At 43.5% G+C, this 72,089-nt stretch overlaps 2 protein-coding genes across 2 annotated transcripts in view; one reads left to right on the top strand and one right to left on the bottom strand.

Moving 5' to 3' along the window:
- Positions 1-24,633, top strand: part of CACNA2D4 (calcium voltage-gated channel auxiliary subunit alpha2delta 4) — a 269,022-nt gene extending 244,389 nt beyond the window's left edge. Inside the window, exons 31-37 of the mRNA XM_060245776.1 lie at positions 2,128-2,203; positions 5,020-5,072; positions 8,406-8,461; positions 16,442-16,559; positions 20,178-20,293; positions 22,680-22,762; positions 24,116-24,633. Coding sequence (XP_060101759.1) covers positions 2,128-2,203; positions 5,020-5,072; positions 8,406-8,461; positions 16,442-16,559; positions 20,178-20,293; positions 22,680-22,762; positions 24,116-24,211 — 598 coding nt within the window. The 3' untranslated portion in view covers positions 24,212-24,633. The remainder of the gene's footprint in view (positions 1-2,127; positions 2,204-5,019; positions 5,073-8,405; positions 8,462-16,441; positions 16,560-20,177; positions 20,294-22,679; positions 22,763-24,115) is intronic.
- Positions 24,634-30,004: 5,371 nt separating this feature from the next.
- ADIPOR2 (adiponectin receptor 2) lies at positions 30,005-71,125 on the bottom strand. Its single transcript, XM_060245777.1, has 8 exons — positions 70,992-71,125; positions 50,677-50,906; positions 40,222-40,338; positions 38,343-38,514; positions 36,453-36,639; positions 35,594-35,781; positions 33,226-33,419; positions 30,005-32,649 (listed from the first exon to the last, which is right to left on the bottom strand). Exons 2-8 carry the CDS (start codon positions 50,842-50,844, stop codon positions 32,521-32,523), a joined length of 1,155 nt encoding a protein of 384 aa, XP_060101760.1. The 5' UTR covers positions 50,845-50,906; positions 70,992-71,125; the 3' UTR covers positions 30,005-32,520.
- Positions 71,126-72,089: the final 964 nt, after the last annotated feature.

The following is a 72,089-nucleotide window of genomic DNA, read 5'->3' as shown; positions in this document are numbered from 1 at the left end:
ACATTTTCCTCAAATGCAACACAGCCAGTCAAACACTGTGGGGGATTAGGTCTTACTGTGAAACATCCAACCACAAACTGGATTAAATTATTAGAACAAGGATGTATAACAGTTGTGTATGAGGACAGGTCTGGGCCAGAATCCTTGAGGGACAATGGAGGTGACTGCTCACGCGTTGAGAAACAAATCGTAGCTCAAGTCCATAACACATGAACTGGTTATGGCAGTGGGAAATCTGTCATAGGATCTAGTGGGAATCCAGTGGCGCCTTTAAGACCAACCAAGTTTTATTCAAAGTGTTTGCTTTTCTGCGCATGCACACTTCCTCAGTCAAAGTGAAATGAAACTTACCAGGCTATACGTATAAGGCAGAGGTTGAACAGCAAGTTAGCATGCAAGCATACAACATAATGAAATGTTTTAACAGCTGCAAACAGGAATAACCAGCTAAGTTTATAAGGTCACCGTTGTTTAGATTCAATTCCAGGAGAAAACAGTGAGTCAAATAAATATGTCAGAATTGGCCGATAGATGTGTAAATATATGCTTCTTAATTACGGAGTGTTAAGAGCAACCATCTGACCCTGCTGTTACACTCCATCCGTCTTCTCTCAAGTGTGGAGGTAACTGATGGTTTATTTTTCTTTGAGGTGGGTGATTTGCAGTGCCACGTTGTCTCCAGACCAGAGGAACGCATTCCACTATACCATTCTAATTCATTGCCTTACATTACAGTCACTATTCTGCGTTGCTATTCCGAACAGGAAATACACTAAAATAAATAGGATGTATAGCGCTTCTTGGTGAGATGCAGATGTAAGGATTGTATGAATTTAGCATGTGTAATGTGCGTGTACACAAAAGCTCACACTATGAAGAAAACTTCGTCGGTCTCAAAGGTGCCGCTGGACTCCCATTTTGTTCGATCATTTCAGACCAACATGGCTGCTCACCTGGATCTGTCATAAGAACTGTCATAGGATCTTCTCAACATTGGGTGATGTGCAGGGCACCAGTTAAGATCAGGGCTGCAGCTAGAGGGAAAAAAGAGTTTAGCCCTTCCACACACATAAGCTTGGTGCAGTTATTAGCTGAAAAGGAAAAGGGAGAGGCCAAGAGACTGGGCCAGTTCTACTTTTCCTCTCCAATGTTAACAACAGTATCCCTTGGGTCCAGCCAAGCTCAGTCTCATCAGATCTCAGAAGCTAAGCGGGGTCAGCCCTGGCTCATATTTGGATAGGAAACCTCTAAAGAATACCAGGTAATGACCAGGGCCGGCGCCAGAGTTCCAGGTGCCCTAGGCCCTGCCCCCACCCCTGCCCCAGGCAGACCTGGGAAGCTGAAAATGGGGGGGGCATGCTCTGAACCCACCTTCCCTTGCAAGGGAAGGTAGGCTTGGAGCAGAGCACACACTGATACACTGCCCTGCCCTGCCCTGCTGTTCTCGTCAGGGTGGGGCATGGGCTGTGGTCTCCCCCTCAGAGGACATACCGATGTGTTGCCCCGCTGTTCTTGGCTTCCTTTGCAAGGGAAAGCAGGCTTGGAGGAGAGCACATGCTGACTTGCTGTCCCGCTGCTCTTGGCTTACTGGGGAGGAGGGAAGGAACACCTACCTGGCCTCCTCTCACACACCAGTCCTTGTCATGACACAGAGGCAGGCAACGAAAAGACCTCTGAACATCCTTTCCCTTCAAGCCCCACTAGGGGTTGCCAGAAATCAGCCTGACTTTATGGCAACCTCCCCCCCGCCAAAAAAACCCCAGCCTACCAGGAGAGGAGGGCATTAGCAAAACTGTGAAAGGGTTAACATTTTTCTTCCCCTACACTAAAACCCGTATATCTGAATCAAGCCCCCATGTGGAAGGTCCAATTTCAGATCTCCCATGGCCATTTCTGTTTTGACCCTCTGTTGTAGAGCACATGCTTTGTTATGCAGAAGGCCCAGATTCAATCCCCAGCAACTTTAATTAGAAGATCTCTGGTAGCAGGGCTGGCAAAGACCCCTGAGAGCCACTGCCAGACAGTTAACAAGGTTGTTGGATGGACCAGTAATCTCTTCCTATAAAGTTATTTCGCATAGTAAACATGTAGTCCCACTTTCCATGCTTTTCTGTTTTGTTTTTGTAGGGTGAAAATGTACGATTACCAAGCCATGTGTAAAACACACCATCACCACCATAGCGGTGCTCGTCCTCTTCTCAGTGTAAGTACCTTCATCTGTACATTATACTCTAAGGGACACGGAGCAGCTCAGAACAGGAGTCTCTTGCTTCAACCACACACACTTTCAATCCACTTTCAATGCACTTTCTAACTGGATTTTGCTGGTTCACACAATAAAATACAGTTGGAAAGTGTATCGAAAGTGGATTAAAGGTGCATTATTTAGTGTGTGTGATTGGAGCCATGATCTGCTTCCTAACCCAAGCTGTCAAGGGGCCAGACCATCCACAACAGCATTATCGTCCCCGGGGTCTGGAATACAGGAGAGGACCACAGATAGTGTGAAATCGGAAGGAAGACCCGCTGAGAAGACAAATGTGAGAGCAGCGTAAGGTGAGTGGGAAATCAGTCATAGTGACTTTTGGTCATCATGATTGTGTGATGACAGCATGGACAGCTTCTTTTGATAGACAGAGGCCACAAACAAAAATAACAGGGTGTGTGATGCACAGGGACCACAAGGAAATACTCTAAACATCTTGCTCCCATCACCAGATAAATCAAAGATTTAGATAAGTATGTGGTCTGTGTGTTTTACTGTGTTACATGACTGAATTTATATTCTATTTCTGTCCTGTCTAAATATACTGTTTTATTTTTGTTTGACTATTCATTTTGGTTTTTTGTAAAAAGCTCCTGCCTGCAAGTGATCTTGTACTGCTTGGTACCGTACAAAATACATGTACCAGTTCACACTGTTAAGTGTTAAATTCAAAAGGGGTATAGAAGATCATTTGGCAGTTCTACTCCAGATTCTGCTAGTTGTCATTATTTGTGTGAATAAACATGTGATCAAACTGGTGGGGCAGAACCTAGGTTAAGCACCTATGTGAAACCTCAGAGAGATTTTAACCCAACCATGCGCTGAACCGTGTAATATTTATACAAAGTATTCCAGCTCTGCCACAATGCTCTGGACACAATGCCTCCCTATCTTTTGCACACTTCTACCTAGCAAAGGACACCCCAATGATACCAACCACTAAGTCAAGAGAGTTTCTCCTTTCATGTTGAGGAAGAAACTGAACATCTCTAAACAAATCTCTTTATAATACCACCCCGAACCTTCCTTTCCTTTCCTTATTTGGAAGTTTCCTTACATCAGGGGACCTCTTGTCACATTTTCATTCAATCAGAAGGCTAGCCTGTGATTTCACTGGGATTCCCCTACCCTTCCTCAACTTGGGAAAATCAAATGTTTTACTTCCTGTTATTCCACTTTTGCTCTGCTGTGTAACCTGGCCTTCAGCCCTGCCATGTGGCAAGATATTAAAGAAGAGAAGAATGTTTGCACCAAGGCTTTTATTGTAGCAGGAACTTCTTTGCATATTAGGCTACACCCCCCTGATGTAGCCAATCCTCCTGGAGTTCACAGTAAACCCTGTACTAAGAGCCCTGTAAGCTCTTGGAGGATTGGCTGCATCAGGGGTATGTGGCCTAATATACAAAGGAGTTCCTGCTACAAAAAAGCCCTGGTCTTCACTTTTCAGTTTTGAAGTGCAGGTGTATGTTAATCAGGGGCACAACAGAAAGCAGGTCAGGCAGGTTGGGTGGGCATCAGAGTGTAGTTGATGTAGATCCAACTTCTAGATTTATGCTAATCCAAAAGTGCCCTTAAGAAACCAGAAAGCTTTGGATAAGAGAAAACCAGAGAATTAATACACTGCTTTTACTTAACATAATGTCCCATTTCTCTTCATAGCCTCAGTCCATCTCTCATTTTAAGTCTCCTTTCATGCCCAAGAATATATTTATTTATAAATGTATGAGATATGTGCTCAAAGATGCTTTGATAAGATTTTAAAAGCACCCAATTAAAATAAGTTACTTAAAATCACCAAACCACAAACAAGATGAATAAAAATGATGAATGCTGCTGCTTTACTGATACTCTCCTCTATGACAAAAATACATTAAAAATCTTCAATTGTGTTTGTCTTTATAAAATTTATATCTGTTATGTATTGAACGGGAGCATGTAGTTCCTACCTGGCTCATTGGAGTCAGGAGAGCAGAGCTTGGGGACTGCAGAACAATGGACAGTGGGATCCAAACACCAACCGCCCTAAACCAACCACGGACCCTCTGCCTGTTCGAATGACCCAATGGCACGTTAGTCTCTGTATTCTGCTGTAGGTATTAGGTTCTGTGCTAGTGATGCATCAGAGACTCACAAAGCTTATTTCTGTTGGCCTACTGTTTGAAATGAAAACATATTCTATTTCCATCATTAAAACATAAACTTTTTTAAACCTTCCATTCCATGATTAGCTTCATCTCCTTCCTTCTAGAAACTACTGAGGTTACTGTTGAGAGCCAGTCAAGTAATTAGATCATGGTGGGTACGTTGCTCTGTTAGTCTGTGTGTGGCAGTAGAAAAGAGTAAGAGTCCAGCAGCACCTTAAAGACTAACAGAATTTGTGGTCGGGGATGAGCTTTCATGAGTCACCGCTCACTTCTGAGCAGTGACCACAAATTTCTGAGCAGTGACTCATGAAAGCATATCCCCTGCCACAAATTTTGTGGTTTTTAAGGTGCTACTGGACTCTTACTCTTTTCTACTGAATCAAGTAATTATATCTTCACAGTCTCAGTATAAGCTTACTGACCCTTCCAAAGAGGAAGTTCAGAATTATTATTGATAGTAAGTCTGTCTTCATTATTTGGATGAATTTTTACATAATTCTACTATTCCTTAAATTGTTCTTCCTAATTATGCAATTGGTTTGGGAACAGAGATGGAATTGTGTGCAGGATTTTTCTCTTCTTCTCTAATTTTGCCTTCTTTTTCAACAGCCAGTTTATGCCTTCTTGGCAGTCGTAAAGTGGCTGATAACAGACTTCCTCATGTAAGTACAAAAACTTAGATTTCCCAAAGAAATGACATCAGCAAAACTATAGCCATAAATGTTAGTGAGTGTAATTGGTTTATATTGAAGAGCTAATATGGGCTAATTTCAGTGGGTGGGGCTGCAAGTTAAAGGTGTATATATATATATATATATATATATATATATATATATATATATATATAGGGTGTCTGTGAATATGACTTTTGGTATGTTATGGTAATAAGGAATGAAAAAAAAAGTATTCAAAGATGACCTTTCTCTCAAAAAGCTTGTGTTTATGAAATGTCTACACTTCTTCAGTGTCTCAGAGAAACTTCTAAACTGACACTTTGAAAATATGCAACTACATTTAAATATAATCTGTTAATTGGTTAAAAGATGATTAATCCACTTTTTAAAAATCTAGTTTACAGCTCTAATAGAGACACAAACCTCTGAGGACACCTCCATACATAGAAAAATGTTATTTTGTAAATTATTAGTTTTTTCAAAACCCCAAAATGATGCAGCAAGCACTAAGCAAGCTTATTGGCTTCCATAGAATGTTGAGGGCAGCTGAACATTAGTTGAAGGGGACAGATCTATTTTGGAGGGGATGGGGGGCTTAGCCTTATCAAACATTTAACAATGCCTGTAGAAGGGAATTAGTGCCAAGAGTAAAGCACACCAAGCTGGCATCTCTCAAATTCCAACACGCCCCAGCTCAACATGCCTATGTCCACGCTGCTGTGGCCCCACCACCCTCGGTGACCAGAGGCAGGGAGGGAGCCCTAGAAAGGATGCAGATTGAGCTGGCATCTCCCAACATGGCTCATAACAAGCCCCAACTAAGACTCCCAGCAGCTGGCAACAAGTGCAAGAAAGTGGCGGCTGTAAGTGGTGGGGCCAGCCAATTTCCAATAAAGTAAAGAAGGAGGGGCCCGTACCTATGGGCTCCATTGTAGTTATGGGCCAGCGCAAGCCTCCTGTTTACACTAAGACACTTCTTCTCTCCAAGGAGACTGAGCCTAGATGATGAATTGGAATCTCTTACAGAATGCCCAGGACTCTCACTAGACTCAGACCAAATTCTCACTATCCTTACGTTGCTCTCACACTCCTCTCCTCTGCGGGGCTTCTGTCAGATTTCACAATATCTGCCCTGGGGCTGCAACTAGCTTTGCCTTTTTCACATGGCAAACCAAAACTGTTTTTTAGAGGATCTTGTTTGTTGTGGAAAAAGGCAGAGCGAGTTGCAGCCCCAGGGCAGATAGTGTGAAATCTGACGGAAGCCCCACAGAGAAGAGGAGCGTGCGAGCAGTGTAAGGCTAGTGGGAAATCAGTCTAATTCCCAAAATTCTTTGGGGGAAATCTATATAGGTACACCCAGGGCTTTTTTAGAGCAGGAACGCACAGGAAAGCCGTTCCGGCTGGCTTCGTGTCAGGGGGTGTGGCCTAATATGCACATGAATCCCTGCTGGGCTTTTTCTACAAAAAAAGCCCTGTGTGAAACAATGGTGATGTCAGGGGGTGTGTCCTAATATGAAAATGAGTTCCTGCTGGGATTTCTCTGCATAAAAAGCCCTGGGTTCACCAAAATAAGCTTGTACTGTAGATACGCCTTTCAGACTTAGAGGGGATAGTGCAGTACAAAGGAATGATCAAAGCAGAAAATTTGGGTTCAGAAAATGGCCATTCAGATAGATCATATAAATTTATTTTCTTTATTTGGCACATTTTTAATTTGCCTTTCCTCCCAGGAGCTCTGGGTAGTATATGTGATTCTCCCATGCTGCATTGCACCTAAGATAGGTTGACAGGGAGACTGGCCCAGAGTCATCCATTTAGCTTCATGACTGCTTAAGAATTTAAATCCCGGTCTCCCAAGTTTTCATCTGACACTCTGGCTGCTGCAATCCACGGGCAAGAAGATGAAGTTCTGCAGAGAGGCTGGCTCAATCCAACTTGAGTATGAGAATATTTGCAGCCAAGTCTTCTCTGGGTCAAGTGCCTTAGCACAATACCAAAATTACAGCAAAGTGAGGGAACCAAAGGACTGGATCCTGAACATATATTCCACAGCGTTTTTGAGTGCAGAGGCTGCTGCTGATGCAAGGTATTCTCCTCTAGTAAGATCTGCAGGACCGAATTCGCCATGAACTGACCTGTCCAAAATCATAAAACACACTGTAACAGGCCAAAAATGGATTCAGGGTGCTTCTACTTTAAAGCAGAGTTTCCTTAGGGGATCCTTTCCACATTGTTTTGTTTTAATAATGTGGGCACCCATATTGTAAGATATATATTGTGAAATACACAAGGAAGCAGACACATGCATCTTCACTGGGAAACAGCTGCGTGTTGTACCCTCCTCATATGATGGGGAGGGATAGTAGCTCAGTGGTAGAGCATCTGCTTGGTAAACAGGAGGTCCCAGGTTCAATCCCTGGCATCTCCAACTAAAAAGGGCCCAGGCAAGTAGGCATGAAAAACCTCAGCTTGAGACCCTGGAGAGCCGCTGCCAGTCTGAGTAGCCAATACTGACTTTGATGGACCAAGGGTCTGGTTCAGTATAAGGCAGCTTCATATGTTCATATGTACATACCTCATAAGCACAAGCATGAATACTTATTTTGTGTTGCATTTATGTAAGTACATAAGCAAGTGGCACCCCTGAATCGTCAGAACTGCCTCTACTTCAGTTCAAATGAGTGACTTTATCTGTTGAATGAAAAGGATGGGCTAGAGGAGTGATAAATAGAGAAGAGAAAAGTCCTGTTCTCCCGAGGAAACGCTTCACCTCTGACAAATGCAACTTGGCTTTTCTGGTCAACTGGGAGAAGGAAAATAAAGTCAGAAAGAAATGTATGAGAGCAGAGGTGTCACAGCTGAAACCAATATGTCTGTTGGGCCCAGACTGAAATGCTGGCTCCAGATACTCCTGCACTTGGGACAAGAGCCAGATTCCAAGACTTTTGTGGAGATTAACTTGCCAGGCACACTCTGCAGCTGTTGCTTATGGACCAAATACCAGCAATCCAACCTGGGCTGAGCAGATGGCTTTCAAGGTGACCAAGAACACTTCCCTCACAGCCCCAAAGAGCATTGTTAATTACAGCCTTGCCACAGAGGTTACCAGTAATTTGCTTTAGGTTTGAGACAAAATGAGCCATTCCAGTTAGGGGCGGGGTGTGTGTGTGTGGAATGTAGGATTTTAGGGGAATGGGATTATGGGTAACCTATTGTTGCTTCCAGAGCCAGGTAGTTTGAATATGACAGGTCATATAGGCTGTCTGCCTGTAACATTTCTGAGCTAGCATAAAATACATCTTCTTTTTCCTCTTTTGACAGATTCCTTTTAGAGTTTAACATATCTAGCTTCTGGCACTCAGACAACTTGGCAGATGGTGAGTATGCAGGAATTCAGCCAGCCTCCAGCACATAAATTTTGCAGCCACCAGGCTTGGATGAAGGAGTTACACACAGTAATGCAATTTAGCATAGTGCAAAGGCATCATCACGCTGTTGATATGGAGAATAGAGCCTCCAGGTTCTGTTTCGCCTGTGTTCAAGATCCATGGGAATACGCTGACAACTTCAATATCACCAATTACTAAATCAGCTCCAATGTATATTGTGTGGCATGGTATTACACAAGGTACATGGAAGACCACTGACAAGTACTTGTTGAAGTATTTCATTGTTTCTATTCACCTACTATCTATAGGTGTTTTGATGAACATACAGGAGATACTGTGTGGTAACACCTGAAGCGCGTAGGTGACATACTACCTGTGGTACACATATACTCTGTGAATTCTTAGAATGATGAGAATCCAAGCTTTCATTTCTTTTAAGGACAAGATGCTAGTCCTCATCATTGTGAAGATAATTTTTTTAAAACATACAAGGGTAAACATAGAGACTAACTTTTTCCAATGTCTGAACTGTGATGTCCAAAACATCTTTAATTCATTTAAGTTCATTTCATTTTGCTATTGTTTTCCAGTTCAAGGGCTAGCCATTTCAGAAAAAGAATCTCATATAGTAAATGTAATACACAGTTTCTTTCCCGCTCCCTGTCTTGGCAACCATCAGATTCATAAGAAAATTGTAACTTTCATGAGTTAAAACAATCTGTGTCCCTCTAAGACTGAGTACATTTAATCAGGGGACACTGCCCCTTCTCCGTCTATCTGCAAAGTGGATATCAAAGCTTTTCAGTCTCAAATATTTTAGCCTTCAAGAAGATTAGCCTTTATACCTCATGAAGTCTTACAGAAGTCAGAGCAGATATCCAATTCATTCACCACCAAAGAAAAGACAATAGGCAACCAAAGCTATTTCCTATGAAACAGCAATCTGGTTAATTGTAAGGAAGGTAAAATTTAAGTTGAATGGGTGTGTTGTCTTCCCTCTACAATTTCACCATCATTTCATTTTCTCTCTCTCTTTCTTCGTTTCCCATCCCTCCCTTTCATAAACCATCTGTATGTCTTCTCCATGCCGTGGTAAACCCTGGATCCATCATCCTCCACCTTCTGCCATCTGTCCTGCACAGCCAAGGCTGTTTTCCATCATGGTAAGCATCATTGCCATCATACAGGCAAAAGCCACTGGGTCTCCCGGGAGGAGTAACAGCCATAACAGATTTCTTTGAGAAATCTTGCCATGAACTTTCCCTCATCACACTTGTGTAATCCCTGGTGGTAACTATTCAGATGGGACCATCCAGATGGAAGCAGTGATGTTATTATTTGTTTAATCACCACATCTCCGCTTACTACGAGATTAGTCCATTTCACTTGAAGGTTGCCTGCTTGATCAGCAGTTGGCAGTCCAGCTGTGAAGCTGAACATAAAGATACTGAGAGCTTGGGGGATATACTTGCTTGAATCCTCATGGAAGGATTTCCATCAGCAGAGCATCTGGCTTTTCTTCATCCTGCTGCAGTTCAAATCCTGCCCACCCTGCCCCCCGCTGCTCCCAGGGCATCCCCAGGAACAGCATGAGAGGAAGTAATAGACCTGTAGTAAGGCGTGGGGGGTTGTAGCAAAACAACTTCTTTGGGAAATGCTTCCCCATTCCACCTGCAGAAAAGTTAGCAGGATCCAACCCAGTGATCTTTATGTTGGAGGTCAACAGCAGCAGCAGCATACTATTCAAGTCTCCCCCTCCCTTGGTGTAGTGGTTAGGTGCCAGTTTGGTGTAGTGGTTAAGTGCACAGACTCTTATCTGGGAGAACCAGGTTTGATTCCCCACTCCTCCACGTGCACCTGCTGGAATGGCCTTGGGTCAGCCATAGCTCCCGTAGGAGTTGTCCTTGAAAGGGCAGCTTCTGGGAGAGCTCTCTCAGCCCCCCTAGCTCACAGGGTGTCTGTTGTGGAGGAAGAAGATAAAGGAGATTGTAAGCCTCTCTGATTCAGGGAGAAGGGCAGATATAAATCTGCAATTCTTCTTCTTGGAGTGTTGGTTGGACCCATGGAGAGGGGGCCCATTTCACCTAAGTGCTTCTTCTGAAGTGCTCAGCTTATGCTGGAAAAAAAAATCACCATTAGTTATATAGCAACTGCAGCTGCATGTTTTTTTCCCTTCGACAAACTGGTCCAGGGGAATAATAAGTCAGGCAAAATATACTGTGCTACTGCAGTGCCCAACAAAACTACCACATAAAGGGAGCAACAGCAGACTGGTTATGGAATGAGAAAAGATCACAGAGCTGTCATCTATAGCTGAAGAGGAAAGACAGGGTCATAGTCATGGTAGGCAGGAAAAACAGAGGGGCACCCTAGCTGACCTCCATCCTACATTTCCCATTTAGTGGAGTGTGCTCGGTAAGTGTCCAGAATAAACAGGACATCCAGTCCAAACACAGAAGTTCAGAAAGAATCACAAGAAGAGCCAGCTCGGTGTAGTTAATTGCATGGACTCTTATCTAGAAGAACCAGGTTTGATTCCCCACTCCTTCACTTGCAGCTGCTGGAATGGCCTTGGGTCAGCCATAGCTCTTGTAGAAGTTGTCCTTGAAAGGGCAGCTGCTGCAAGAGCTCTCTCAGCCCCACCCACCTCACAGGGTGTCTGCTGTGGTGGTGGGGTGGAAGGCAAAGGAGATTGTGACCACTCTGAGATTCAGAGTATAGGGCGGGATATAAATCCAATATCATCATCATCATCGTCTCTGCAGGTACAGAAATGGATGCTGCTGACTGCATGATAGTGTCTATGATAGACCATCTTGTGTGCCCTGAGTCCAAGGATATAATAGAAAAGATATGTGATGTAATACCTGCAGCCTGTTTTCAGCTGACACTATGTGGAACTATCCCGTTTTAAATAAATCCTACAAAAAACGTAATATTTGCACAGATATATAGATTTTCTGCACAAAAGTAATTTCAATAGCTTAGATCTTGCATAATTTCTTTATGCTTGAGCCACAGAAATGATTACAGGTTGGCTGATATGCTGCTATGACTCTTTTTAAAAATTGAGACAGATTCTAGCTGAGAAATTCCTTTTCTATATTATTTAAAAAGGGAGTGCTTCTGTTTTGGTTAAGAGGCTATGACTAACAAAGAGAGAAATTATTTTAACTGAAATAACAGAGAAATTTAGCGGAAGAGAAAAATTAATTTTACCACTTACCACTCTAGGCAAGCTTTTGGAGTGGTGGGCTAGAAATAGTTCAAATAAATAATCACCAGTGATACATTTTTATCTCACCTTTCCTCCGAGGAGTTCTGGGTGGCATATGTGATTCTCCTGTGCTGTGTTTTAACATTAGATCTTTAAGGGTACTGCATGGTGCCTTGTTAGTCCTGGCCAACCCCACCCATCAATAGCTATGCTCAGGGCTCTTTTTTGTAGAAAAAGCCCACCAGGAACTCATTTGCATATTAGGCCACACACCCCTAATGCCAATCCAGCCGGAACTGCATTCTTGTGCATTCCTGCTAAAAAAAAAACCCCTAAATACAAAAATACAAAATATTGTGCTTAATACCTAAATGGTATTACCTATCTTAGCCGCAAATTAAGATACCTAAATGGGCGTTTGAGAAAGAACTTGGCTGGAGTTTTCAGTTTGACTTACGAGGAAGCTGCAGGAGCAGCGGAACGCAATCAAATCCGGGGTTTGCGTGAAGGTTAGAATTTGTCCTTCAGAAGTCAACAAACAACGGAGGGACTCCTGCGGAACATTATTTTTGAGTCTTTGTACTCATTTTGGAAAACTCTGTGACTGTGTGGGGTCCTCCTTGGAGTATTGTTTTGAGACTGTTGTTTTCTATTTATACTGTATGAATGTATGCCCACTGTTGTGGGCTGTTCATTTCATTATAATAGAACTTTATATACACCAGTTAAGAGTGTTTGTTTGTGCACAGTATTTTGTATTTTTGTATTTCATATATTGTGCTGCCACTGTTCTTTTGCATTGGAAAAAAAAAAACCCTGGCTATGTTTAGGTGGCAGTATTTTTTAGGGATGCCAACAAGGCAAGATGTAATGAAAGAGGTGGGTACCCCGGATTCCTTATTGTGCTGTAGAGGGCCCAAAACCTCAAATTAGCTTCTGACCATGGGTTTGCACTGCAGAGCTGGATTTGGGGGGGGGGGCGGGGGCAGAGGGGTGGTGCTTGCCCCAGGCGCCAACAGAGGGGGGGGCGCCAAATTGGGTATGGAGTCCATTGTATTCTATGGGACCATAAGGGGGTGCCATTTTTTAATTTTGCCCCCCCCCCTCAAAAAACATGTAGATCTGGCCCTGTTGCACTGAATCACTTGCCACTGAGAATCCAGACCAAAGTTTTATTGATCTGGCCTTTTGGATTTATACATCTCTGGGTTATGGTACTTCTAAAAAAATAGGCTGACATTTTGCCTTTTCACTCTTAATGCCAACATTAAATTCATTGACATCCCTGTACTAAAGCTGAGGGAATGGGGTGGAAAAATACCTTGCTTTAAAAGTGGCAATAACAAGACTTTGTCCTTCCCCAGTGTTAGCAGCTGACTGAATTCTTTCTGTCCTCTGTTGGCAGACTGACAACATCATCTTATTTTGTGCCCTATGCAAGCCCTAACTTTAGCACCTGAGAAGTATTTCCGAGGATATTTCTGTGGCAAGCCATGCATACATTCTATCTCACTGGCTTACCCTTAAGCAGATTCACTTTCAACAAGACCCCCAGGCCAAGTTTCCCACCTTGTTTGCATATGTCGTCAAGTTTCCCTGGAAGAAAAAGTAGGAGACACACACACAAGCAACTCTCATCAGCTTTCTCGGCTGTCATGTTGGTTCATGTTTGCTGAGAGATACTGTAGGGTTACAGCCAAATATGAACTGGGATGTTCTAGGTTCAGATATCACCTAGGATGAACTAGGATGGCCTTAGGAGTAAAGCAAGTTAGAGCAAGGGTGGAGAAGAAAACATCAGGGTGGCATTTGTAGGCCCAGAGGTATCGTTGACATATATTATGGAACACTTGGTGAGATTTAGGGGAGAAAAATAGGTGCTGTTTACAATGCTCATTGCACCATCTGGCAGAAATTTATTTCTGCTTTAATCCCAGACAAGGGAGCTTGTGCTAAAATAGCCTGCTGTTTCCTTCATATTTGAAAGATTAGAACAGGGACTCTGCTGCATGGTTATGTTCTAGGGAAAGTCAGTGAAGAACGTTCTGACAAGTAAGGCACAAAGAAGGAAATTGAAAGTTGCGTCTAGGCAGCATGGTTTTTTTGTGTGATGGTTGCACAAAATCCATCCAGCTGTCCCACACGAACCCCACAAAGGCCTGACCCAGTTGTCCCAAACTTGCCATTTTAAGTTCTGATGTTATTTATTTCCACAATGAGAAGTAACAAGGAAAAGAATGTAATTCCCTGATTGGGGCCAGCCCTAGGCTGTCTGGAACTCTAGGCAAGGCTAACTTCTGGCGCCCCCGCACTGATAATGTCACCAAACCATATGGGGGATGCCCAATTTGGCGCCCCTAAAGGCTGACGACCTAGGTAATTGCCTAGTTTGCCTCGTGGCAGGGCCAGCCCTGTTCCTGATTATTACAACTTGGTGCACATTTTTTCCAGCAGTTTAAAAAACTGAAGCCCAGGATGTGTGCTTTTAAGTCACAAGGTTCACCTCCAGATGGCAGTTTAGCACACAAGACTAGGTTTGTTTTAAAAATACCCAGGCAACCATTTCGTACGTTTCCTTCCTCCTAGCGCCACTGTCTCTGGTTCTAATGCATGCAGCATGGCAAGTCTTTTCTGCTCTGCATTATCATGGCATAAGAGAGAACACCAGCCAGCGCTGCCCTTCTTCCAGCTGGCCAAACAGGCAGGAAATGTTGCCCAACAGATCAGCAGGGCATTCCTCTGGATGTAGAGGATATTTGTGAATCGGGAAAGAGGTGTCCAACACCATTATTATTCTCAAATGCAGACTCTAGAGATGATTGATGACTGACCAACCCACCAACTCCCTGCCTGTCTGGCAGGTGATCCACCCCCCGCCCCCCCAGCAAACAAATCAACGTGTTATCTGGGCCACCATCAAGTCTGGATGCCTTACCTTGTCCTTCAAAATGTTGCAGTGTCACCTGCTTGTTTACAGAGAGCAAATTAAAAAGCAGGATTATTTTTTTATTATCATTTTACTGTCAGGACACAGTTTACATTTGTTTTATTCAAAAGTTTAAGTTATGCTTTTCCTAGAATAGAATTTGCCACTCTCTTTTGTCCAAGTATAAAACAGAGGGAGGGTTTCCTCTCTGCCCCATTCCATTTTGGTAGTTTTCAGGTGCCCTCTCACACAAACGCCCCCCTCCCATTTGTAAAATAATTTTCAAAAACATAATTATTTTCTTAATTGGACAAATGCACTTATTGTTGCATTGCTAATTTTTCAAAATAGTAAAATTACTTTAATTAGAATGGGGTCGCCTGCCTAGCATATTTTAAATGAGACCTTTTTCATTGTCCGCTTAGGAATACAGAATTTGAGGCACATGCATGAGGAACACAAACCACCAGGAACTTTCTCTGTCCTCTCTCTATTGTCCTTATCCCATCTATTTCAGTGGAGCCAGTCTGGTGGAGTAGTTAAGTGTGCGGACTCTTATCTGGGAGAACCGGGTTTGATTCCCCCCTCCTCCACTTGCAGCTGCTGGAATGGCCTTGGGTCAGCCATAGCTCTTACAGGAGTTGTCCTTGAAAGAGCAGCTGCTGTGAGAGTCCTGTTAGCCCCACCCACCTCACAGGGTGTCTGTTGAGGGGGGGAAGATAAAGGAAATTGTCAGCCACTCTGGGACTCTAAGATTCAGAGTGGAAGGCAGGATATAAATCCAATATTTTCTTCTTCTTTGGGGTATGAAGATTTTGATGGATGCGGCTCTATATTGTTTATGAAACGAATTCTGTCTGGCTTTATTTGCTGGGTGACTGCGCCCTCCAAAGCTGTCCCAAGAGTTGTACTGTCAGGCTAACATCTAACACAGCTGAGCAGGAAATAATGCCCCTTGGGCTTGGAGACCTAACTTCCAGACAGGGCATTTAAGGTCAAGCAGCATGTCCTGTTCTTTTTACAAGTACCAGTTGTGCTCCTGAGCTGGGCAGTTACATAGAATCATAGAGTTGGAAGGGGCCTCCAGGGTCATCTAGTCCAATCCCCTGCACAATGCAGGAAACATATCTGGCCAATGATACTAGATATTGGTGCTGCAGTAACTGCTACCCCAGCCTGTAGCCATTTATCCTGTCTAGCCAAAGAGCCCCTCCCTGAAGGCAAGGGCAGTTTCCCTACTGAGAGCCAGTTTGGTGTAGTGGTTAAGTGTGCAGACTCTTAGCTGGGAGAACTGGGTTTGATTCCCCACTCCTCCACTTGCACCTGCTGGAATGGCCTTGGGTTAGCCATAGCTCTCATAGGAGTTGTTCTTGAAAGGGCAGCTGTTGTGAGAGCCCTCTGAGCCCCACCCACCTCAGAGGGTGTCTGTTGTGGGGGGAGGAAGATAAAGGAGATATTGAGCAACTCTGAGTCTCTTGATTCAGAGAGAAGGGCGGGGTATGAATCTGTAGTCGTCTTCTACTTGAAACTCACAGCAGTACCTTCGTCAGATTGTTTTTCTTAAACCACAGAACTGAAACTGGTTTCCCCCTTCTTTATAGCAGCCGCATTTCTAGTGACTATGAACAAACAGCATCTTATGGACAGCTCTCATTCTGCTTCATGGAGAACAGGATGCTTCACAGGACAGCATCATGCACTGGTTCTCCTGCTCCACCTACTGATTGCCAGAATTATTGCATGGGGGGGGTCAATGCTTCTCCCCCTCCCTCTTCTTTCTCTTTGCCCAATTAGCCTCATGTTACCTCTCTTTCTGCCATTCCAGCGCACAGACATAAGAAGCACGAGGCACTACAGCCATGTGACACAGAATACCCGGTGTTTGTATATGAACCTACCATCAAAGAGACAAATGGAATCATTGAATGTGGAGACTGTCCGAAGTAAGAAATGCGCTTTCTTTTTTCAGGCTGTATTTTTCAGCAGTCTTGCTGAGCTGACAATGAACTTAAGTGAACCCTGGAAAGCTAGTTTGGTGTAGTGATTAAGAGCACAGACTCTAATTCCCCACCCCTCCAGATGTAGCCACTGGTATGACTTTGGGTCAGTCACAAGTTCTCTCAGAGTTGTCCTCTCAAGAGCAGTTCCCTGAGAGCTCTCTCAGCCCCACTTACCTCACAAAGTGTCTGTTGTGGGGAGAAGGGAAAGGAGATTGTAAGCCACTCTGAGTGAAGGGCGGGGTATAAATCCATTCTCCTCCTGTTCTTCTTCTTCATGTTATCCAAACAGTATTTCTGACTGTAATCTTTTCTGCTGGATCTACCTGTACATTAATAATTCCAAGCATAACCCTGACTCTGGCACACCGACGCTTGGGTTCACTAGGAGTGCTGTCAATGGGCGAGCAGAGGCTGCATGCCTTTGGAGAACACACTTGTGCTAAGTTCAGATGCAAAATAAACCACTCTAATTACGGTTGGTTTGTGAAAGCAATAGTCAGCTTGCAACCCTGGTTTGCCACAACAGATGCTAGTTTCAGGGGCTTCACTCTGACCAGGTTTCTCTGAGGCTTGGGAGCATGCAAGGGAAGTGGTGAGGATGAAGTTGGGATAGCCATATTCTTATACCGTATGAAAACATAGTTCAGAATAATAATAATGACTAAACTAACTTCATACCACTGTTGCAGATCCTTGTCTGACATAGCTTGATTCACTGTAGCTGCTGGGCTGGCCTGGGTCATTGTTAGGTTAGCAAACCATGGTTTGGTGTTTTGTGTGAATGGAGCCTTCGCATCATTTTAAAGCATCAAAATAGATTCTGGTGTGGTTCCCTTGACTGCATACATCAGGAACCGGGATAACATAGCAGTTACAAACACCAGCTATGGGACAGAGTCTCAACTCAGCCCTAAATTCACTGAAGAGCCATGAGCAAATCACCCCCCCGCATTTGTCTTCCTTGCAAAGTTATTGCCAGAATACTAAGGAACAATTTAACTATTACAGTCCCTATGACAGAAGCACCAGTGTCGAGAAGTGTCTTAGGGCATGCCAGGGGTGGCCAACGGTAGCTCTCCAGATGTTTTTTGCCTACAGCTCCCATCAGCCCCAGCCATTGGCCATGCTGGCTGGGGTTGATGGGAGCTGTAGGCAAAAAACATCTGAAGATCTACTGTTGGCCACCCCTGGGGCATGCTGCTGTATACATGCATTTAACACCACAGCTGGGGCAGCTAACTGTGAAGGTCTGATGCTGCATGCATCTGGATTTAGGATGCAAGTAGTGAGATTCTTTTAGAAACGGTCACATGTATGTGGGGTATACACACACACACACACACACACACACACACACACACACACTGGCTAATAGCCACTGATGGACCTCTGCTCCATATTTTTATCTAACCCCCTCTTGAAGGTGGCTATGCTTGTGGCCGCCACCACCTCCTGTGGCAGTGAATTCCACATGTTAATCACCCTTTGGGTGAAGAAGTACTTCCTTTTATCCGTTTTAACCTGTCTGCTCAGCAATTTCATCGAATGCCCATGAGTTCTTGTATTGTGAGAAAGGGAGAAAAGTACTTCTTTCTCTACTTTCTCCATCCCATGCATTATCATGTCACCCCGCAGTCGACGTTTCTCCAAGCTAAAGAGCCCTAAGCGTTTCAACCTTTCTTCATAGGGAAAGTGTTCCAGCCCTTTAATCATTCTAGTTGCCCTTTTCTGGACTTTCTCCAATGCTATAATATCCTTTTTGAGGTGCGGCGACCAGAACTGCACACAGTACTCCGAATGAGACCGCACCATCGATTTATACAGGGGCATTATGATACTGGCTGATTTGTTTTCAATTCCCTTCCTAATAATTCCCAGCATGGCGTTGGCCTTTTTTATTGCAAACGCACACTGTCTTGACATTTTCAGTGAATTATCTACCACGACCCCAAGATCTCTCTCATGGTCAGTCTCTGCCAGTTCACACCCCATCAACTTGTATTTGTAGTTGGGATTCTTGGCCCCAATGTGCATTACTTTGCACTTGGCCACCAAGAATCCCAACGGTAACACTTGACCTGTCCCGAAAAGTATATGTGAAGCACTTCGAGTATTAACCACTTACAAGCCTTTTTCCCCCATCTATCTTGGAGAACCAGGTTTAATTCCCCACTCCTCCTCTTTCAGCTGCTGGAATGGCCTTGGGTCAGCCATAGCTCTCATAGGAGTTGTCCTTGAAAGGGCAGCTGCTGTTAGGGCTCTCTCAGCCTCACCCACCTCACAGGGTGTCTGTTGTGGGGGAGGGGAAAGGTAAAGGAGATTGTGACTGCTCTAAGACTGAGATTCAGAGTATAGGGCGGGATATAAATCCAATATCTTCTAAATCCAATATCTATGCAAATTGCTTTCAGACCATCTGGTTAATTCAGGCCAGATTTCCTTTTAGGTACATTTGGCAGGATGGTCTTCAAATAAGTTGTACAGGCAGCCATTTGGCTGAAACTTCCATAACCCCGCAGGCTCCAAGCCACGGTGCTAAATAGTACTCAGTTGGTCCCTTAGGTTTCCTAGACCTACAGCGCTCGACTTGCAAGCGCTCAGCAGAGGGCAGCAAAGCTCCGTTTCCAGGCACTAATCCCCATTTATTTTTGTTCCTCTTTGGTTTTTTAGAATGTCCCTTTGACACATCCTCCAGCTTTGTGAACAAGAACATGTCACTTTCAGCAGCTGAGCAAGGAACTCAGCACAGTAACCATGAAGCATTAACAGGGCATTTAGATTATAGTTGTGTCTAGGAGAACTGTGTCGAGCCAGGTCCCAAACACTGCATTTATGACCAAAGCAGGAAGCACACAAGCTCTAGTTGATTGCAGAGTTCTCTGACACAGCGCTACCTTACATCATTCTTTGCTCACTCACTCACACATATGACCAAATGCACCTTTTATCCTGAACATACTCATAGGTCTACAAATCTAATCACACACTTAGATCCCAATGCAGTTTGGTATACATATACGGTACATGTGCAATTCATTTGCACATGCAAGCGTGTTTACTTGTTAGTCTAAGTTTCCATGTACATACTCCTTGGGGATACTCTAAAATGCACACACTGAACATAATTCTACATGCATGCACACATATCATTCTCAGAGTCCATGGGGCAAAAATCCCTCTGAAGATACACCAGAGCTGTGCAGCAGTATTACCGTTGCTACTGGACTCCTACTTTGTTCTATTGCTTCAGATCAATATGGCTGCTCACCTGGATCTATCGTCGCACCAAGAGTTCTACATATACCCTATTTACTAATAAAGTTCACAGTATACTGCCTTCTACAGAATGACAGTTGTCTGTCTGAAAGTTGTGGTCAAGCCAGTTCCACTTATTCAAAAACGCATCCAGTTCTTGTTACCCTAAATAGTATTGCTTGCTGTTTCCTTCCCTGTTTGCTTCCTCTCCTGCCCGGTCCCCAGCCCCAGGGTTAAAGATCCATGTCCTGCTACTTTGATGAACCATGTCTAATTGGGGTGGGGTTTACCTTCTTATCCTTGCAGGATGTTTGTGGTACAGCAAGTTTCCAACAGCAACCTCCTGCTCCTGGTTACGGATGCTACCTGTGACTGCAATGCCTTCTTCCCACCTGTCCTGCTGCAACCTAAAGAAGTCAAATATATCTTTTTCCTGTTGTCAAGCTATGCTGGGCTCTACTGTTAGGCTGATCACCTGGTCCAACAATTAATTACTAAGGATACAAACAGTATAGAAGTGGAACTCTCTGTCTGGGGCAGTGATCCTCTGTATTCTTGGTGCTTGTGGGGGAACAGTGGGAAACGAGGCATCCAGGAACTTTTTCATGGATTCCCATCCCCACTGTGTTCATAGGGAAGGGAGAGAAACTGGTTTGCCGACTGCATCAAAAGAGAGAGAGTTGTTTCAAAACATCTCCTATTTATTTAACTTCAAACCCAAATGTAAAACCCTTTAAAACGTATAAGAAGCTGGTATGCAGTATACAAAATAAATCATATTAATCAAATACCTAACTGGAGTGCGCTGTAATTTTATAAAGGATGTGTCCTGGTTTCCTGCCAAGACCCATAACACAGGGTGGTTGGTGGCATACAACCCCGAACAAGACTAAATTCAGCCATTAAGTACTTTTTTCCATCCATAGCAGCTAATGTAACTGTCAGTCAAATCTGTTGCTAAGCATCTGACGTATACTTAATGTATCCAACAAAACTCAGCTGTTTCTGCCTCCTGTCAGGAAGGTCAAGGAAAGTCAGGGAAAGTTAGGGTAGTCAAGGAAGCTAGTTTCAGAAACCCTCTCTATTTAGAATTTGGTGGTGTGTAAACATTTTAAAAGACAAAAGTCATGTACAGTGTTATTGGTACCAGCGGGCCATGGCACCAGGAGAGTTCTGCTGCCTCCTGGGAGGCAGAACCAAAGATTCAACTCTAGAAGCTAATTCACTGTAGAAATTAAATTAACGGGTTCAGGAAGGGACTGAGGCCCAATCCAGCCCTAATTCCGCAACAAGAAGAGAGCAAGACTGCCACACCACCAATTTAAAAGCATAGCAGAAACAATCGCCGGCTGAATTTTTGTTTGTTTGCTTTTACATTCTGTTACACTGAGCGGTCAAACTGTGTGAGTGGCTTCTCTTCCCTGATCGATGGAAAGAAGAAGCACACAGGCTATATGGTGTAAGGCGGAGAGAGAAGAATCTTGTTATTTAGCTATTTTCTTGGTTCTCTCTCTGCAAACCATCATCACAGAGGGCAAAGCATGGGCCTTCTGGGTAAAGTAACACTGTATCAAGCAAACAGGTGAAGGGCGACTCCTGTCTAACATTGGGGTGGTAGAGAGTGCCATCAAGTACATCTGATTTATGGCAGCCCTATAGGATTTTCAAGACCAGAGCCTTCAGAAGTGGTTTTCCCAGTGCCTGCCTCTGCATAGCAATCCTGAACTTCCTTGGTGGTCTCCTATCCAAGTACTAAGCAGAGCTGGCCCTTTTTAGCTACTGTGGCCTGAACAGATGGGGCTAGCCTGGGCCATTAAGGTCAGGAGAGTCTAACATTGGTTGTAACTAAACCTCATTGCAAACAATCATAGAATCACAGAGTTGGAAGGGACCTCTAGGGTCATCTAGTCCAACCCCCTGCACAATGCAGGAAACTCACAAACGACTCCCCCTAAATTCACAGGATCAGCATTGCTGTCGGATGGCCATCTAGCCTCTGTGTAAAAACCTCCAAGGAAGGAGAGCCCACCACTACCTGAGGAAGCCTGTTCCACTGAGGAACCGCTCTAACAGGAAGTTCTTCCTAATGTTGAGCTGGAAACTCTTTTGATTTAATTTCAATGATTAATTTAAATTGGAATATGGCCTGTCAGCTGGTGGAAGCCACCCAAACAGTTTGACCACTCACTGTAACAGAATGTAAAAGTCAACAGAATTTTTTTTTCAGCCGACGATTGTTTCTGTTATGCTTTTAAATTGGTGGTGTGGCAGTCTTGTTCTCTTCTTGTTGCGGAATTAGGGCTGGATTGAGCCTCAGTCCCCTCCTGAACCTGTTAATTTAATTTCTACAGTAAATTAGCTTCTATAGTTGAATCTTTGGTTCTGCCTCCCAGGAGGCAGCAGAACTCTCCTGGTGCCATGGCCTGCTGGTACCGATAACACTGTACATGACTTTGGCTTTTGAAATGTTTACACACTACCAAATTCTAAACCGATACGGTATCTGAAACTCCAATCCAATAAAAGCTACATTGAACTCAATGCACAGTCTGTTCTGCAGAGTTTTCCCTAAATGGGAAGCTAATGAGACTGACTGTTAGGTAAAACACGTGGACCTTAGCAGTCTGTAGGAGGTCAGGGCACTTCTATACCCCTTTCAGAAATCTGAATTTTTAAGCAACATAGCTCCAGTGTGCACTCAAAGCCAGGTTAATTTTGATTAAGGCTGTCTACAAGACTACCGGGATGAACTGGTCATAGTATTGCTGCCAGTTCCAAACACTGCTATTAACCTTAACAGCAATGCACATAATGCTTCAGTGAAATGTGACAGAATGCGCTCCCAGAAGCTGAGGCGACGGCCAGACACCTGCCATGCATTCCACCCTGAGGTAAGAAGAAAATTGGTTGCATCTGATAAAATGGGCATCAGACTGCAACAGACTGGGCCATTTTCTTAATGTGGAAAAGCTGGAAAGGCCATTGATCTACTCCCATTCACCATTTCAAAGTCCAGATAACGGCTACATTGGGTGTATGCACATCATGCATATGCCCAACAGATAGACAATATGTAGTAACTAACCCCCAGGCTTTCTGCACTGGCAAACTGGTTCACTGATGCCAGCAGAGGAGACTTAAGAGACCAACATTTTCCAGGGTATACGCTTTCATGAGTCAAAGGTCACTACATGAGATCTGGCTTATACTTTGGAAAATGCTGGTTTCTGTGGTACTGTTGAACTCAAATTTTGTTTTGCTACTACACAGCAACACAGCTACCTACCTAAAATCACTGATGTTTTAGCCTGGAGATAAAAACTAGTTCCAGGATTATTATTTATCACTTCACACTGGAGAGTCAATGCAGCACAGTTGCATTTAGCATACTGGCCTCAGACTAGCACATGAGTTACAACCTCCATTCTGTTGGCCACTCTCAGCTTAATGCACGCTTTAAGATTGGCTGTGAAATTACAAACAGCAGAGGGGGAACTATCTGTGCTGGCCTGAGATAAAAAGTGAATGTTAGATGCTACGCTCATCCAAAGAACAAGAAACCACATATCATACGTTTTTGAGGTTATACTGTAGATTTTAAGTTTCCTTTTCATGAATTCTGGCTTTAGAGTTCCCAGCCAGAGTGGAGGTTCCCCCAGTTTTGGGGCACCAACCTGCCGGTACGGAACTGGCTGGCTGGGGGATCCCTGCCCCAAAGAGCTCTATCAGCGCCCAATGCGATAGCATCACCTGGAAGTGATATCACACAGGGGACGCTCTAGCATTTGGGTAAAAACTCTGTGGCACCATAAAGATTTTACCCAAATCCGAGAGAGTGCCCTGTACAATGTATCCAGTGCAATGATGTCACTTCCGAGTGATGTCATTGTGCTGTGCACATTTCACACATGTGGGATCTATGCCCTGCTGACAGCCAGGTAGGACCTGACAACCCTATCTGGCCTTGATATCCTCAGAGATGACCTTTAGCAATAGTGCTCCCACTTATCTGAATTAACTCCAGTCCTCATAACCATTGTCAGCCACTGCAGCAGTTCAGATGTTGCAAAACACATCTTGTTTGGTGCTAGCCTCCATTCCCTTCCTTAGGCGACTTGATTAAAGAAACAACTCCCCGCCAGCTCATCAGTCTCCACTTCTCTTGCTAGCCATTCCCTGCCCTCCGACTCTTGCTCTATGCACTAACATGTGCTTTGCTAATCACATTCTGGATCTGTTTCTAGGAAAACGCCCAGGACTGCGGAGGAGCTGCAGAAATTTCAGCCTCGCTGCCCCTGTTGCTCTATTCCCTGGGAACTACAGCTCTTCTTCTTCACTGACAGCATTCAGACTCCTTACTTTAATCTGCAATGGTGTACAACGTGGAATTTTAAGGATGCGAGGTGGACACAACTTGACGAACCCCTCCTCGCACGCTGACAGGGCAGCAGAGACCCAGCCACTACTTGGCCTACATCTCTGTCAGAGCTTTGGACCTTCTGTATTGTTCACAGAGTGTGATTTATTTTCCTGAAGGGGCTTGCAACTCAGACACTGCAGCTATAGCCCAAATGGGATATCCATCTATGCAATCAGCGTCCAGGCTGACCCTTCCCTGCCTTAGCAGCACTGAGTTTACACAAGAGGAGGTCCCAGATAGGGCAGATGGCATGTGCCGGAATGAAGGGATTTGACCCTACTGTATACTCCATCAAGACTTAGCGAGCGCCCCAACATCAGAAGGCGCTCTGAAGATTTCATTGGTTCTGTAGCCTTCTCAGCAGCATTAAATGACTAAGCGGTGCTGCTCTTGGCCACCAAGAGATAACAAGTGAAGTTCTTCCTCTGTCACAGAACTTTCTGCTTAGTTTGGTCTGCTCTCTGTTGACGTTAAGGAGCTAGAGAACCATGTTGCCAAGCCAGATTCCTTTAACTAGAAGTGGAGGGGGGTGGTTTCCTCCAATCACTGCAGCATTGTCCTAGGGTGAAACACCTATCAAATGGTTCCTTGCATGCAAACAACCTGTGGGAGACCTGAGCCTTGGTGCAAAAAGGTCCACTACAGAAAACTTGGGACTAAGAGGTAATAGAAGAGTTAGTGCAAAAAATATCCATTTTCAAGGGGCATGCCCTAGGTTGTTGGTGGTTTTTCCCCTGAACAGCCATAATCTTTCTATGCCCTTTGTATTTCTTCAGAGTCATAGCTGAGAACAGCATTCAGAAGAAAAAAGGGACAGGAGATCATAGCACTCCCATGTGGACTACATATATATACATACGCACACACTCACACACACACCTACACTCCCAAAACAATCAGAATGTGATCAGGTTCTATTAAGATAATGTAGTAGGTCATCTAATAACAGTATTCAAACAATGTGTTTTGGCACACAGGCCTCATGAGAGATAATGTAAGTTTTGAGTAGGTGGCAACTTGGGCATTAGTTGCAGAGATATATCCCCTTCAGTGTTCCCTCTAAGCTCACACTTTTTTAGCCTCTAGCTCACACATTTTTGTCTTAGCTCAGGAAGGATGGCTTCAGAGCAAACTCATTTATGCAGTAGCCACATTGTTCACTCACAATTTTCATGAGAGTAGCTCACGAAGTAGAATTTTTGCTCACAAGACTCCACAGCTTCGAGGGAGCATTGATCCCCTTACATTGCAAAATCTTTCAGCTTCCAAAAACCATTTTGCCACCCCTTGCTTAAGGCTTGATAAGAGCACTGGGGACTAGATAGAGGAGGCTGGCCAACCTACCTAACTGTAGAGACCCTTTCTATAGGGTCCACAAAATGGAATCATAATGGATCACTCAACAGCAAGAACACCATATATAGTACAGCCCCAGCCTAGCAGAGCTACCTGTTTCTGGTGTTTTAAGGATCCCAGAGATTTGCGACAAAACTTATGGGGAGGTGGTTGTAATGGGAGGATGTTAACATTGGGCCTTCTTTTTTTAAAAGGCATTTTCACAAGCCATGTAAGTTGTTTTGCGTTCTTCAACCCATCACTCCTGTTCTTTTGCGCCATCACTGGAGCAGCTGTATTGGTCTTGCTCTCTGTTGCTGCCACAAAATGGCTGCCACTGCTCAAATGAGCTTTGCTGCTCTCCCAGAGGTCAGAGGGGAGAAGAGGTTTGAATTAGAGAATGATTTAGAGGGAGACAGGATAGAATAGAGAAGAGCTTTAGAGGAGGAATGAAGAGGAAGCACTGGGGACTGGATAGAAGAGAGCTTTAGAGGAGAATTGAAAAGAAAGGTAAAAGAGATTTTTAGCTTAGAAGGCAAAGCCTATTTGTCAGCAGCTTTCCCTATTGAGGCAGGAAAGAAACTGAAGCTCCCAGAGGCTACAGACAGAAAGTTGAACAATCGTTCCTGCATCCCTGATAGGACTGTAGGAACCACCCCTCAAGAGGTTCACTGCTTCAGAGGGAGAATTTATCTTATATGCCCTAAAAGCTAGTGGATTACCTTTGTTTGCCATTAACTACTTTTTAAAAACCATCTTACTGTCAACTACCAGAGGTGAATTTGATGTTAATATTCAGAATCCAAATGTAAACACTGGGAACTAGAAAGTTTGTTCCATGCCAACAGTCACCAGAACAGTTTTCCACACAGCCTCAGTAAGTAGGCTGAATTTAAACTGTGCCATTCATATTCCTCAGATCACCTCTTGCACATCAGAAAACTGCCAAAAAGCAGATTAATGCCTTTGAGAAAAAACAGCCAGATGACTTTGAAATGGCTGGCTGCAGTTCCTGTGCAACTGATGAAGACGGGTTTTGAATGGAAGTTCTATTTTAGCACTAGGATCATCTCATTCAAGTGAGCGAATTGTCATTTTATCGTCATCTTCCTGGTTTTGCATAGGTCTGATATGCTGTTCAGCGACCCATTCTGCCAATACTGACAGCCTTCTGTGTCCTTTGATTTATTTGCACTTTTAATAGGATCCCAGCCCTTTACATTAGGCAGCAACAACCCTTCATATATTCAGTACAAAAACTAGAGCTGACTAAAGTGTTTTGCCCAGGCCCCCTTGGATGAGAGACAAGGTAACCTTTCAAGCTTCATTTGTGTACAGTGACCCAGAAGAATAAAGCCTAGCAGAGTCAGGTGCTTTTCCTATAGGGTCTGCAAAAACAGTCCTATTGAAACACCTTTCAGATGCTAAGCATTTCCTGCTTTGCAGTATCTGGGAGAGTTGTGTGACACAGGAGAGAGGAGGGGGTTATAACTGGGGATGGGTAAAGCTTGAGATTGGGCCTTTTAAAAAACATTTATCAAGGTATTTTAGCTGTTTTATGCCTTTCTTTATGCTAAAGGGTAATGGTGAGCTCAGTTATAAAAACATATGAAGTAGCACAAAAGCAAATTACCTTTCAGTAAGCAGGGCCCAAGCTGCAATCCAGACCACCATTATCATATTTCTATCCCACTGTTCCTTTTTCATCTTGACAATAGATACGTTGCCGAAGAGCTATCATATGTAGAGTTTGTCCCTTTTAGATCGATGGTCCCCTTTTGAGACCTTTCTCTGGGTGTGAGGATGCACACTAACTTGTGTCCCGCGTTCTTCTATGCAAGTAGTTTTTAGACCAGTGTAGTTTGGCAGCATTTCTTTCTCTGATCATGCCACACTACAGGCAGATCTTCATGTGTACAATTAACATCAAGATGTTGCCAAAACTTCATTCCTGTCATTACAGTAAAGACCTAACAATCCTGTCAAGCCACAGCCTATTAAGCTGTGAAGTCACTACACTGTGAATCTAATTACGCTATCACTCAAAAAAGCTGCTTGACCATGATTAATATTTTGTCAATTGCGTGGCCCTCTGAGTTAGTATGAATGAAGCAGGGACCTATGAGAAACTCATGGGGAGAAAAGGAGGAGATTGGATTGAAGCCCCGCCCTTCAGTCCCCAAAGGAGTCTCAGAATGTTTTACAATCTCCTTTCCCTTCCCCTCCCCACAACAGACGCCTTGTAAGGTAGGTGCGGCTGGGAGAGCTCTGAGAACTGCTCTTGAGCAGAACAGCCCTGAGAGAACTTGTGACTGACTCAAGGTCACATCAGCAGGTGCATGTGGTGAAGTGGGGAATCAAACCTGGTTCTTCTAAATAAAAGTCCATGCACTTAACCACTACACCAAACTGTAGTGGGGAACTCCCCCCCCCCCAATATTCCAGGCTGCCATTGGTGCAGACTGACCACTTTCCTGCCTTCTCTCATGGGTGGGCAGGTAAGAAGTGAAGGAGAAAGCAGTAACAGGATGCAGTACCACTACTGGCACTGCGGCCTTCTTGTGCCTCCACCACTCATCCACCTTCTCTCCCTCTCAGAGGCAGAGCAGAGCAACAATGGCTGAGGAAGGGAGGAGGTAGTGCTGGTGCTGCTCCCACCTTGTTATCCACTTGGCTTCCCTTCTGTGGCTAGCAGCAAGTTCTGCCCATGTCCTCCCCAACACTTAAACTCTTCCTGCCTCTTTTCTCACCCTCCTGCCACAACCTTCACCTTCCCCACTGCCTCCCCCATTGCTGCAGCACCACCAATACCTCCCATCCAGCAGCTGTGCGTCTGCCACCAGCCCCACCTCCTCTTCTCTGTAAATCCACAGCTTCTCTTGCCAGCAGAGGCCACAGTAGTTTCTCCTCCTGGCTTCGCCAAGACTGGTGTCTCCCTGAATGGAAGCTGACGACAGAGCAGCACAAAAATTAAGCTCTCTCCCTTTGTAAGGTAAAGGTTTCTTATATTCTCTAAAATATCCCACTTGTCCCAAGTTTGCAGAAACATCTCCCCTATATGAACATGCCTTTATTTTGCAGGGGGGTTTTTTTGAATTGGTTCTAGAGCCGTTGCTCAAAACTAGGTGTTTTATAGCAAACAAGCACGCTGGACTGGAAGCAAGGAGACAAAATGCTTGTTCATTGCAGGTAATCTGCTTTAGGCTACTGATGAGAAAAAGAATGTGGGGAATAGGCCTCTACTTGCCACCCTCGCAACTGGAGGAAGAACAGGATTAAAAACATAAGCTACAGTAGAAGGCTCGCATGGGACTTGTCATGACCTTTGGTCCAGGCCTGTATCTACTTCAGCAGTCTTCTGGACAACTGAGTGGAATCTCAGGGAAGGGATTTTAGGCAGGGTGGGCCTATAGAATGCAGCTTAGTTTGGAAATTCTCTCAATAGCTGCAGAGTCATCGTGATGGGGAAAAAATAAGGTAATATAGATTCTGCACTGGAGAGTTAGGTCCCAAATACTGAACATCTGTAGACTTAATTTATTCAGTATGCTATTTGTTGAACTACTGTGATAACATGAAAGCTAAAGCATTCTAGCAGCTCAGGGTGACTGTGTCAACAACAGCATCTGGTTGAATAGCAGAGCTTCAGCAGGGAAAGTGAACGTTCCATTTCACCAAGACTGAAGAGGAGCGATCAAGAAGGGAATAGATGTCACAAACAAGTGTTTTGTGCAGGCAAGATTAAGACTGGGACTGTCTCCAAGAGACAGGCAAAACCAAGAGCAGGGAAATCAAGGAAGGAGATGTATCAGTACATTTACACAAAATCCAGAGAGCAAAAGTTAGGAAAACCTGGCACCAAAAGGAAAGGAGGCTAGGAAAACTGGGGGCAGGGCTGCTGCTGCTGTGATGTTGGCATGGGGGGAGGGGTGGCTAACAATTAGGAAACAAGGCCAAAAAAAGGAAGACTGCCTCAGACAGGCTTGACTGGAAAGGCAGCAAAATTTTCAATATAAATGAATAAAAACAGAACTAAGGAAAGCTGGAAGCTAAGCAGGCAGTAGAACTGGAGGAAGGAGACTGGAAGCAAACTGGGCAAGCTGGAATCTAATGGAAGGGTGGGTGGCATAGGGAATGGGGTAGTTAAGGAAAATGCAGAGCATAGGAAACCTCACACAAGACCTAAGGATAGAGGGGCAGTATTTTAGGGACAGGCAGGAGAACCGGGAAGTCATAAGTGTGAATGAGAAAGCAGTGACACAAGCAACCACATCTCAGGCTGCACTGTGTCTCCTAGTGGCTGCATGCATTTTTAACAGAAAAACTGATTTTAGAAAATCGTGTAGTGCAGGACACAAGACTCAAACTCTCTGTATGCATGGTATTTTGTTTTTATTAGAAGTTTGGAATACAACAAGTAATGAGATCCCATTGATCAGAGACCCCATCTTCAAAGTCCAAGATGTGCTTTGTTGCCTCCAACAGTAAGCATTTTTTAAAAAAAAAAACCGAACAAGGCCACTAGTTAATGGGGGAAGAAAGAAGCCGCAGAATCTAACTATACTATGCTGAAAACCTGCACACACAGAAAGAGAGAAAGAGGAAGCAAGCAAACCTCCAATTGCTGAGAGTAAGGCATCAGGTGCCAACCTGGGAAGAAGTCTCAGCAAGCGCCCCAGAAAAAGTGCACAGCTAAGCAGTATCTTATTGGGACACAAGATATCCTTAAACAGGGACCAAGAGGGGGTTAAGAACAGCAAATGGAGTATTGTGTTTCTGTACAGGTTTTATGCCGTGTCAGACCAGGTTGCAAAAGCCCCTTTTCTGGGAAGCAAGCACACTGATGATCCAGAATGGGGAGATGCAGCTTCTGCTGGTACAGATACAAAAAGTACCCCAAAAAGTGCTTTTCACACAGGTAGGTCTGGGTCTGATATGCATGGCAACTTGCCTTCATGAGGAAAAGCCACTGTTCTGCCAGGTGGCTACACACACCAGCGAGGTTTTAAAAAACAGCATCGGACTTCCCAATGCATTTAAGAGTTCAAGTTAACACTGTCTGATTTCAGTTTGGGATCAGAACATCAACAAATATTAGGCTGCCAACCAATCTGGCCTAGCTGCATCAGAGTTGTGATCCTATTCCAATAAACCCTGCTCTAAGCTGCCTACAAGCAATAGTTAAGCACCTCTTGTAGGCCTGAACACTCCCAATTCTGTTTTCGGGGGTCAAAGCGGAGCAGTCAATCCCGTCCCTAAAAAAGAAGGGGGAAAGTTGGCAAAGCACAGAAGAGCCCCTGTTTACTCCAAAGATGAAAATAACTGCCCTCCGTTATTTGCGTAAAGACAACTGGCCAAAATGCTTCTTCCCAGACCTGTCATCCCCTACCAACCATTACAGCAAGAAGCAGTGGCCATACTTTCCCTTATTCTGACTGTTCTGCTTCATGGTCCTTCGCCCGTTCTCTCAATGTACCACTGCCCCCCCCCCCCTGCTGTTAAGCTATCTGGGGCAAAGAGTTTTTAAAAACCAGTGTGTAGAAAACGGGGAAAAGGCAGTGCCCAGGGCTGACGTGAAACCAGACAGACTTCTTTGGGTTCAAACACTATTTTGAGGAGAGGAAAATTATAACAGATCCAAAGTCTCCTCTGCAAGCTGTGTCTTACTCTGTGCAACATTATCGTAGATACCAGAAGCGAAAAAATGGCAGTGTTAACACTGCAGCTCAGCAGATCAGTACTCGTGATTCAGCAGTACGCTAAGCAATCCAGAATGGAACAGCAAAGTGGACTGCCAGTCTCCTTCCCTCAAGTACAGCACTACACCCACCACTCCCACAAACCTTGTCCTTCCAGTGTGTCCGTTCCCATTTCTTACCTGGCTTACCTTCAAAACAACACTAACAAGTGCACTTGGATAAAGGGGATGGCAGGCCTAAGAGAATGGCAAAACTGACAGGCGACCCCAGAGGTCAAGGGATGTGCTATGTTGTGCCTTTAAAGCCACCAACCCCCCCCACCCCAATAACGCTGGTGCAACAAAGCCATTGGGAAGTATCCATAAAGGGGCAGAGCTCCTAGAAGGCTTTGCCTTGTAAAAGATGCACAACTCAGCTACAAGCAGCACCGCACCTCCTTCCTTTACCATCTGAACACGCAAAGGCCTGAATGGCAGCCTGATATCAGTTGTGAGCGTTTCAACACTCTCCATCCTTGTGTTCAGACCCGAGGCTTATGGGGGGTCTCTGTCCAATATCCACCAGCATTAGGAAGAACCTGCAGAGCCTGGATGCTTGACTCCCCCAGGGGTTTCACCTGGCTCTCTTGCACTCGACAAGAGTTCGTGCAAAATTGAAACAGTGTGTGGTACTTGCATGTCGCGTTCTGTACAAAACCCTTCCCTCCCCCAGTTTTTAAAACATTTATATAAACTTTATAATTAAACAGAAAGTTAGAAATCTTATTTACATCTTTTTTCCTCTCTCAAAAGAGCATCTAAAATCAACTTACCTGAACAAGATACAAATCTTAAACTAGATTTTTTTTTAAAAAAGAAAAAAATTTCCAAACCACCTCTCCATGACAACCCCTCTTATTTTCTACAAATAAATATGGCATTGAACAGAAGCTGATTAAGAAAGGGCTTTCTTTAGCTTAGTCTGTAGATCCCAGGAATAAGGTAGGGTTTAAGAACTTCTGGGTCTTCAAAACCAATTCACTTCAATGCTTGAGGTATGAATTTTTCTTCTGCGTTTTAGGTAGAATCCCCTTGAAGCTTCCACACCACCACAGATAAGATAGATGTGGGCACTGATGCTCACACCAGCTGCCTGGTTAACTCCTGGCTCCTCCCACAGTTCTCTTTTGGTTACAGTCCTGGGCGTCTGGCCACTTTCACTGCATCTCGTTCTCCGAGCAGCCTCCTCCGACTGTGAAGCGAAACTCCTGAAGGTTCGAAACGCCATGGAAGTGCACAAAGGCACCAGCCACTACAAACACATGGAATAGCTGGTGGGAGTGGAACTGCATGGGGGGAATAAAACCACAGTTTAGATCACAAGCATGCCCTGGTTTCCAAAATATCATATAAGGGACTGTGCGCTAGAGGTTAGTTAAGAGAGGGCGAACAGTACTAGCCTGCTAAATAAAAGGTCACAACACTGGTTTCCTAACTGAGCAGCCATGTTTTGTATTCACCAACTGATGCCAATTTAACTCCCCCTGGCCATGTGAAAGTTGGCATCATTGAACTTAAACACAGGCACAACTCAACAGCTCTGCATCAAACCGTTGTATTTTTGCAGCTACATGGCATTCTCTCTTGTGGGAACCAGAAATGCCAAGAATGAAAAATACTGGCATGCAAACAGTCTTTGACCCTGTTACCAAGGGAATAAAGAGTTTACTAAGTTTCAAAATTGGAACATACATAACAGGGCTCTGTTTTCACCAAGCACCAAGAAACATTTCCAGAACTGCTACTGCATCTGTTCTCTGCCAGTTGTGCAGTTGTTTTTATTTGTCACAGCAGACAGGCAGCTGGGACACAATGCCTTTAACACCCTCCTACCACATGGCCTGGCAGCCTTGGATACTCACCCAAATGTCACACTTGCCCGGGAAGAACCTCTCTGGGATGCGAGCAGCGTACAGAGCAGCACCAGTAATGTACAAGCAAGCCATTAGGGCCAGCCAGCCAATCTGCCCCATCGTGGCAGCCTTGAGGAGCCCTTCTGAGATGACAAAGTGCAGTGTGGGGATGACCCCGCTAAGGCCCAGAGCCAGAAACACTCCTAGGGGAAAACAGGACAGATTCAGCCTCAGACACAAAGAATAACGGGCAGTAATGAGAGCAGACTGCTAAAGTTCAGGGCTCCAAGCATAGTAACAAGGACCTTCGTGTTAAAAAAAATCAAGTGTATTTTTCTAGTGTTCTGAAAGTGAACACCATAGTATGACCACTCCTTTTAAGACATTCAATACAAGCTTATGGGGGAGGGGGGGATTATAGCTATGGGCCTGCATGAGACACGATTAACAATGACCCTTGACATGCTACTGAAAGAGGAAGAGAAGTGCTTGTGAAAAAAAGCAGCTTCAACTCATCTTCTCAAGAGCCAGTTTGGTGTAGTGGTTAAGTGCGTAGACTCTTATCTGGGAGAACCGGGTTTGATTCCCTACTCCTCCACTTGCACCTGCTGGAATGGCCTTGGGTTAGCCATAGCTATCACAGGAGTTGTCCTTGAAAGGGCAGCTGCTGTGAGAGCCCTCTCAGTCCCACCCACCTGATGGGGTATCTGCTGTGGGGGGAGAAGATAAAGGAGATTGTAAGCTGCTTTGGGTCTCTGATTCAGAGAGAAGGGCGGGGTATAAATCTGCAGTCGTCTTCTTCTACTGCATGAAAGCAAGCATTATCTGTCCTCAGCCCAGCTCACAAGTTTCTGCACAAGCTGCATTCCCAGTAGGAAGAAGGAAAAACAAAGTGATGAAGCATGCAGAGAGAGAGGTATGTGTGCGGGTGTGTACTTTTGACTTAAATGGACCCGAATGTAAATTAACTCATTTCTCACTGCACATAGTTCTTGCATGAACTTTTAGCAGCAAGAGGTGTGGGGTGGGGAAGAATGCTGTCTGAAGCCTAAGATGACACTGCAAGTGTTCATACTGCCAACCAAAAAAGCTAAGGGCTTGAATGCCACAAAGTGTGTTTCTCACAGAGACATCTGTAGCTAGGGACCCATTGCTTCCTATCATACAAGCAGAATACAACATTTACCTTAAGGAGAATTATACAAGTTAAACACATTATGACAATATAATACAATATATTATATACAATATAATGAGAGCCAGTTTGATGCAGTGGTTAAGTGGTCGGACTCTTGTCTGGGAGAACCGGGTTTGATTCCCCACTCCTCATAAGAACATAAGAGAAGCCATGTTGGATCAGGCCAACGGCCCATCCAGTCCAACACTCTGTGTCACCCAGTGGCAAAAAAATTTATATATACACACACACTGTGGCTAATAGCCACTGATGGACCTGTGCTCCATATTTTTATCTAAACCCCTCTTGAAGGTGGCTATACTTGTGGCCGCCACCACCTCCACTTGCACCAGCTGGAGTGGCCTTGGGTCAGCCATAGTTCTGGCAGAGGTTGTCCTTGAAAGGGCAGCTGCTGTAAAAGCCCTCTCAGCCCCACCAACCTCACAGGGTGTCTGTTGTGGGGGAAGGAGATAAAGGAGATTGTAAGCCGCTCTGAGACTCTGTTTCAGAGAGAAGGGCAGGTTATAAATTCAATATCATCATCATCATCTTCTACAATCCTGCACCATCACAAAGAATGCAGCTCAAATCCTAACCACGGGATCCGCTTGCAGAAGCCGTTTCCACTAAGGGAAGGGGAGAGATGCTTTTTGCCAGCCCTCTGTTCTTACAGCTCCCCATGCTCTTCCTGGGGAGCCATTCCACTGCATTTCTTGTGGGGATACAGCAGGCTGCACTGGGGCAGAGATCATTCCCATGAGCACCACTCTGTTAGATGGGACTCAAGTTTGATTAACTGTGGCATACATTTTGTGGATGTAAACCACGATGTGATCCTTATGCGCACATGCCCATACAGATATGTACCAAGAATTTTTTTTAAAAAAAATATATAGGTTGTTTGCATTTGTGTGTATGTGTACCCACCATCCCAACTAAGAATCACCCAGCATGCATCTGAAACAGTGCAATCTAGTCCTCTACAAACTGTCACAACTAATATCCTAATCCTGAAGACCACAATGAAATAACCAGTTAGCCCCCTTGGGTTTGGCATTGCACAACCACCACTGAGATCCAACATTTTGTATCCAACATTTTAAGAGACACAAACTCTGATAATTCAACCAATGAAACTTTAGACAAGGCCTATGCAGGTACATAAATGAGACATTCCAAAAATTATCCTGGGATCCTTACCTGCCCGTACTCCTCTGTACTGAGGGGTTGCAAATCTGTCCCACTGGGAAACTATAATGGCAGCAATGCCCAGGACACAGATCACTATCAAGTAGATGAAGCATGGCTGAGGGTTGCAATAGAAAGAGTAGTAGAGCCAAGGAACAAAGCTGCCCATAATGAGAAGGGCAATACCAGAGTAGTCCAACCTAGGAAAGAGGAAGAAAAAGACTTTAGTTCAGGATCCCAATTTGTTCCATCTCTCTTGCGCGTTTGGAACAAGATTGTTGATGGACTGCATGGTTTCCACAGAGCACCCTGCTTCTGGCACACCTCTTGCCTAGTTGCATACAACCGACAGCTGTTGCTAAACAAGACTGTCTTCTCAATGGGCATAAAGTAACCCAAGAGCACACTCGGTATTTGACCTGAGAAAAATGGAGCGGCTTACTTGCAATCACTGTTCTTTGACAGGCCCTCATCCCAAAAGCCATATGTGCAATGATGTGGACTCATCCCAGGAATAACAAAGAAAAATGGCAAAGATAAAAAGCTTCAAGTACAAAGATCTTTGCCTGCAAGTCACAATTTCAGAGGTGCATGCAATTTGTCTTCCATCACTAAAGCACAATGATTAATGTCAACTCCAGATGTCCACTGAGAAGCTAATTCTAGAGCACATCCCAGAGTTTCAAAGTGCTTCACACACATCTCATTTGAGCAACCTCTTTGTGATAACTTCTTATTTCTGCAAATAGGTGGCCTCAGACAAGCCACTATTGTTTTAACTGAAGCCTGCTCAATGACTTCATCACAGAGGCAAAGTTTGAACAGTGGACTTTCCCAGCTCAGAGCTCACGCTTGCCGCTCTGCTACTTACTTGGAGAAGAGCCTCGACACACCTTCTGAATGGCAGTAAACTGTATGGAAGAGCCACGAGAAGGAGAGGCAGAGAATGGCTCCCAAAAAGAACAGTCCAACCACCACCTTCTCCTGCACAGGTGCTACAAAGGACATGTTTGGCCGGAACATGTAGAATATTCCCAGACACAAGAAGAACACACAACCTAGGCAAGGAAAAGCAACATGATGACACCTGCCAAATTCTAAGACAGAAAGAGAGGTGCTGGAAGCAAACTCAATGGAGCACCATGTCAAATTCTAAGTCAGTAACCGGCCTATTTTATGACAAGTTGCCCAACAAATTTATGGCTGCGGAAGGGTGTGAATTCTGCTCTTCCCCATTCACCGAGTCAGACACTACCATATCCTTCCTCTCTAGAACTGAATGCTCACTTAGCTCCGTTTCATGGTCACTGCCAACTTTTGTATATATTAGCAGCTCCATGAAAGGCCTTTGGTGAGTGATCTGACACAAACCAAGAACCGGGCTCAGTTTACGCATTCAGACTTTCTTTTGCCCATCGTGAAGAGGCACCACAGTGCAGCAGAAAGAAACTGGTTGCTGTAGTTACACTAGCCCAATGTGCTCTAGGACTGAAAGCATCCCAGCTTCAACCCAAGCACTCTGCCGAGCAAGACAGCTGTATAGTTAAAAATAGCCAGCAAAATTTAGGGCTAGTTTTATCCTTCCTGCTGAACCTGAACATATGGTCACCGCAATCCCAATGCAAGCTAATTTGTGGCCTGTTCTATCATTAGCCTTGAGGGCCGGGAAGCACATGCAATTTACTTTATTTCAAGGGCAGCACTGTCAAAACAGCTACAAAGAGGACATGGTTAGTCCTGCAGCATTAAGATTCAGAACTCTTTGCCTTGGGCCAGGGTCCTTACTCAAAGTCTGGCAAACACAAGAGGCCTTGGAACCCCCCTCATGGCCCTAGGAAATAAGTGTGCCGTCCTTCTACTGGCAAACACCAAAACATCAGGGCCGGTTATTAGTAACTGCAATGAACTGCCCATGGCATTACAAAGAGCTCATGAAAACACTTCTGCTCAGCAATTAAGGGTTCCATGCACTGGGCTCCGGGAATAGCTAAAGGCAGGGGTCATTTCATAGAAAAAGAGGTGCTCATTAGCACAACTCATTTGCACATGCCAAACACCCCTGACATCACTGGAAGGTGTACTAAATTATATCAGCTCAGCAGCTACCTTAAAATGCTTCTTGAATTATAATGGTCATCATAAAACCTTACCCCCATCATACTTTTAAAATTAATTTCTCCTATGTGGCTACAGTGGCATGATGATGATTTCCATCTGTCTGCTTGATATGTTTTGGTTATTTTCCCATTTTATTCTGGGGGGAAATATTTAGGAAGTTTGTCAAATCTTAAGAGTTCAGCAAAATTCTCACAGGGGGTTTGAACAAGGGAGCCCAGAAGCAAGTGTGGTTTCTTTTGGAGGGGAGAGAGAAAGAGCAAAATAAAATTTAGAGGTTCTGGAGCTCAGCTCCTGTGAGCTCCTGCCCAAAATGAGGCCTGGCTAAGGGTCTCCCTCCATGGAACATTTCTTGCAACTTGCTTTCAATAAATGCTCCCAAAAGTAAGACACATTTTCTTCCTACATGCTGAAGCAGTAGCACTGTTTGAAGCAGTAATTTGACTCTATCCCCTTACATGCAAGTAGGATTCAATACAAATAAGAAGCAAAAAAGAAGCTGCAATCTTGCATAACAAATATTATAGTAGCCCCTTGTGCATCATGCCCCAGGGTTATCTTCCCTTTGCTAAAGAGAAACCCTGTCTCCAACTTCTGTTGCCCTCACAAGACAGGATGTGCACCATGTTGACATCGAAGGTAATACCTAGCAGATGTGTCCAGATGTTGCCAGTCTCCGTGTGTATCCTAAAAATGCTTTTGAAGCATGCCCGGAAAGAGGGCATGGGTGGTCGGTGTCCATGCAACAGGTAGTCATTGTCCTTTAGCCAGTCAGGCAGGACATCGTGGGGTATGACACGCCATCTGCCCTCCCACACCTGAAGGGGGGAAGAAGGCAGGATTAAAGTCTCCCGTTGCTGTGTTCCTGATGGACTGTGAGGAAAGAGGCGAACATTTACATGCAACACATTCCAAGAGAATTGAAAAGGAAAGTGGCCCCAGAGAACAGTTTGGCTACTGAAGCTTCAATACCACATACAGTGCTAGAATTGCTCCCAGTAAGTTGACAAAGCCAGGCTGATGCAATTCACTCACTCGAGAAATGGTAATGATACGATCTCTTTCATGGGATACTACCGTAACTGCAAGGGAAACCAGGCAACACCAGTTATAGAACTTGGAAAGCCAGAGTCTCCACTCTTATTTTCAGTTGAACTTGCCATCTGATTCAAAGCTCAGCAGGAAGCCCAATATATATATACAGTGCAAAGTAGTGGGGAGAGAGAGGGGGGTATTCAGGGAGGTAAATGCACCCAGGGTCAAAACCCTGTGCAAATCACTAAACACAGTATATAATAATTCTAATAAGAATTTTTAGCCAGTTCTTAGGAAATTAATGAAGTATATTTCCAAATACAATACTGAGAGTGAACGCTTTCAAACAATACTTCACTACATTGTGCAAAAAGTTCAAAGTAGTCCATACGTTTTCAAAAGTGCAATGAGAACTCAATCCATAGTGGAGGTATCTGGAACCACTTCAACAGATCTTGCCAGCCTTACATAGTGCATTTCAAGACCTTCTTTACAGAGCGGTTGAACATCGTCCCGATTCTGTTACTTGAGCCAAAGCTAAAAACGCATCACATGTGTAAGAAAGCAATCCACAGAATAAATAAAGTATACAATGAATGCCACTCGAAACAGACTATAAGACTGGCAATATCCGTTGAGGTGGTTCCAGATACGTCGACTATGGACTGAGTCCTTTATTGCACTTTTGAAAATATATGGACTACTTTGAACTTTGTGCACAAGCACCTTAATGTAGTGAAGTGCACTTTATTAATTTCCTATGAACTGGTTAAAACATTCTTATTAGCATTATTATATACAGTGTTTAGTGATTTGCACACAGTTTTGACTCTGGTTGTATTTGCCTCTTCCATGTTTCAATTCTCTTCAGGGAGGTGGCAGGACCTAATTTAATTCTAGGTCTGAAGTTACTACTAATAGCCAGATGCCAATACAAAACGGGTTCCCCTTTAAGTCAGGGAAGGAAAGTCAAGACCAAGAATATTTACACAGATCACAAGGGATTTGCCCCGGGTGGCATTTCAATAGAACTTGGAAGGTGGACACAATTGACGCTGCTACGCAAGGGAGACAAATGGTAATCTGAAAACAAAGATTTGCAAAGCCTGAAAAGAGAAGGTGTGGGGGGGAAGCTGACCTTGGAAATTAAAGTTCTTTGACCCAGAAACACCAGAGGCAGAGAGCATTATTCTGCTTGCACTTCCACAGATGTTTTCAAAAAAGGACTCAACAGTTGTACCATCATGTTTAATCCCACATTTCAACATGTAATCCCCATTGTGCTAAACTGTCCAATTCATCCAATTACAGGAGGCCCAAAATCCCAAAGCAGTGTCACAGTATCAGTTGAGCCAACAGACCATCTTGATGGCCACCCACTGAGACTTGGCTTTCTGTCGCCACAAGTACATGCGCTGCTAGCCACAAGACCCTCCAGCTGCGTCCAATGCACTGGTGCATGTTAAGCCACTTGCTTTGACATCTCTTACCTTACACACAAACTCTTCCATTTTCTCCATGGCATGGTGGGCTTGGAGGAGAGGCAGCATCCCCATAAATCGTTCATCTTCCGGTGCTGAATCATTATCCCTGGCATCGTCAGAACTCTGCAATAGAAACAAAGGTTGAACAAAAGCAGATTTAAAATGTGATGTCAACCGTACAACTTGAGGATATTCACAGAAGTCAGGATTTCCAGCTGCATTTTCCAGAAAACCTATGTGGTCTGGAAACAGCCAAGGGAAATAAGATGAAAGTAAAATCCCCCTGATTTGTGAAAGGTGAAAACTTCTCACTATGTGGCCAGTATTTCCAGACAGGAAAAGAAATCCTAAATATTACAATGTGTATTTGTTAAAAGGTGAAGAAAGATGTCAGTACACAGCATGAATGCATTCTATTTTTGCACAGGTACAAACTGTCAAAACACCATCAATTTACCTAAAAAGAACCACTCAATACAACTTCTGTTCCCAGGTTCCTCATGTGAATCCAGAAGAATGCCAAGAAGAATTAAAATCAGACAAACTCATTGGGTTATTATTATTACTATTATTACTACTACTACTACTATCATCACCACCACCATTATTATTATTATTAAGGATGCTGAGCACTACATACACCATTTTTACTATTACTACTTTTACACCATTTTTACTACTACATATTCTCAGATTCGAGTCCAGCAGCACCTGAGAGACCGACAAAACTTTCATACCTGACAAAGGGAGCTTCGACTCTTGAAAGCTCACATCCCAAAAATCTTGTTGATCTCTCAGGTGTTACAAGATCTCCCATTGCTGTGTCCAGTTGAGCCTTTACCCACACTTTGGTGGCTACAAGGAAGTTATAGTGCTTCCATAACATTCATATAAATGTTCTGGCTGTATTTTGACCTGAAACAAGCCAATTCTTCCTGAACTCAACATACATTAGCATAAACTAGATCTGCCATAACATATCAAACTTACATCATGCCAGAAGAGCACATGCATGTGCCCGTGTGTGCGCGCATGCGCCCAAGAGGGCTGGACAAGGAATAGCAAGACCAATCTTCAAATTAAACTACCACCAAACACACTGAATGCCTTTGGGTCAGGAGTCCACACTCTCAGACTATACTACCACATATGCTGCCCCCAAAGGACTTCTTTGGAAGACAGGCATAAGGAAAACATGGCAAACATCCAGTTTACAGCAAAATCCAGCTGCGGTGTTCTATATGACTTTTTGAGGATCAAAAGACGATGACGGTTTAATTTTGTGTTTACTACTTCTCAACAGCCTGGCAGTCCTTTGTCAGTTTATTAAAAATTCTGGACAGCATAATATCATCAAAAGGCTAGAAAAAGAGTACAGCTCTTACCCCTTTGTCTCCTAGCATCCTGCTAGAATGAATGGAAATGCTTCCAGTTCATAAAGTAAACAGTTTTAAGTTATTATTAGGGTTTGTAGAATCTTTCGGGCTCAAGTGCCGTGTTCTACTGGAGAAAGTTTTCCTTCCAGACGTTTCGTTCTCAGCTGCGGAGAACATCCTCAGTGGCGTTGCAGTTTTAAGTTAGTAAGCACAGTATGTCACTCACAGGTATTGTGTTATTCAAGGCCTTACACAAAAGCAGCAGCATTACATGGCCAGTGCTACAAGTTCTCCAGACTCACTTCTATGTAACCTGCATGAACCCTTACCATTCCCAGACCCGCTAAAAATCTATTAGTGAACTTTCAGAACACACACACAAGAAACTGTATCTGAAGAAGTGTGCCTGCACACAAAAGCTTATACCCGGAATAAAACTTTGCTGGTCTTAAAGGTGCCACAGGACTCAAACTTTGTTCTGCTAACTTCAGACCAACACAGCTGCCCACCTGAAGCAAAGACTCTGGCAACTTGAACTGCAGTTCCTCAATCAAAGAAGAAAGCAAGTGGTCTACCAAAGCGAGGCAAGATTTAACTATGAAAATTCCTTCTGTGAACATGTAAAGCTACCTTATACTGACTCAGACAGCAGTTGGTCCATCAAGGTCAGTGTTATTTACCCAGACTGACAGCAGCTTTCCAAGGTCTCAAGCAGAGGTCTTTCACATCACCTACGGCCTAGTCCTTTTAACTGAAGAAACCAGGGACTGAACTTGGAACCTTCTGCATGCCGGGCAGATGCTCTGCCACAGAGCCATGGCTCTATAACCTACCCTTCTATAACCATGAGCCTACCCTTCTATAACCATGAGCCAGATTCTCCACAAACATTGCTAGTCAACATGCAACTATGTCGATGGCACTAACCTATTCCATTTTTTCTTCCTGGTTAAGCTCTTACAACAGGAAAGGAGAAGAGCACCCTGCCCCTTTCCACTTCCTCCACAACTCTTTCTCAGCATGGCCAAGCAACATAGTCCCAGTTCATTATTTAAACTAAATGCAAACCTACTCCAGATCAGCTAAAACCTATAAAGCACTTTCACTGAAAGGCAGAGAACTCCTGGTACATTTTAAATAATGCACAAGGCTTTGGGCCTCGCAGTAATATTTTATTCGACCATAGAAATAAGTATCTGCCTCTCAGGTAACTTTACCTAGCAGCTGGTAAGAAATGAGTGGATTTATATAGCTTTATTAAAGCTATCAGCCTAGTACAACAGCTATTGTAATTCACATCATGGAAGATTAAGAGATGGTTCTTTGATTTAATACCATCATCTCCTGCTGTCAAAATGTGTTAAATGGACACTAACTCCAAGTTATCTTCCATGAACTTAACAGTTTGGATTTTGCTAGAGATTGCTCCTACACCTTGGCTGTCAACAACCCAAAGTTTTAAAATGACACAAAATAATCATTCCTGAATAATCATTCAACAGGAAATGCATTTTTTCCTGATCAGGAATACTTTTCATCCACTAACTAGTTTAAGTTTGGAGGGATTTCACCCATCTGCTGGCTTGTTTGTTATAGAGAACTGCAGCATATTAAATGAACCTAGACAAACTTTAGACAGTTCAGCGCTCTGATTTTAAAGAAAACTTTCTGTAATTTTGCACACATTTACATGTCTGTTGCCTTCTTTACAACCTATTTTAATGCCAACATACAAAGGCGGCATGATTCTCAGAATATTTGCAGTACAGAAACATAGCCTTGCCCTTGAAAGATAACATGCCACTCTTCCATCCAAAAGGAAGCACTAGGCAAGAACCAGGAAGGCTCCTTGGCTCAATGGGCCATGCAGCAATGAACTCAAAGAGGTCAGGCATGCCCTCGCTCTCTTGGCAACATCTGGCCATTTCTAAATAAGCTACTGCTATAAAGTACAGCCTGTTTTCTGAGCATGGAGCTGGGAAGGCAGGTATTAAAACCTGGCTTCCCAAAGACAGAACAATGAATGGATCATACTGCAGTAGTTTTGCTGGAGATAAAATCATCATCTAGTTGACTGCAAGTACATCTTGAGTGACTGCCAATTGGCTACATGGCATGTTCTTGCTTTGGGGTCAACGTTGGCTTGCTACCCCACGGTACAGGCGAACTAAGACTATTAGTCAAGGTTAAGATGATCCATCAGCTGCCAGTTTTTTACTCTGTGAGCTTCAGAGTCATTGGACTGAATCCAACCACCCCAGCTCCCTTAGAAGAAGGGGAGTTCATGGCTTGATGAGCTCCCCAGCTTTATCTGTACTAAAAAGAGACATTTGCAAAGAGAGTGTAGGGTTAGGCATATGTGATGTGAAGGCTAGCAATACTTAGCAGCATGTTCATGATATCTAGGGTTGAGGTCAATGAGTGGAAATTTATCATCCCTATCAAGAACAAGATGGCTTCCCCTCAGCCAATTAGCATGGGAATGCTTACCTGTGCTCTCGTAAGCTTGCGACTCTCCCAAAAGCAACAGCCATCACGGAAATACCAACATCACAGTACAGAACAGACTCAGAACCCAAGCAAAAAGGAGAGAAGGAAACCAGGGCTTAACAGGAGGAGGAGAAGGGAGAAAAAATTAACCAGGAGTAGGAAAGTATAGGGTGTCATAATACAAAGAGCAGTGTTGACAGAAGGTAAAGGAAGAAATGAGTCTAACACAAGAATGAACAATGAAAGAAGAGAAGACTCTGAAGAACTTAACAAGAGTGTTAGAAGTATAATGACCGTCAACTGACTTCCCTAAGTCACATATCTGAGGCAGTTTGCATTCTTGAAAGGGAAGCCCAGCCCGTGCATTTGAATACATAGAACTGAGTACATAATGATACGAGTGGGTGGAAAGGAAGCTGTGTTCAGGTGCTTGCAACAAAGCTCTTGACCAAAATATGCCATGATGCCTCTACAACTGCGGAATTTAGCACTGCTCTCCATTTCCCATCAGCAATCATGAGCAGTTGCTGGCAATTATGATGTTGGACAATTGACATTTAAAACATGCCCGGAAAGTCACCCTTGCAACCTTACTACGGCTCTCTCATTAAAAATTCTCCCCTTCCGTGCATTCTGCCAAACACAGCTTTGCTCTATTAATGTAACCAGGCACTGCAGGTCTGTTTGCTGGAAGTTCAATATTAACACAGGGAGGCTGAACATACATCTTATTTGGGGAACGACTGGAGCATTCTAGGCAGACTGAAGGACTGCACCTGCCCCAGAAGGCTCTCGAAAGCTCTTCCCCCACTTCTTTTCTCCATATGCTAATTCCAAAAGCAGCTGTGGCCAGGAGGGAAAGGCTGTCTGGCTTTGACTGGCTAAGCAGAGCTACTCTATGCGCAAAGAAGTTAAGAAAATTCAGTAGTGGGGACTTATTAAGCATGTTAAAGGGAAAAGATTAACTGGAAGCTAACATCAGGTCAAGCACTTTGGGGGCACTGATAGTTATTAATAGTTATTGGTGGTTTCTCTCCTTCCTGAATGCAGCCATGAGGCAGATGCGATCTTGCTAACTTTACTTTTCACTTATATTCTCCCCCCCCACTCCCATTCTCCCTAATCAGAATTCAAACTGGTTTATTGTATCATTTTCCCCACTCCACTTTTATTATTTTTATTTACATGTTATTCTTGACTTATAATCCACCCTCCAAAAAATGGGCTCAGGGCAAGTAACAACATATAAAATTACACTCAGTACAGTACATCATACAATATTATAGATTAAAACATCAGATAAAATTGATTAAAATACCAGGATGGTGACACAAAACATCCTATATGTGGCCCCATAGATGTTGTTATTTATCTAAGAAGCAAGCTCCCAGCAATATAAGCTTTCTTAGAAGCATTTCGCACTGGACAATAACCAAGAACTTCTTGGCTTTCTAATGAGAATCTCAGCAAAAGATAGTTTATGAAAACAGCTGGTGGGCAGAAACTCAGCCTTGCATTAGTGAAGCCGTGCAAAGGAATTCCCACACAAAGAGCCTGAAGTTGCAGAATTGCCCTATATAAAAGCAGGCAAAACCACCCACCATGTCAGGGTTTTTCCCCCCAGTGAAGAACGGAAAGCATACACCAGGGACTAAGCAGCAAGGGAGAAGCAATGAAGACTCTCTACCAATGAGGATCAACCAGCCTCTCTCGGGTATGGTTCTGTTTACTTAAGTGGTCACAACTCCTAAAATGGCCACCTCTTTCTTTAAAAAGTAAAATATCCAGTCATGCTGAGCATTTTGCATCTTTTCCTTTCATATGATCCCTCCCCTCCCTAATTCAGCAAAGAGAATATCTTGAGTAATTTAAGACTGGAGTTCATCTTCATTCAGCTAATTAATTAGAGCTCCCACAAATCTACAGCGGCAGACGAGATGCCACACCAAGGCAGATCTAATGCTTGCTTTGTGCTTGTCTCCAGCAATAGGTATGTACAGTGATGCAAGGATGGAAATCTGGAAAGGGAAGAAGCTGCCTCCTGTTACAAAAAGCAGCAGACATTTCTATACAGAGGATGTCGGTGGTTATGCAAGTTCAGAACTGGACAACAGATCAAGGGGCAAGAACTCACAGAGCACTGGTCTGCAGGGATCATAACAACCTCCCAAGGTGTGACATGCAGCACCCTCTCTCTTCCTTACATTAAACAAGTACAAATGAATTCTCAATATTTTCCTCGTTCAGAGTCAGCGAGCGTTCCCTGTTAAGTTTCTGCTCGTCTGCTTCCCAATTTTGTTGTGCTTTTAACTTACACATACAGGTTTTCATAGCAGGCACAGACATTAGACTCTTCCCCCCCCCACGCCACCCCACCCCAGGTCAAACAGCTGAATTCAACAGGTCAAGGGCTCAACAAAGTGTTCTGGCTGGGTTTTTGCCAAGGAAGAGCCCTTCCTCCAGCTGAAGAATCAAGCGCTGTGCTTCATTATTCTCTGCACAGTACCAAATGCCTCAGAGCGAGAGACCCAAAAATTTCACAGACACGCTTCTAGGCCACACACTGCAAATGCATGGAGCCCACAGAGGCAGGAAACTAAAAAAAAAAACCCCACAACCATCCATCAATCAAGAGCACAGGCCTGCGGTGGTTGGGTTAAACATGAAGAAAGCAGCCTTTTGTGTCCCCCAACCCCATTGGAGGATTATAGTTTTTCGGGGGGGGGGGGGTTAAAGGGAGAGAGAAAGTCAAGTGCAGGTTTTCAGGGCTGTACATAAAAAGCCCATTCATCAGGTGATAAAAGTCACATGCATGCGATTGTGTCAGCTGAACAAAGCCACAGTAAGAGGCATTTCTTTAGGAGATATCAGTGACTGAAGAACAGCAGGGGGAACAAAGACACTCCAGCTATTCAAACAGCAGAGGGGGGGATAAATGCCGTGAAGGAGGCCAGCCGGGCCAGCCCAGGGAGGAAAGGAAAGCAGCAACAGCCATTAAAGAAAACCTGAATGTTTAGAACAGAATGCAAGCCAGAAAGTGAAAATAAATTTGCACAAGGAATAGCACACACACACACAAAGCACTGCTGACTCTGAAGCCAGAAATCTGACTTTTCTGCTTTGCACTACCCCAGATGTGTGCTGTGGATCTCAGATGCAAGCATTCATCAAAGTGACCCATGACTCTATGCCAACGGTAGCTCTCCAGATGTTTTTTGCCTACAACTCCCATCAGCCCCAGCCATTGGCCATGCTGGCTGGGGCTGATGGGAGTTGTAGGCAAAAAACATCTGGAGAGCTACCGTTGGCCACCCCTGCTCTATGCAGTTTTTTCCTCCTAAATGACAATGCTCTCCAAATAAAGATGGGGTAATATAGGAACCATCTCTCATCATCAGTCTAAAGTTGGATGTCTTGATTTCAAAGAAGCTTACTTCTTACGAAAGCATATTTAACAGCAGACTTAAAAATGAACATCCCCATAGGGTTTATCCGTAAGAGAATTCTAGACATGCAAGCTACGACAGTCCCAAATGCATACCACTGCAAGGGCTACTGGCCCTTATCCCAGTGAACTAAAGTTTTCTTTTTTGAAGGGAATTTTGCTTGAATGACCTATTGCCTAACCCAATGGAAAGATCTGGATACAAGAACGCTTTTCTTGTATCATTTAACAAAACAAAACAAAAATCACAGGAAATCAGGGTTTCTACAGAAAATACTGCTATCTTGGAAGCATTACTTTCTCCTCAGAAAAAATGGTTTTCTATCAGTTTTTTTGCAATTGTTCCCTGTAATTTTAGCCATTTGTTCTGTTTGCATTCAGTCATCCATTACCTATGCAACCAAATGTTGACTGTTGAAGATCCAGTTAATAAGAAACTTTTTTGTTAATTCAATAATAACAAAGCCCCTCTCTGACAAGGCATTTTCAGTGATTTGTGACTACTGTTTAAGCTCGCAGAATGAGGTTAATGAGATATCTGTTCATGACTATAAAGGCTTCTAAATCAAGAAATTCTACTATATAATGAAAGGTTCTGTATGTGCATCTTATAAGAAAATGACAACTTAAGAGATACTTAAGCATATCTTACTATCAGCACTATACAAGACTCAGACAAAAACCATCATCTTAGTGATTAAGAGCAGCAGACTCTAACCCAGGTTTGATTCCTCATTCCTCCACATAAAGCCTAGCTGTTTACCTTGGGCCAATCACAGTTCCCTCAGAACTCTCTCAGTCCCACCTACCTCACAGGGTGTTTGCTGTGTGGAGAGGAAGGGAAGGAGATTGTAAGTTGCTTTCAGACTCCTTAAACTAGAGAAAACCGGGCTATAAAAACCAGCTCTCCTTCTGCTTAAAGAAGACGATGACATTGGATTTCTATCCCGCCCTCCACTCCGAATCTCAGAGCGGCTCACAATCTCCTTTATCTTCCTCCCCCACAACAGACACCCTGTGAGGTGGGTGGGGCTGAGAGGGCTCTGACAGCAGCTACCCTTTCAAGGACAACCTCTGCCAGAGCTATGGCTGACCCAAGGCCATTCCGGCAGGTGCTGGAAATCTACATTCCCCTCACCTTATTCCAATTTACTCTCCAATCATGTGGAAAATCTTCAGCGTATTCCACAGAGTGAGGTTCCTCCCAGTTACAAATGTATTTAAGAATTCTGGAGCAGTTTTGGAACTTCTGAAAGAGGGTACTGTCCCCAGAGTGAGCTACTGCCATAGGCGGAGAGGTGCTGTTTTATTTTCCTGCTTCCATATAAAAAACAGAAGACTCCATCTGTACTCCAAAGTTTGAGGGTAAGAAGGATGTGAAGTTGCAACCCTATCAGCAATGCAAACTCTTTGGGGAATTTAGGTATTCAAGATATTTCTTCTTTTACCGAGATTTTGAATAATCTTTGGGGAGGAATGGAATGAAAGGCCAGGGGGAGCAAAGAAACAAAGAAGCCATGCAACGTCTCCCTTGACTGAGGCCAAAATGGTGGGACTTCCTTTCTAAACAGGTTTGTCTCACTTCTCCCTTCCTGTTTGTTTGATTGCCAGTCACCACTGAGAAGCCTCAACTGTTTTAAACCTGAAACGGAGTGCTGCTGCAAGTAGTCAGTGATTAATCAGTTTTCAGTGCTTTATCAGCTCTGTATAAGCTTCTCAGCTTTCTTACTCTGACTTCGTAATTTGATTTATTTTTAATTTGTGCTTTGGCTTCAGTTCTTTCATTAGCAGCCCTGGAAATCTGCACTAAAAGTCACAGATTGAGTCACAGCGACCCTATAGGGGTTTTCAAGGCAGGAGACTAACAGACATGGCCTGCCCCTGCATAATGACCCTGGACTTCCTTGGTGGTCTTCTATCCAAACTGCTAAACTTTCAAGACCTGACGAGATAGGGTTAGCCGGCCATCCAAGTCAGGGCAGTGAAAGTCAGGGCGCGTATTTTAATTTTTTTTTAAGTGGCCAGCATGCACACGTGCACACTGTGGCTTGCCTTGAAGTACCACATCACTGACAGAATAGTTTTTAGTTTTACAACAGGACAAACTATTTACGGCAGCCCTCCGTTACAGCCTGCTTAGACACCGCTAACAGTAGTGCACGTCTCTTTACAATGTGTTAAGTTAGCAAGTGCTTGCAAACTTATCTTGTGTACAGACTGTGCAAAACTATTACAAATATTTACCCTCAAATCCCTATTCAAGGAGGCCAATTTTAAGAACAGTATGTTGGCCAGAAATAACTCATGGTGCTCACTCCTTAAAAGCTGCCCAAAGGTGTTAAGAGTCCTACATCAAGACCTGGCGTTGCTCTTGGATTAACGGTGGCAGCTGTAACAAGAACTTTTTGTCACTTTGGACACTGGAGTTCCTGCGACCCTTTCTGAAAACAGGGACCTCAGAACTATATTGTAGGCACTGGAAGCCTTCAGTTCAACTACTGTTAATACCCTTGAAGATGGGGGACTTCAGCTAGTCTGGAATACTGTGGCACATATACTGTTAGGGGGGCTCCTGGTTAAATTAGGTTCTGCGTTAATCCCTAAAACCATTCCTATTCTAGGTCCGAGATGTCTGAAAGAGCACCTTCTCTCATACAAAGGCATTCTGCCATCTATGCCTCACTTCCATCCAGTAAATTAAGAGACTTATAAACCAGGTCTTTTTGCAGGCACCGAGAGTTTAGGCTGGCTTTGACATGTTTTCAGAGTCCAAGTTGTTTAGTCAAGGATTAACATCATCTCCTGCTTTCAAATTAGTGCACTGCCAGTTTTATTGTTTTCACAACATAACATATATTACAATTAAAACATGGTTCCCATGCTTTGGAGCCCTGTACAACAACAACCATAGACTTACACCTTTTCAGTTGGTAGACTATTTCAGTTCTTAAACTGTCTCCTTAGCAGCAAGTCTTCAAATGGAGAAGATCTTAGAAATCAGTCCCATCTGTAAGCCTCACACCATACACTGTGAACGTCAAGTACTGGGGAAAAGCGTTCAATGATGTATTCATTAACATCTCCCCCCAATACTCAATATGAGAAGCTTTTGTGCAACTCATGCCGAAGTTTTAGGATACCAGTTATTACCTTTTCCTGCTCAGAAGATATCAGTGGCTCCACTAAGAGGGGCCCCTGATCACTCGATTGGTTATGATCATCGTGTTTCTGCCCAGCAACATTGGGCATGTATCCTTTCCTGAGCCGCAGGACTGGCTCCAGAATGCTGCCGTTCCCGAGATCCGTTGGTCCGCTCATGAGACCAGGGGTCTTCTCCAGGAAAGTTGTTTTCTCGAGCAAGGAGCAGCGACAGACTGGTTCTGGAAAGCAAACAAAGTCCACATTAATTCATGTGCTAACATGCGATCGTATGAACTTCTCTGACAGCTCTTCACATTAAATGTGGTGAGACCCACATTTAAGAGGTCTGCAAGATGAATCTCCAGTCTGGCTGAGCTAAATCCCCTTTGTGAAATGTTTCCAGCATTACCAAGGAGAAGTGATAAGAAATTCCTTGATGACTCGATTTTAAAATGCTGACACTCACATGCACAGCAAACTGCGCATTAGATACTTCACTATTTGGTATAGTGGTTAAGTGTGCAGGACTCTTATCTGGGAGAACTGGGTTTGATTCCCCACTCCTCCACTTGCAGCTGCCGGAATGGCCTTGGGTCAGCCATAGCTATCACAGGAGTTATCCTTGAAAGGGCAGCTTCTGGGAGAGCTCTCTCAGCTCCACCCACCTCACAGAGTGTCTGTTGTGGGGGGAGAAGATAATGGAGATTGTAAACTGCTCTGAGTCTCTGATTCAGCAAGAACGGCGGGGTATAAAACTGCAGTCTTCTTCTTCTTCTATTCATAACCATTATGTTATATCTTGATGCTATAAGTTGGATCAGCCATTACATCAGTCTTTAATGTATCCATATGCTGCTCTCATATTTAAGCAGAAAGGGGGCATATGTTAAAAGATGCTTCCTGCAAGGCAGAAAGAACCAACAACTAAATTAAAAATCTAGCAAGTATGAAATTTGAGGGAGAAACATCATGCGTTCAGCTGACTAATCACAGAAATTGAACACCCTTGAACCATTCCCCTTCACTCTGTGAACTGTACTGTGCAGCTATGTTACAGAACACGTTAACAGAAAGTACACAAAAGATCAGTCGAAATTAAAAGTTTGCAGCCTATTCACATGCTTCAATGGGTGGGAGATAAAACTTCAATGGAGCTAAGAACACAGCTGTTTATTTTTGAAGCTATGTTGGCTCTGATATGTTAAAAGTGTTAGAATGAAAAACAAAATGCCAGCCTCTTACACTGACAGGTAAGTTTTATTCATGTGGAAGCTTTAAAAGGTTCTGAGCATTTAATAATATACAAGTTTTAATGCTGAAAGGGAAAATTATGACGAGCAGGAGGTTATTTATGAAAGATTCAAGGTGGATGTATAATCGACAAGATGAGGCATCCAATGCACAGTACAATAGGATTTGGACTATGGAACAAACAGAAATCCCCAAAATAGCTGAAACAAAGCATGAGCTTTTAAACATGATATGTTAATTGGTATAGACAGAACTACCTGCTCTGGAGCAGACTTACAGTGATAGGGATAGGCAGCAATACAGTAGTACAGGCCCCGTCCCTATCACTTGACCAATGCAACTTTCTGACCATTTCATTACAGTATGGTCCTATGTAACCCATGCAGAAAGCCCTCTTGAATAATTCTATTTTGAATAAAACAAATGTTGAGTCCAGTGGCACCTTTAAGACCAAAAAAGTTTTATTCAAGGTATGAGCTTTTGTGTTCAGGCACACTTCCTCAGATAGAATGAAATGAAATTTTACAAGGCCATACAAAGAAAAAGAAGGGGGAGGGAGAGGAGGACGAGGAGACTGGATTTATACTCCACCCTTCACTCCGGAGTTTCAGAGTGGCTTACAATCTCCTATATCTCCTCCCCCCACAAGACATCCTGTGAGGTGGGTGGGGCTGAGAGGGCTCTCACAGCAGCTGCCCTTTCAAGGACAACCTCTGCCAGAGCTATGGCTAACCCAAGGCCATTCCAGCAAGTGCAAGTGGAAGAGTGGGTAATCAAACCTGGTTCTCTCAGATTAGAATCTGTGCACTTAAACACTACACTAAACATAATGAAAATGTTTTAGCAGATGCAAACAGAAATAAGCTAAGATTATAAAGTCACCATCGTTCGGATTTAAGTCCACTTCATTAATTACTAATAATTGACCTTAAAAAGTGGGGCCATAACTGAAAATGCATGAGTGTTTATCAATTTTGCCCAAATGTAGGATGGTACTTGGGATGAGAAGGATGGCGGCACACAGGGAGGGAGGCATTCCTGCAGATCACAAAAACCAAGGCCACGAAGGGCCTGATGAACTGGTTCACACCTACTTACAATGTAGGGTGTTTTGCATCCAATCCCAATTACATGTTGAAACATATTACTCAGCTCTTAAGAATACAATTTTTAAAGAAAGTGAAGTGGCCTTATCTAGAAAGCACCAGGAGGATATCATTTAAAGAACCCATGTTTTATTCCAAATAATCCTATCTACCAAGACTACAACATATCATTGTAACAAAACCGCCCCACAGCTCTCTTAACAAGATCAATTCAAGGTCAAGCACACTCCCCCTTCTATTAGGCCTCCACACACACACACACACACCCCGTGACCTTGGGGATCTGAGGGACTTCTGGACCTGCTTTGATCATCATGACTGTTGAGGCAACGTTTTTCAATCTGTGTATTTTAGCTGCTTTTATATTGTAAATGTTAGTATTGTTTTAATGTTAAATTTCTGATAGGACCTGCCCTAAAAGCCTGCTTTACAAGAAGAAGAAGACTGCAAATTTATATCCTGCCCCTTAATCAGAGACTAAGAGCGGCTTACAATCTCCTATATCTTCTCCCCCCACAACAGACACCCTGTGAGGTGGGTGGGGGTGGGGCTGAGAGGGCTCTCCCAGAAGCTGCCCTTTCAAGGACAACTCCTGCAAGAGCTATGGCTAACCCAAGGCCATTCCAGCAGCTGCAAGTGGAGGAGTGGAGAATCAAACCCGATTCTCCCAGAAAAGAGTCCACGCACTGAACCACTACACCAAACTGGCTCTCAAACTGGCAGGGTGGGATATATATAAATCTAATTAAATAAATAAATAGTCATGAGGACACTGGCTCACAACCCTCTAGACTCACAAAAGGCATATTTAGTACGATAACTTGTGTATTCAGCCAACTGTCCTTATTGCAACATGCCTGAAGACCCCTGTCTAGTTTCTGTCTGCTGTGGAATGTCACATGGCTGTATGTGAGAAATGAAGAACTCAGCAAGAGAAAGAACTGCGATGAATAAACTCTCCAAAACTAGGAGTGCTCAGATAAGCTTATCTCAATCCTGGAGCTTGTCTCAACCACCGAGCAGGTGCAAAGGAGAGCTACGAGGATGATCAGGGGCCTTGAGTCCAAGCCCTAGGAGGGAAGGCTGAGGGACTTGGGAATGTTCAGTCTGGAGAAGAGGAGGTTGAAGGGGGGACATGACTGCTCTCTTGAAGTATCTGAAGGGCTGTCACATAGAGGAGGGCAGGGAGCTGTTCCTGTTGGCAGAAGAGGAAAGGACTCACAATAATGGGTTTAAATTAAGGATGGGAAGGTACCAGCTGGATAGCAGGAAAAGCTTTTTTACAGTAGGAATTGTCCAACAGTGGCTACCTGTGGAGGTGGTGAGCTCCCCCTCTCTGGCAGTCTTTAAGCCATGGCTGGACAAACACTTGTCTGGGATGCTCTAGGCTGATCCTGCAGGGGGCAGGACTAGATGGTCTGTGTGGTCCATTCCAACTCTGTGATTCTATAATTCTAATCCAATAAATCCAATATAACATCTCAGCCCAGCTGACCCACAATTTAGTAGTTCAAGCCGCTAATATGTGGAGCTAGCAGGTTTGTGAAGTGTGAGCTGTTGCCCTTGGGATAGCACCCACCACATCTAGCTACAGTGCAGGAATGAGCTGTTTCCCAGCAGCTGACGTGGCAGCTTTAAACAACTTTTGTAGACAGCAGCCTATTTAATGAAAGAGGAAGACACGCAAATAGATTTCACAACTATCAGCTGGAAATCTAAATGTGCATTTTTCAAAGAAGCAGAAAGGAAGAACTATTTCTACAATCGTAGTTGCCCTGTCCTTTAACTGTTCAAAAGAATAGCATTTTGTATTTCATCGTATCGCTGCTGATTTGGGGCAGGGAAAGAGGAGAAGAATCACACTGCTCACACAACCTAAAAACTAAATGTAGACTCCTTAGTATCTTAGGTGCTCAGAGGCACTTGAATTTAAATCGCAGTATGTAATACAGCTGGGCCTAATTAAGGAGGTGCCTCATTTAAAAAAAAAAGCAAGTTGAATTTCCTTATCAAAGTCCGAGGAATTGCAGCTAATTTCAGAATTATGACTGATGGCCAGTTACTGTAGATGAAGGTGACACATGAGGGACTCCAGTTAACCAACCAGTCTACAAAGGCAAGAAAACTGTGTGGGTAAAAGACTAGGAACAACAACTTAAATCCAAACTCTGGCATCATGACAGCATTTTAAAATACTCAAGGCAAAAGCTTCCGTTCTGTTTTCCTTTTACATTGTGGGCACAAGTGCCTTAAAGGGTACAAAACTATGAACAGCTGGGTCACTAACCTCAAACATGCAACTAATTGCTCAACTTCTGCATTTTGAAATGAAAACCCGCATTTTTAAAAAAGAGGTTGCATGATGGATAGCTAGACAGACAGACAGACAGATATTTTAAAAACATGGGTTTTCATATATAAATACAACCTCTTTTTTAAAAATATGGGTTTTCATACCTCTGAAGTATGAGAGCCAGGAAGAACCGAATATCTACAGAGCTGGGAACTCCCCATATTTAACAGTCTTTTAAAGAGAACAAAGTTTGAGTCCAGTGGCATTTTTAAGACAAACGAAATTTAATTCTGGGTACAATATGCATAGAGAGCCCTGTAGTGCGGAGTGGTAAAGCTGCAGTACTGCAGTTGGAGCCCTCTGCTCATGACCTGAGTTCGATCCCAGAGGAAGCTGGTTCAGGTAGCCGGCTCCAGGTTGACTCAGCCTTCCATCTTTCTGAGGTCGGTAAAATGAGTACCCAGCTTGCTTGGGGGGGGGGGGGGCGGGGAAAGTATAGATGACTGGGGAAGTTAATGGCAAACCACCCCGTAAAAAGTCTGCCATGAAAACGTAGTGAAAGCAACATCACCCCAGAGATGAAAACGACTCGTGCTTGCACAGGGGACTACCTTTACCTTTACAATAAGCATGCACACAAAAGCTTATACCCAGAACTGAACTTTGTTGGTCTTAAAGGTGCCACTGGACTCAAACTTCCTTCTATTGCTTCAGATCAACATGGCTACCCACATGAATCAGCCTTTAAAATAGCTTAACAATGACAACATGCATGTTATCTCCTTCTATCCATAAAGAAGGGCAAGATGAACACCTGCTGACAGAGACTTCTGCAACACCGAATCTCCAGCAGAAGGTATCGGTGTCACCAGCAGTAGTTCTTTGTTACCTGTGAACTGTGGATGTACTCAGCTGCAGAGCTATTTAACCGCATACTGCACAGGCAGACAAAGCATATTTTGAAGCATTCAGACCAACTATAAAGAAATGAAAGGGCCAATCAGATTCCACAGCTATATACTCAGACAACAGGGCTACAGGGGCACCTTTAAAATTATGGCAATACGCAGCAAGCTACCAACCAATATTTGAGATTTTTTTCCCCAGGGACCTTTAAGCCCAAAGGGAGTAACACATTCAGGACTGGTGGAGAAACTGCTGGAGCAATTGTATTAATAGGCAATTCCAACTGTGCCCCATGAACACCACACACCTCACCTTTGAAACTTTGCACACTCTTAAGGATGCAGATTTGTACCCAAAACCTTCTGTATAGTCACTAATATACAGAACTCTGATGGTTTGAGAGGTCCCCAACTTGTATTCACCTCTCAACTAAAATACAAATGGGAACCACCACTACAGCACATGGATCCACAGGTACTCTTCCATCCGTTCAATGGCTCTTACACCACTAGAACGCCTAACATTGGCATAGGGCAGGCAATTTTTGCTGATTAAACCCCTCCCACTGCAGAACCGTCCCCCCCCCTGGAATGTTTGTGATGTTTCCAGATCTCCACAAAAGAATTTAAAAGGATCATTATACTACCGTACAGTGGGACAGGAAGGAGTCCCATTCCACAAGCTCTGCTCAGTTCATGGTATTTTGCATCCAAGCCAGTTGCAATGCAGTTGAAAAAGGCAGTCATGTAAACCCAGAGCTAGTATAACACACTGAAGGCTGTTTCTAGTATGTATAAACATGGTTCCTTAGCTGTGCAGGTATACAGTCACAGAAATTGCTTTGCCTTGTACCAGTCACTTTAAGAACTCCTGTGGCACATGGGCATGTAAAAGTAACATTACACCACACATGTTAATGGAACAGAAGCCAGAAAAGACTATATCCTATATATAAACTATATACAAACTTGTATATACATTTGAAGGTATATGTTTTAATGAGTTTTATGAAATGCATTCGTGGCTCCCCAATGATGGGCAATAACCCCAGGAACTAGAAGCGAGACTGGATTTATACCACCCCCCCTTCACTCAGAGTGGCTTACAATCTCCTTCCCTTCCTTTCCCCACAACAGACATTCTGTGGGATAGGTGGGGCTGAGAGAGCTGCTCTTGAGAGAATAGCTTTGAGAAAACTGTGACTAACCCAAGACCACCCAGCAGCTGTATGTGGAGGAGTGAGGAATCAAACCAGGTTCCCCAAATTAGAGTCCATGGCTCCTAAACACTAAAACACTACACCAAACTGGCTCTCAATAGAAATATTAATAGAAAACCCAATCAGATTCATTGACTAGACATCCTAATAGCTTACACAAGCAAACAGGTAGTCCAAGTACAAACAGTTGACAATACAGAGAAGACAATACTGACCTTGATGGACCAATGGTCTTATTCAGTATGAGGCAGCATCAAATCCCTAGAGTATTTCCACCTGACATGTACAATGATGTGGAAGGCAAGAGGAATGGATATCTAGTAATATGTGACCTCTGTCAACTAGACCTATCTCATGTGCAATCTGACATACTTGACCTTTCCTCTTTCATGTGATTTGGGGCTAATCTAAGATATATTCTGAGCTCAAATAAGACATGCAAATAAACACAACTTGCTCCAAAAAAATGGTATGGCAAAGCCACACAAGCTGTACTGATACACAATTTATAAAATTTCTCAGGTGGCTAGAATTTTGCACTATAGTAAACGTCTCGCTATAGTAAATGTACAAGGTCACAAGAAGTTAATGCAACTCTACATTCACGAGCACACAATGTGTGTCATTTTGACAGACTATTACAGTCCACGTAACACATCCTTAAACAGCTGAAGAGCAAAGTCACCTGAACTTTAGCCTGCACTTGCTTTTCATACTGAGATAAGCATGACTGGTTGAAGGTAAAGGAATGTCAGCACAAATGTGATAGTAATGTTTGCAAAGCAGAGTGTCACTATCAGAAACTTCAGAGCCAGGGCAAAAAGGAAGGAACCTTCAGACATTCTGATTTTGTACAGGTGAAAGCTCTCACACAAAAAAAGCTATTTAAGCTTTTAAGTATCAGCACACACTCCAAAAAGAGCAGGATTACCAGTGAAACTACACTTTCTGGTGAAGTCAGCCATACAGCCTTGTTCTTCTTTCAGAAGTCATCACTAAGAGAAGACTGCCTCTCCCACATGGAAACAAACTCATACGTAGTGCTATACACCTGAGTAACCAGATTATCTCAACATGCTTTATTATTACAACCCTGTATACGATTGTTATGTAGATTAATGAACCACTTTCTTGTTAGCTCTTGAAAAAGCTTTATAAAATGGGTTTGAATTCAATGCATTACATTACAATCGCTATGCCAATATACTGTCCTAAAGAAGAAATATATTAAAATGCAGAGCACATATAGCTCTTCTTGGTGAGAATACATATGTAAGGAGTGAACGAGTTTAGCATGTGAGATGTGAAACCAGTATCCCTATTAAGCCCTGGGGGGGAATGTTCTAAGTGTTTTAATAATTCGTAACTCAGCAATTTCACTTTCCAATGTGTTCCTGAAGTTCCTTTGCAACAAAACAGCTATTCTGAGGTGATCATAATGTAATGCAATGAAAATTGAGATGTTTTTCTCTGTCATAACTCTGCACTGCACCCCAAAGGGAAAAAAATGCTTTTAGTCACCTCCATGCTTGAGAGGAGACAAATGGAATGTAGCATCAGAGTTAACATCTCATAGTTAGAAAGGATACTTTTACAACTTTATCTCCTATTTTGACATATTTATTGTTACACTGTTTCCCCCCTTAATTAAATTCAAACAACTTTTGACCTTATGCACTTAGCTTGTTATTCCTGTTTTGTCTTCTGGTATCTTAAAACATCTTCACCTGGCTTGAACTATTATCATCCATTTCAATGTATCTAAGGTAGTGTTATACACAGCTGTTTAAGGCTGCATTAAGGATGAGACAGTTTTTTCATACCTTGAATAAAACTTTGTTGGTCTGAAAGGTGCCAATGAATCCAAACTTTGTTCTACTGCTTCAGACCAACATGGCTGCTCACCTGGTTTTATTAAATAATGGCCCTGTTCACACAGCGTGTTGAGTCCATGTTAAACTGACCCGGTTCAGTTCCAAATATCTTTGTTCCGGATATTATTGATCAGACTGACATACTGCAATTCTAATCGGTGAAACCGTCTTCTGCTGACCACACAACAGCACACTGACGGTTTTTTTGCTTCCACTATTATGTGCATTTGCGCCTATGCGCATGCACACAGGTTAAAACATTGTGTAGTTATGCGGCTATATGCATATCGCTAAGTAGTAAAAAAAAAATGGCAATCGGAAACTGGATGTCTGAGGCTCCTTTTGCTCTGGGACAGCCTTCAGACATCCGGAAGTTGGTTAATATCGCAGCAGAACTATCCAGACAGAGAAAACTACGAGGTGAAACCAGAGAACTCAAAAAACACCGCAAAGGAGCAGGTAATAAAATAATCCGGTTCTGAGAAGGACTGGGGGGGGGGGGGCTACCATGAGTTAATACCGGGAGGCAGATGTTTCTGTCTGATCAGCCACTTTAAATCCAGAAGGAAACAGAAGCAACATCTGATTATACTGTGCATCTGAACAGGGCCAATATGTGCTTGAGCAACTAAAGAACCACATACTGTACATAACACTGAAGCTCTGCCCAAAGAGGCCTGTAATTTACAGGAAAAAACAAAGTACTGAGCCACTCCATGAGAATGCCAGAATTAACTCAGTCACAATCCAACTGAAAGACAGAAGCCTAGACATTCCTTAAACATCATCACTCAAGGAAGCTGCAATGGATTGTCCCACCCCAACCTTACCACTGGCTTTTAGAGTCTATCCACAACTGCAATCTATTCATTCTATAAAGTATCCTTAGAAATTAATCTTAACCATCCCTCTTCTAGCATTCTGATACAGAAACAGCTCAAGCAAGAGAGAACCAAGTTGTGCCGTAAAGGAGATGAGAAGCTACTGTTGTAAGACTATACCTCAGGTGCGGAGTACTCCAGTTCCCCCGAATCTCATAGATCTTTGCTCTCTTCTCCTTCCGATCTCCTGCTTCAAGATGTCAACAATTCAGATAAGATCCCTATTTTTAGAAAAACCACTGCAGTCCTTGCACTGAGCTAACCCAACTGCCATGTCCAGATCACACAGTCAAGCTTTATACGCTCACAGGGCTTGAGGGTAAAGGTGAAAAGATAAAAGCCAGTTCCTTGCCAAAGAGCAAGCAGAAATTGAGCAATGCCACAATTGCCAACATCGTCTCTGTTTTGATTATACACAGGAACAGTTAAAACAAACAAGCAAAAAAGGGTAATTTCAGCATCTGAATTACATGTTCTAAAATTTCAAACTCTTGACAAAGGCTTATGAGACTAGGGATCTTCAGAAGCAGCAGTCTGCCACCAACTTAAGAACATAAGAGAAGCCATGTTGGATCAGGCCAATGGCCCATCCAGTCCAACACTCTGCGTCACACAGTGGCCAAAAAAAAACAAGTGCCATCAGGAGGTCCACCAGTAGGATCAGGACAAAACTTACAAGACAAAACACCCTATTTGTTATAGATCTCCTGTAAACCTGAAACTCATAACTTCAAACAATCCTTTAGCCTATAACACCTCTTAAAGCACGTCACACAGTGGCCAAAAAAAAACAAGTGCCATCAGGAGGTCCACCAGTAGGATCAGGACAAAACTTACAAGACAAAACACCCTATTTGTTATAGATCTCCTGTAAACCTGAAACTCATAACTTCAAACAATCCTTTAGCCTATAACACCTCTTAAAGCAAAAGACATCCACTCTTAATGGAACTCAAGTCTAGCAGAGCTACCAGTAACGCAGGCAGCAAAATTGATAGTTAAATTAACTCTGGTTTTTATATTACAAAAGCTTTTCTTTCTTACCTATTAATACAACTCCAACCAAGTGAATTTCCTCTTAAACACAGACTCTTCTTTACAAAAGCCAAGGTATGGCCATATAAGATACTCCCTAAGATACCCCCTGAACAATATCATAAATCAACTACGCTTTATTGTTGTATTTAATCATATGTTTGGCCCTTGCTCACAAACTGCAAAAGAGACACCCAAAGACAAAGTACAGGCCTCTACAGACTTAGGGTACAGAGAAAACAATAATGATATGTAAGGGACAGAGAAAAGAAATAAGAAAGTCACTCAAAGAGAATTAAATACATTCTAAAGAGATGGAACATTTGGAATAGCTGAGCATTAGTGTGTGTGTGTGGGGGGGGGGGGGGGGGTAGATTAGCCCACTCAAGTCCTTGGGAGCTCACAAAATGTTTAAGGAAATTTAGGTGGATGCAGTGGATGGTGGAAGACAGGAGGGCCTGGCGTGACTTTGTCCATGGGGTTGCAAAGAGTTGGACTCGACTGTGTGACTGAACAACAACAAAGTGTAACTTCAAACTGCTCCTCCCTCCTGAAATTCATTGCAGATCAGTAGCCTGAATGTCATTTACTGCGCACTCTATGGCAGGGGTAGCCAAACTGTGGCTCAGGAGCCACATGTGGCTCTTTCACACCTATTCTGTGGCTCTCAAAGCCCCCACTGCCCTGTCGGCCAGCTTGGAAAAAGCATTTGTCTCTTTAATTTCTCTAAGAAGCCAGCTGGCAGTTTGGAGGATGCATTTAAAGTTAAAGTTGCTTTCTTTCTACCTCTCTCTCCCCATCTTCCTTCCCTTCTAGCTCTGAAACATATGACATTTATTCTGTGTGGCTCGTACATTAAGCACGTTTTGCCATCCCTGCTCTATACCAACCAGGAAAAGGCAACCAGTAGCTACTGGATGCTTTAGTGAAAGTCCTATTGCACTAGAAGGACAGTGCTCACTACTGGTGCTTTCAAGTTGTGCTAGTCTGATGAAGTCCTAGTCCTATTTTCAGGGTGGTTAAGTTAAAAAAAAAATTCACCTGCTGTTACGTGTGCATGCTATACTTACAGTTTTTACACAAGGAAGAGAGGGCAAAATAATTGCTTGTGTACCTTTTCAATGGTACAGGCAACTGCATTAAAACCTCTGAACAACGTATGAGCAGTATAGTTCTGAAGCTATACTTGCGTGATTCTTGAACCTACAAAAACAGAAAAGGAATCAAGTGGCTGAATCAACGCAAGGAAGAGGACAAAATAATTGCTTCTGTACCTTTTCAATGGTACAGTATAGTTCTGAAGCTATACTTGCATGATTCTTGAACCCACAAAGACAGAAAAGGAATCAAGTGGCTGAATCAACTTCCTGTCATGCCACAAGGTTCTGCTACATATGTTTGTCAACTCTGGATCCATGCCAAGGTATATGCTAAGCATCCTGGACAGAAGCTTCAAGCTGAAACCACTGTTACGAGACATCTACAGTTAGGAAATGCCGCTGTGGTCAGAGGCAACTGTTAAAGAACATGGCCACTTCCCAAAATATAGCAACAGCTTAAAATATCTCAGAGGATTTCAAAAATGTAAGAATGCAAGAGCAGCCCTGCTAGGCCAGACGAAGGGGGCATCTAGTCCAAGACTCCCCTTTTTCTTGTGTATATGGAGTCGGACCACTGGTCTATCAAAATCAGTACGGCCTGTTCTGAATGGCAGCAGGTCCTTCCTATAACTTCCCCCTTGTATCTCCTAAGACTTTTTACTGGAGATGCCAGGGATGAAACCTAGGACCTTCTGCATGCAAAAGGCAGATGCTCATCTTAACACTGAGCCATGGCTCTTCTCCTTAGAGTGGGCAACCAGATGTTATTTTACTACTATAACAGGCTTACCAGAAAAGAATCTCAAAAGCTGTTAGCGCAAACACATCATCTGCCTTAATGAAGAAATCTGAAAGCCTAGATGCTTTACAGGTAGCAAGCCCAAAACTGGTTCCCCTCAGTTAGCAAAGCAGAAGGTCAATCATTTGACAAATGTGAATGTGAGACTGCCCAAATGTAAGGGCTTGAATACCCATAACAGGCAAACAAAAATATAACAAACATATTTTTGGTGCTGTATCAAATGTAGCTCTTTAGGAGTGGTCACGCAGGTGCCTCAACCTGGAAGTTACACAGTCATCCCATCTTGTTTTCCTGTATCGACCCATATGAACAGAACTTGGATATAAATTTAAATTCTATTCACATCTCAGGTCACAGACCCTACACTCAGTTAACACATGGAGACATTCATGGAATTGGTTTTCAGAGACTAGCAGCCTACCTGTTAGGAAAGAATGCTAAGCCCAGGACAGAACAGGAACTAGTACATCACAACAGGAAGAAGAGAGTTTCAAGCTACTGAGTCTAACAAAGATGTTTACTGACCACCAGCAAGAAATTATGCAGATCTAGGTTAATTACTGTAGAGTGTTGTTAACTTCCCAGCAAACATTTTATATGGCTACAATGATCGAGAAGGAAGGTCAAATGGAGAGCAGTGATCTGGGTGTTACATAAATGGATGTACTATGAAAAAGTAAATGTCTGTGTCCCAAGCAGGGGTATGGTTCAAGACGGAACAAGTGAAGACCACGATAAGGGAAAGCCCTCCACATCACTAAAATGGCTAAACTAACAAAATCCAAACTGAGAATATAGTCGTTTCAAATTAAAACAACCCCCAGGAATAAGCAACTGAAACCATGCTCTAGTGTCATATAGGACACACATCCTTGTAGTGTAATCTGTGAAGATTCTTGCTACCACTCTCTTGACAAATGAAAATGCAGGCAGGACATTCTACTTGAATTCAGTTTGGGAAAATAGAGGAAAGAAGCAACATATAATCTGGTGCTTGCCTGAATACAATACTACACAAAGACCTCATTGGCTGCCAGACGTCCTTTTTCTTTCTGTAGCATACTGTGCAAGAGTCCTCCACAGGAGGCCATTGCTGATGCTCCCTTCAACACAGTACTCTTCCACATCAACCTTTGGCAAGCCATTAACCACACACTTCCTTGTTTGACTACATTTGCTTGCAAAACTGTCATTAAAAGTGACACTACTGTAAAACCTGTATACTCTGGCTTAATCAGTCAGTCCAAAAGCATTAAGCCGTAACTGTCATGCTACCCAACTGAATGCGTTGCACAAAAGACACCTTCTGCAATTACACAGGTGAGGAAAGGGTCCATTTTGTTTTGTTCACCATGCTGCAAAGGTTGAACCTGCTGAACAGGATAGATTGAGGCAATACAGGAATTATAATCTTGCACTAGTTTGAATCTGTATTTGTATGGTTACATAACTCTGATCACACGTGATAGATATCTTTACACCTCAAGGCCAGTTGAAGTAAATTGGGAGACAAAAAAATTAAGCATAAAAAGTGCGATGAATATATATTCCTATCTAGAACCTGCATTTTGCATAGGACCAAGCTTGTATTTTCCATTAAATGATGTCTCCAGAGATGGAGGCTATGGTCCCACTCAATTATAACATGAAATGAATGCTGAACATACTGTACTGCGGGACTACTAATCCTGTTTAGAATGGCCCCGTGAGTTAGTTACTCAATTCGGGACTATATGAAAGGAAAGAGATGCACAATCAGTACTTTCCGAGTGGTGAAATGCAAGGAACAGTGAAGGCGGTTTCATCACTGTAATTATTCCTTTAATTAGACCTTTAATGATTAAATCATTTTACTTGCTCCAAGCCCACGAGTTGAAAGAGACCGTGACAAAGTTAAATTTTACACTTATTTTGCACTCTCTTCTTTCATGCTGTTATTTTTAAATTGAAATCAAAAAATATACATGGCAGGCTGAAGGGGACACCTGTGGAAACAAAGGATTGAACATATCTCGAAGAGACAGGACTAGAATCTATAGTAGAATGGCCCAGAAGCCAAATGCACGAGACACAGGATGTCTGAACTGTAGGTACCGTACTTATTTATTTATTTACATTAGACTTTTATCCCGCCCTCTCCGCAAGTGGACTCAGGGCGGCTTACAACAGTCATTTACACGATTTAAAACAATAAGTCAATAAAATCTATAAAACATTAATACAATTAAAATTTAAAAACTATTCCACGGTGCTGTGCTATTACTATGTTGGCGGTTCTGTTTTCAGACGGTTGGTCACCGGGACCTCTAGCTGATGTCAGGTGGCAGCTCTCTCTCAGTTTAAGCATCCAAGGCCTGTCGAAACAATTCGGTCTTACAGGCCCTGCGGAATGTAGGAAGGTCCCGCAGGGCCTGTACTTAATGAGAACATGCATGCTAGTTGGCCAAAGTGTGTGTGAATTCTCATCCAAGCAGCAAGGCTGCTCCTGTAGTTTATTTTTATAGACTGTGAAGGTGAACGCAATACTTTCCTGTTTTGTTTTTAAATAGAGAACACAGTGGGTAACATCTACTTTTACACTTTGGTCAACTAATTACAAATATATTTGACAAGCTTATTTTCACAACTTTTTGTAACAAAAAAGTGACCAACCCTTCTTTCCAACCTTTGTCCAATAAAGCTTCAGTACTGCCAGCAAACCGCTTTCTGTACACTCTTGTGTAATCGCTTCTGTCCCAGGCTACACAGCTTCAAGTTACTGCCAAACAAGGCCACCATGCAACCAATGGTCCAAATACTTGGACTTTATATAGCACTATGACTGCACAACAAAGTTGCTTGTGGCAACATTACTCCCTCTGCCTTTAAATTTCCTGGATGTCGTTTGACAAGAAACATGAGTTAAAACAAATGCTGACAAAATGCAATGAAATCTTCACTCTTCCAGCTGTAAGGCTAGCAGCAGCATCAAGGAAAGGAGAATGAATATGGCTTCTGGCTCAAAGTTATGCAACTACACAGGCCTGGAATGGCTTTTCCAGTGTTGAGTTTCATGGCTGAAGATATGCCGCAATGAAATTCTATGGCAACTTCAGGACTGACATTTATTTTTTTTGAGCCAGGAAACAAAAAGAGAAAGGATTCAATTCGGTTACATATACTTCTTGCCAGACCATAACAAGTGTGTGAAGCTTTAAGCTGTAAGCTAAACAGGTATAAGAGAGGAGTGCCTGTTTAGGAAGGCAGGTTCCAAAAAAATACAGTTCCACACCTAATGCAAAAGGGGCATTAGAGACATGAAATATTAACACTTCCTTTTTTCATGATTCCTGTTCAACATGTAGGTTTCTGCATTTCCTTCTGGGCAAGATGTACAATTGCCAAACCAAAGATGGTTGGTCAGGGTATGCATCAATAACAAGGGAAGGCGGCAAAGCCAAAAGAGGCATCTGAAAAGTTTCATGTAAAATTGCTAACACATTTTATGACACTTCTCTTGGAGGAATTCTTAAAAAGATGTGCAAGGTCTTGAGATCGCAGCTCAAAATGGAGCTTTCAGCATCACTTTGCAATGATGACACAGCCAAGATTTGTCAAGATAAACAACAGCAAAGATAGCCAATGCAAAATATAGCCATTGAGCAATAATTTTAATAAACTGTCACTTATACTAATTTAACACAATACAGATTAGTTCAATATATTATTAGAACTATGTATAACTTTGCTCCCTGACATTTTGCTGCGCCCACCCTGTGCCAGAATTCCAAAGTTGCCCGCAGGCTCCAAAAAGCTGAGGAACCCTGTTAAACAGGCAATTCTTGCCTGAAGTGCAAGGGAAGGAGCAAAAGCCAAACAGTACTAACAGAGCAATAAGTCCACTCCTACTTTTCCTACCACTTCTCAGCATTCACTAGACAAGAAACTAAGCCAAGTCCACCCTGTTCCTTCTTTCTCCCGTCAGAACTAAAAACAGCCTGAAAGGTAGCATTAGTATAGCTCATTACTAAAGTGATATTGTGATCAACTTAAACTTCAGGACTGAAGCATTAGATTCTACTGGACCATTCTATGGCAGAAGTGCCTTCAAAATATGGGGAAAAAATGACCCTCTCAAAAAAAATGTTGGGGCTTTCACATATTATTACATCCTGACTCACAATCAGCAATGATAATTATCTAAAAACAAATCCTCTAAAATGATGTAGCCAAAACCACCGGACCCACACTGCACACCATTGCATGTGAGCAGCATGCTACATTTAAGCTGCCTTCACATGCTTATGAAATTAGGTACTATTGGGTACTATTTCAACAGTCACATTCACTCTTGTCCTAGAACAGTTTAAAGGCAATGATCCCAGAGGAGCAAAAAAACTTCAGAATTTTGTTTTGCTTTTGACATTATTTGACTTAGGACATACAGTGGTCATTGCAGCTTGGAGACAGCATTTTCTGGAAAGCACCAGAAGAGGAATTTACACCTCCCCTACAATAAGTTTGTACTCCTTTAGTGACACCTATTTTATGCTTTAGAGCCCTGTGGCGCAGAGTGGTAAGCTGCAGCACTGCAGTCCAAGCTCTGCTCATGACCTGAGTCCAATCCCAGCTGGCTCATGGTTGACTCAACCTTCCATCCTTCCAAGGTTGGTAAAATGAGCACCCAGCTTGCTGGGGATAAAGTGTAAATGACAGGGGAAGGCAATAGAAAGCCACTCTGTAAAAAGTCTGCCAGGAAAATGTTGTGAAAGCAACATCACCCCAGAGTTGGAAACAACTGGTGCTTACCGTAACCTTTTAATTTTATGCTTTGGCTGGTCTGCACTGATATATGAAACCTGTCTTTAAGCACATCGCACTGCAGGTAGGACTAAAGTAACTAAATACAAACCATTCCCTGAACTAAACCCCTACTAAACACCATACAAGCCATTCCATGCACTAAACCCCCAGCAGCAGCACATCAAGGACAATGGGTTTAGCTATGGGCTGTCAGTGGGGAGAAAAGTAGGGTATAAATAAAGCAAATTAATAACTCACTAGGGATTTTTTTTAATCATGTGAAGCTCCACTTGCATTCTTAAATGGTACAACTCAAACAGATGTTCAGCACCTCAGTGAGAAGTAAGCTTTTGAGAATCACAGCTTGTGTCATAAGCATGAACACTTGCAATACAACCTGTCAGATATCATGCCTGAGCACTGCCCACCATAATATGAACATTTTAACAAGCATCTCAGCCACAACCTCATAGCTCCCTTCAAGACATTATCCTTTAATAAACCATTTATAGCACAATCCTGTCCATGTAATCCAGCAACTGCAAACTGGATTGTTGGTGTAGCCCTTAAGGGCACTATGCCTTTCTGCTCTCTGGAATCTGCCCTTACCTATAACTGAATTATTTATTGGATCACATACACAGCACTTTGCTGGACTACACGCTTCACAATTTGGTCCTATTCAAGCCCTACTGAATTCATTAAGCTACAGACTTCGTCTTGCAACACTCTCAGGAATCTCTGGCAACTCAAACTGCTAGCAGAAAGCTGTCATTTACAAGTGGCATAAATGCACATAAATTGTAACTCCTGCCTACAGGAGAATCACAACTAGTTAATTTATTATTGTCTCTCACCCAAGTAGCCATGGCCAAGTTAAAATGAACTATTAACTATTGCATATGTTAGATTACGTAATTATTATACTGTTGAATTTTTATATTTATTAGATTACTAATTTATATTGCAAATTATTCTACTTATTATTTCATGACTTATGGAGATCCCGTGGGGTTTTCAAGGTAAGAGACAATCAGAAGTGGTTTGCCTTTGCCTGTTTCTGTGTAACAAGCCTAGACTTCCTTGGTAGACTACCTAAATTATTTACTGGACACATGGTTCACAGAATGTATTCTGTTTCCCTCATTCTCATATCAGTATTAGAGCATCCACTTTTCTAGGGAGGATCTTTAAACTGAAACCAGACAGGAAGCCTTTGATCCACATAAGTCTGTCAATGGCTGGTAGCCATTGTGACTGAAGGTAGCCTGCACATTCAGAAGGACTAAGCCTCTGAATCCCAGAGCCAGGGGGCAACATCAGGAGGGCAGCAGTCTCTATGCTCTGCTGTTTGCTGTTCAGTGGAACTGTATAGCCACCGTGTGAGACATGATGTGGGACTAGAGCCAGTCTGGTGTAGTAGTTAAGTGTACGGACTGTTACCTGGGAGAACTGGATTTAATTCCCCACTCCTCCACTTGCAGCTATGGCTGGCTTTAGGGCGTCTGGCACTTCCAGAAGCACAGACCCAGGAGGCTGAGCAACAGCAGCCGGGTGACACACATGCTCTGAGGCACAGGAGCCATGCCGCACCGCCACATGCACCTATTTCCCTCACCAAGGAGAAAAGGGTGAGGGGAGGACCCAAATCATTACACCCCTAATGGACAGGCAGGCCCTGCTTGCAGCTGCTGGAATGGCCTTGGGTCAGCCATGGCTCTCCTTGAAAGGGCAACTTCTATGAGAGCTCTCACAGACCCACCTACTTCACAGGGTGTCTGTTGTGGGTGGGGGGAAGGTGAAGGAAACTGTAAGCAGCTCTGAGACACTGAGATTCAGAGTGAAGGGCAGGGTATAAATCCAATATCATCATCATCTTCTTCTATTGGTTTGATCCAGCAGGGCTCATGTTCTTATAACACTTCACCTCCTCAAGAGTGGCATTCAAGTACTTTACACAATAACACAGGACACTGCCATCGCAAACTTTTTCCCTTGAGCACTGTCACCCTTTGGGAAACCAGATCTACTCCTGCAAAACTGTCTCAACCCCTAACCTACTAAAAATAATGGCTGCCTAGAAGTGGTGGTGGATGAATTACTAGCACACAGTGCATATTCATAGTCATTTTAGACTGCTAGGTGGAGAAAGAAGGGAGAGAGAAGAGTTGTTTGTGCTTTCTAAACACAAGGACAGTCTCTCAGAAGTCCAGTACACTAAAAACAAACAAACAAACCACAAGATTACAGAACTACAGCAATTAATAGCACAGAGTAGAATCATACAGTTGGAAGGCACCTCCAGAGTCAACTAGTCCAACCCACTGTACAATGCAGGAAATTCACAAATACTTCTCTCCACACAACCCCAGTGTCCAGAAAATGGCAAAAAAACAAAACCAAAAAAACCTCTAGGGTCCCTGGCAAAACTGGTCTGGAGAAAAATTTCTGCCTGATCCCAAAACAGCAAACAACATTTCCTTGGATCCAAAACAAACAGTAAGACAGTGTCTGTTTAAGTTTGTTTGGCACACAGAACTTTACACCCTGAATAAAACTCTGTTGGTCTTAAAGGTGCCACTGGACTCTAACTTTGTTCTGCTGCTTCAGACCCACACGGCTACCCACCTAGATCAGTCCAAAGCAAAGTTTCGCAGCAAGCTTAGTGTGGCATCATGAGTTAGTATCTTACAAACATCACAAGACTTTGTTTTTGCTATAACAGTGGGCTAACAAAAAATGATTCCAGTAATTTTAACTGTACACTAATATGAAAGGGTCAACCCCCTCCCCTTCCTCCCTCACTGCCATTACTGAGGCAGGAAAGAAAATAAGTGACTTGTCCAAGGTCAGCAGCGGTCCCCAAGAAGGGAGGCTCAAGTGAAGGAATTCGAGGTCACCCCCTAGGGAAGCATAGGAGCAGCCACGCGTCTTGCGAACACCACTGGCCACCAGGCTCCCCCAGCCCCGGAGCAGGCCCAGGTTTGGGCAGGGCAGCCTGCCAGGGGCCCACTGTCCTGTCCCCCAGCCACCCCCAGATCCCAAGCCAGGGCTCCCCGCAGCCTGCCCTCTCACCTCGCGCTTCCTGACGACCGCGTCCGCCCGTGCCCAGCGCCGAGGTGAGGAGGGAGTCCCCACGGTGACGCCGGCGCCTCCGGGAATCCCACCCCCTCCACCTTGTCCCCGCCGTGCCCGCCTTCCCTTCCCTCCCCTCCTCCTCCGCCTCCCCCCCACCTTATCACCTCCCCTTTGCCCCAGAGCGTCATCATCGCACGAGGCTCCGCCAGCCAATAGGAGACAGCTCTGGCCCGAACCGCACGCACAAGACACATCGGATCAAGACGTTTAACGGCCTTTGGGCCCAGGGCACATTGGGAGATGTAGTGTTTTGCTTTGTGAGGGGAAGCTAAAGGGGAGGGAGAGGCGTTTCGGTTAGGAGCGCCGTATTTAACTGACGGCGCTGTCATCTCGGTTTGAGGCAGTTTTCTTTTTTGTTCTCCCCCTCTTTTATGTATATTTATTTATTTGCGTTATATTTATATCCCACCCGTTCTATGCAGACTCAAGGCGGCTAACAGCATAAAATACGCAATACAGTATTAAAACAATAAATAGATATATCTGTGTGTGTGGCTCGGGTTTCCTCAGTCTGATCCGTTATATATATGTGCAGGCCTCAGATTCAGTGGGAGCTCACAGGAGCACAGCTCCTGCACCTTTCTGAGAGTTCCACCTCCTTGTCCACTGAATAGTAGGTGCAGCTGCATAACAATCCCTGGATGAGCTCCACCACCTATTTTTCTACCACCTGTCTATATGTATGTGCATATCTGTGTGTTTGTATATATATATACACACACACACATATGCCCAGTGCATATGTATATAAGTATTTATATATGTATGCCCATATACATATGTATGTATGCACACATATACATACACTGCATATACATATATACACACACACATATATATATTTCAAATCCGGGCTGCTAGTTTTGTGATGGTTGGGGATTCTTCGAGATGTTCCCAGCATTTAGATGCTGACTCGGTGCCATGGCACTGAAGGCCTTTACAATGTGCAAGTTGAGGAGACAAAATAATAAGCGTAACCACACCCCACTGCAGTTCACTCCTAACTCTAAATAGTAGAATCGGGCTTCAGGAGCC

Source organism: Heteronotia binoei, chromosome 8 (assembly GCF_032191835.1).
Source record: "Heteronotia binoei isolate CCM8104 ecotype False Entrance Well chromosome 8, APGP_CSIRO_Hbin_v1, whole genome shotgun sequence".
NCBI lineage: Eukaryota > Metazoa > Chordata > Lepidosauria > Squamata > Gekkonidae > Heteronotia > Heteronotia binoei.
The sequence above is the reverse complement of the archived record's forward strand: the minus strand, read 5'-3'. Positions and strand labels throughout refer to the sequence as shown.

Coding starts and splice junctions, on each gene's coding strand:
- ADIPOR2 (XM_060245777.1), bottom strand. CDS start 50,844: ATGAGCGGACCAACGGATCTCGGGAACGGCAGCATTCTGGAGCCAGTC. Junction 40,339..50,676: donor TATCTTCTGAGCAGGAAAAG/GTAATAACTGGT, acceptor TTTCTATTGCAG/AGTTCTGACGATGCCAGGGA. Junction 32,650..33,225: donor CGGGCAAGTGTGACATTTGG/GTGAGTATCCAA, acceptor CCCCCCATGCAG/TTCCACTCCCACCAGCTATT.